At 47.8% G+C, this 71,701-nt stretch overlaps 1 protein-coding gene across 1 annotated transcript; it reads right to left on the reverse strand.

Annotated features, from left to right (window-relative positions):
- Nucleotides 1–8,356: 8,356 nt before the first annotated feature.
- ERCC6 (ERCC excision repair 6, chromatin remodeling factor) lies at nucleotides 8,357–51,869 on the reverse strand. Its single transcript, XM_056849825.1, has 20 exons — nucleotides 51,436–51,869; nucleotides 49,834–49,954; nucleotides 49,080–49,185; nucleotides 46,774–47,476; nucleotides 35,357–35,485; nucleotides 31,557–31,715; nucleotides 30,301–30,436; nucleotides 25,949–26,119; nucleotides 24,218–24,394; nucleotides 22,409–22,525; nucleotides 19,079–19,174; nucleotides 16,766–16,984; nucleotides 16,069–16,179; nucleotides 14,339–14,458; nucleotides 13,963–14,057; nucleotides 12,678–12,823; nucleotides 11,503–12,219; nucleotides 10,290–10,491; nucleotides 8,950–9,022; nucleotides 8,357–8,791 (listed from the first exon to the last, which is right to left on the reverse strand). Exons 1-20 carry the CDS (start codon nucleotides 51,867–51,869, stop codon nucleotides 8,357–8,359), a joined length of 4,467 nt encoding a protein of 1,488 aa, XP_056705803.1.
- Between the last annotated feature and the right edge of the window lie 19,832 nt (nucleotides 51,870–71,701).

Consider the following 71,701-nt stretch of genomic DNA (forward strand, 5'->3'; position numbering starts at 1 on the left):
CTGCTTGCTACTGTTCCACAGTAGCCACCACACAAAAACCAGTGTGGGGTAACGAGTAGAGTTTCAGACTAGGATCTGGGAACCCCAGATTCAAATCCTTAGCCCTATCAAGGAAGCTCACTGCGTGAATTTGGGCCAGTTACATATTCTTAGCTGAAGCTACCTCACAGGGTTGTTGTAAGGATAAAACAGAGAACTATGTAAGCCAATCTGCTTTCCCACAGGGCAGAAAGGTGGGGTATAAATGAAGTCAATAAATAAAGCTGAAGATGGGGGGGGGGCAGATAAAAGGTTGGCTAGTGGGTGGGTGGGTGTGTGGGTGGGAGAAAAATATGGAAAGGTGCAGATATGGGGGCTGCCAGGAGGAGGAAAACAAGAAATAGTATGGGAGGGATATACAGGGAAAGTGAATTATGTTAATCGGATATTTTATATTAGGATTTTATAGGGCTGTTTTAATCGTGTTTTAGATGTTTTGTGCTATTTTAGTTGTATGTTGGGATGCTGTGCGAGCCACCCTGAGCCTGGCCTTTGGCTGGGGAGGGCGGGGTATAAATTGAATTAAAAAATAACAACTGCCCCCAAGCCCAGCAACTAGAATCTTGCAAAGTTTTCCCAGGGAAAGGAAAGGAGGGATAGCTGAAGACAGGGGCACATAAAGGTGGGTTTGACAGTGGAAGGAAGCAGGCTATGGGGGCTTTTTGAGAAAGAGAAAATAGTGGGGGAAGGGAAAATGAGACACCCCCTCGCAAATCCTTGCGGGTCCCCACTTGTTACAATACATAAGCCAATCTCTTGCTAATATAAAAGTGTAAGAAATATCCTGCCGCTGACTTTATGAATTTCAGGTCTCTGAATCTGCAGGCAGGTTGGCCCAAACCAACAGGTGACGTTATGCGCTTTAAGAAAAATAGGTGTGGCCGAACTGCTCGGCTGAGAAGGCTCAACAGGTGTAAAGAGATGGGAATAAGATTAATAATATATTTCATCAGCCAGACTGGAGGGGAAAACATTCAGGCTGAAAGATGGGGGTGGGGGGGTGGCCTGGAGAGCGCTTTTAAAGCTGACCCAGGGGACAGCTGGAGGCTATCTGGGGGCACAGAAGCTGTCAGAGAGAAGGAAGGAAGACGCAGGTCAGCAGGCGAAAGGGAAGGAGGCTGACACGGCTGAAAGGATACAAGCTGGGGGCCTGCGCCCAAAAGGAGAGAGCCGGGGAAGGTAGCCGGGAGTGAAGGAAAGAGGGCCACCGCGGAGAGGACTCACAGGTCATTCCAAGGAGGGCGACCCTCAGGAAAGCGGATGGACCTGGATCCAGGAGGGCCGACTCCAGTCCCTGAAGGAAACGCCAGAGAAGTGAAGCAGCCGGGGGCAGCAGAGCCAGACGGCGGATAAAAGGGGCCTCTGACCGCTCATTAGGAAAGCACACAGGACCCCTGGATACTTGGCTGACGGGGGAAACAGATGGACTTGGGGAAGACTTTAAGGCACAGCGGTCTAGTGCTTAGGAGCAGTGGACTCTAATCTGGAGAAATGGGTTAGTTTCCCCACTCCTCCACATGAAGCCAGCTGGGTGACCCTTGGGATAGTCACAGTTCTCTCCAAACTCTCTCAGCCCCACCTACCGCACAAGGTGTCTCTTGTGGGAAGAGGAGTTGGTTTTTATATGCCGACTTTCTCTACCACTCAAGGAAGAAATCAAACCGGCTTACAATCTCCTCCCCTTCCTCTTCCCACAACAGAAACCCTGTGAGGTGGGTGGGGCTGAGAGAGCTGTGACCAGCCCAAGCTGGCTTCATGTGGAGGAGTGGGGAATCAAACCTGGTTCTCCAGATCAGAGTCCACCGATGCAAACACCACTCTTACGGTAACCACTACATCACACTGTTTGTAAGCTGGTTTGATTCTCCTTAAAAGGTACAGAAGATCAGCATCTAAAAACCAACTCTTCTTCTTCTAAAGGGATGGCACGGGGCATGGACCCTAGATAAAGAGACTTGTAAGGAGCCAGGGATATGGGAAAACTCCATATGTTAAAGGGGAAGGCTGGGGAGCATAAAGGGGCATTTAGGGTGTCCTATGAGGATCTGGGAAGGGCACTCTGCTGATGTGGCGAGGGTTTCCCCGGTTTCCCACAGCAAACACAACAGGGTGCCACTTTTGGCGACGTATGGAGGGGAGGGAGAGAGCTCCTCTGGAGCAGACTCTTCCAGAAGCTTGCTCGTCGTCTCTGTGGCTGGCCTGCGCACGCGCATTCCCCATGCGGGACTGCACAGAAGCCACGGAGATGAACCGTAGATACAGAAGCAGCAGTTGCACATTTAATGACCCGACAGGCAAACCACTGTGTTACCTGAAAATCTGTGTGACTGTGATAAGTGTAGGGCATAACGTGTATGGCTGATCTTCTACAATTCTATCTAACGTATCTGTGCATGTTTTGTTCTTCTGTAAGGATAGGGTGTAGTGCTGGGTTGGATAGTTCCTGGGCCTAGGCTGGAACCCCCCCCCCCCCCCGCAAATATTCAACAGGCCTAGCCCAGGGTGGGGGTAAGTTTTCAATCTTAATGGAGCATTGTGGGAGGAAAGTGTAGGGGAAAAAGTTGCCACTCTGCTGCTGAAATGGATAGAAAGTGCAGAAGAAAATTACCGCAACATCTATATGTTGCAAAGGAAGGACAAAACTCCAGCCATTATCCATGCATTATCCACACTGTCGGGGCCAGAGCGAGTCGAAAGCAGATGGATGAACAGAAGAGGTCAAAGGTTTGGGGGCGTCTATGTGCCCGGCAAGCTGCTACTTCTGTGCTGAGATCTACAATATTTGTACCCACTCTTTGCCCATGCTCTCTCGTATGCCTTTTCTCACTCATTTTCACACACTTGCCTTTCAAACAGGGGACTAGAGCAACTGCCCTATGAGGAGCGGTTAAAATGCTTTGGGCTGTTTAGCTTGGAAAGCAGGCAGTTAAGGGGAGACATGATAGAGGTCTATAAAATTATGCATGACATACAGAGTAGACAGGGAGAAGTTTTTCTCCCTCTCTCAGAATACTAGAACATGGGGTCATCTGCTGAAGCTGGAGAGTGAGAGATTCAAAACTGATAAAAGTATTTCTTCCCACAACGCAAAGTTAAATAGTGGAACTCCCTGCTCCAGGATGTGGTGATGGCTGCCAACTTGGAAGGCTTGAAGAGGGGAGTGGACATGTTCATGGAGGAGAGGGCTATCCATGGCTACTAGTCAAAATGGATACTAGTCATCATGCATACCTATTCTCTCCAAGATCAGAGGAGCATGCCTATCATATTAGGGGCGGTGGAATGCAGGCAGGATAATGCTGCTGTAGCCGTCTTGTTTGGGGGCTTCCTGGAGGCACCTGGTTGGCCACTGTGTGAACAGACTGCTGGACTTGATGGGCCTGGGTCTGATCCAGCAGAGTTCTCCTTATGTTCTTAAGTAAACCTCAATCAAGGGGGGAGCATCAAAAGTTCTATGACTGAGAGGACAAAAAGGGGGCAGTTCAGGTAACAGATCAAAAATCCGAAACCGTCCAACTTTAGTTTAATCTACAATTATTTCATATATTAGCATACCGTCTCAAGGCAGTTTACAGAACCCTAGACACTGCCCCCCCAGTATAGACGCTCACAGTGGTCCATAAAAAATTGATGAAGCGACGCCAATTTAGGACAACCGTGGACAGAAGAAAACAGTCGGCATCATTCATGATGGTCTTAAAGCGGTGCTCCTCCTGCGTGCGTGTGTGTGTGTGTGTGTGAGAACGCCCAACTCCTTCCAAGCCCTTCAGGACCTGATGAAAAATGCCCTACCCAGCGCTCTTATTGGGAGGATGGAGCAGGGCCCCTTTCCCCGTGACATGCTCAGAGAAAAGTGCGCTCTATGCAGCCCCCCAGTCCATAAGCATACCCTCAAAATCAATGCAATGCTGGAAAACTGCATCCATCTTGGCTCCCCATAGCAGCCGCCCTTCCGCATAAGAGACGTGCGCAGAGATGACAAGGACGTTGTTGCACGTATAACCAGATCCTCCTTCTCTAGGAGAGAGGCATCCGGCACACAACTCTCAGAAGGCTCTCGGGTACAGCTGCTGTTTGCTCTTCTTGTAGCAGCTTCAGGCCCGAGGACTGCCCCCGCCACCCCCAATCTGCATGCCTGACCTGCAAGGCGGTCGAGACACCCTTGGTGATGGGCGAACTCAGAGCTCCAAGATGTCGGGATTCTCCAACAGCACCAGCTCTGTGTCTCGGCCTGCTGGATCTCCATCCCCAGCCCAAAAGCCCCCCAGGCCAAAGAAAGAGCAGCTGCTCCAGCTTAGCTTAGAGTAGAAGGAGAGTGTGAAATTACAACCCTGCTTGCTAAAGCTCTAGGCCAGGGGTGTCAAATATAAGGCCCACGGGCCAGATCTGCCCCCTTGAGAGCTCTTATCTGGCCTGCGAGCCAGGCCCCCCCCTTCTGAATCTGGGCTGCTGAGGCATGGCCCGGACCGACCAAGTGACATTTATATCATATCCAGCCCTAGTCTTATACCCTAACCACTACACTGCTCTGTCTGCTCACTTGGAAGACTGGAGGACAAGGACACGCCAAACCAGGGATGGATCTCCCCCATTTTCAAAACATCAGCCTGAAATAACTTTAAAGGTGTTTAAGCATCACTGCGCCAATAAGAGCACCAGCGACCCTGGAAGCCAGCCGTAGTAACCACAACAGGCTGACCAACGAACGACAATCACTGGAAGATTTAGCTCTCCCAAATTAGCTGCAGAGCAGGGGTGTCAAACATAAGGCCCGCGGGCTGGATCCGGCCCCTTGAGAGCTCTTATTTGGCCCACGAGCCAGCCAGCCATCCCCCACTCTCGATCTGGACTGGCGAGGCATGGCCTGGCCCAGCCGAGTGTCATTTATATCATATCCAGCCCTTGTAACAATTGAATTTGACATCCCTGGGCTAGACCCCCTGCACCCTGGGTCTTCCTCGGGATGTTAACATCCATCAGAGCACCAATCAATCCGACACCTGTCTGCCAGATCTGAAAGAACAAAACCACTCCGGGATAAAACCACTCAGCCTGTTGCAACCAGCGCGGTAAGAAATCAGTCGAAAACAGCAAGCGTGGTTGACATGTTTAAGCGGAATCAGAGGGCATTTCCCGCCACCATTCCCTGCTGAATTCCACATGAAGACCGGCCATGAGGGAAGCCCTCGACAGCCAACCAAACACGTGAGTCCTTCCAAACTTACAACCTGCTAATAAAGCGGAGTTTGAGAAGAACTACTTAGGCCTGCAACTAAGAACTCAATACTCAGTTGCAACTAGAACTAAACCATAGAGCTGAGTTTAAAGGAACTGACCCTGCAATTTAATGCTCTTAATGCGAATAGCCTGCAAGGAACTGTTATCTATCAGCTGAAATTAAATTCAGTCCTCCTTGAAGTTGCAGAAGTGGTTCAAATTCAGCTTGCTCTGAAGGACTAAATATTAGCCATTTTAATTTCCACCTTTGGACCTAACTAACCAGCAAGGCCACACTGCAGTCACGACTCCACCGCTAATCAGACTCCACAATACAAGGGGCCCCTAACCTCCTTCATGCCCCCGGCTCTGCTTTTTGGTTGCGGGATGGCTTATTCCAACCGACACTTGGCAACTATGTACCTTTCAGCAGGGAAGCAGATCTGAGCAAAAATGTCTGGAGTGATACTGGCGAGCACTTCTGAGGCCAGAGAGACTCTCAGTCCTTCACAGGAGTCTGCAGGTTTCAGTAAGAAATGAGCGTCACCGTTGGCCCCCACTCTGTTGACACGGAAGCAATCCCGGCTGAGAGCCAGCGTGGTGTAGTGGCTAAGAGCGGCAGACTCTAATCTGGAGAACCGGGTTCGATCCCCCACTCCTCCATATGAACGACAGACTCTAACCTGGAGAACTGGGTTTGATTCCCCACTCCTCCATATGAACAACAGACTTTAATCTGGAGAACTGGGTTCAACCCCCCACTCCTCCATATGAGCGGCGGACTCTAATCTGGAGAACTGGGCTTGATTCCCCACTCCTCCACATGAGCGGCGGACTCTAATCTGGAGAACTGGGTTCAATTCCCCACTCCTCCATATGAACGACAGACTCTAACTTGGAGAACTGGGTTTGATTCCCCACTCCTCCATATGAACAACAGACTTTAATTTGGCGAACTGGGTTCGATCCCCCACTCCTCCATATGAGCGGTAGACTCTAATCTGGAGAACTGGGTTTGATCCCCCACTCCTCCATAAGAGCGGCGGACTCTAATCTACAGAACCAGGTTCGATTCCCCATTCCTCCACAGGAAGCCTGCTGGGTGACCTTGGGCCAGTCACAGTTCTCTCCAAAGGGAAGGCGATTATAAGCCGCTTTGAGACTCCTTAAAGGTAGAGAAAAGCAGGGTATAAAAACCAACTCTTCTTCTTCCTCTTGGCTAGGCAAGGCTCTGTGGCAAAAGCCAAAACTGGCAGAGAATCTGGCACCCCCCGTCCTTTGACAGAACCGGCTCCCTTCGCTTAGCACCAAGCCTCCCCCCACTCCAGGATCCCCCGGAGCGTCTGCTACAGACCACTGTGTCCCGGAGGGATTATCACTCTCCCAATTAGTAACGTCATAAAAGAAAAAAGTTCTAGTGCAGATAAACACCAGATCATGGTTAAAAACAACACGAAATGGGACAATGCCCTTGGCACACTGAAGATGCAGTGCTTGCACGGTCCAAGGTACGGGCACATTTTCCGTCCTTGGCATTGGAGCGCCAGCCACAGAGAAGGGTGGGCAGGGCCCAGATCAGTAGCTCACCTTCTTTCCCAAGAAAGGAAGAGGCCTCCATGGATGGATTCTGGCCCCAGCCCCATCTGGGCAGAGGAGCGCCTTTTTTAGTACTGTGGCCATGTGGCGATCCAAAATGGGTGCCAAGCCCAAATGGGGGGCAAAGCCCAAATGAGAAGCCAGCATGGTGTGGCGGTGAAGAGCAGCAGACTCTAATCTGGTGAGTCAGGTTGGTTTCCCCACTCCTTCACAGGCAGCCTGCTGGGTGACCTTGGGCTAGTCACTGCTGAATAAGATTGTCTTGGCCTGGAGGGAGACACAGACTCCGGGCTAAGCAAGAGGCAGAGATGCAAACCCTCCCCTGACAGCGGCAATCTGAGGCTGAGCCCTGGTTTCACGAGCAGCGAAGGAAGCTGTGCGAGCCAAGAGGCGCTCCCCTGCCCTTCCCTAAGCTTGCCAGTGGGCAGACTAAAAGGAGCCCCAGCAGCAAGTGCTCTGCATTCATGACCTCCCCATTCAAAGAGAAGGCACAGAGACTGTGGCTGCAGGCATGCTTTATAGAAAGGTGTGATTGCAGGGGGAGTAGGGTTTGTACGTCACATGTCCCCTCACATCTTATCGAGCCCTTGCCCTAAGGATCCCACAGCTCACACGTGACTTTCCCCACATACATCGTATTGGCAGGGGGCACCCGGAGAGTCCTTCGGCAAAAGGGTAAAGGTGCATTTGGAATGACTGGCAACAATGCAAACATTTGGTGGTTACGATCTAGAAATTTCCTCACCGATTTGGTTTCCTAGCCCAATGGAATGATAAAATTTGTCCAAGGGCCCCCAGCGCAGAAACGAGAGATGGGCTGGCCGCAACCGCCTTCATTTGGCAGCTATAATACGGAAGGTCTCTGCAAGACCATGTTCCGTACTTTCACTCCCAGGAACTCCAACAGGGTAGGAAGGAGGAAGAGAAGAAACAGTTGCCCCTCGGGACCTGGGGGTGAACCCTGCAATGGACCTAAACTGACCACAAAGAGGGAATTTTGCCCTGAGACCCCATTTCCAACACTGACCTCTGGACCTTTCTACTAACTGTTCCAGGCCCCTGAATTTCTCCCATACCTGTGCCGTTTCCTGAAAATCACCACCAGTGCTGATATATCTCCGCACTGAAAATAACCCTTGCGAATCCTGAGAAACAAGAGAAGCAGCCGCTTGACTCCTAAAAGACAAGCAAGCGCATCATCCTGGTAAACTGAGCCACAGAAATCAGAAAGCACCAACAGAAGGCCCACAAGCCCCTGCTGAGGCACCCCGAGTTCCAATTTCTGCAAGATTTTTCTTTATAGACAAAAAAGGTTCGCTTTGTTCCTTATTGCTGCGTTATGAGGTAGAAAGCACCGTCCATGTTAAACCGCATACGGAAGGAAAGCTAAGTGCGATCAGCGGGTGTCAGTTAATTAAATATGATAAACGCGATATGAAACCTGTTGGGTCAGTTTTAAAGGAGGAATCAAGAGGGTTGGACCTGCGCAACCCTGAAAGTGTGGTCAGGAAAATTCCGCTTTCAGTTTCCAGAGCCCTTCCCCACCAGTGCTCCTGTGGAAAGTGCAGAGGTTTCTCAGGAGTTCTCGGAAGACGCAAGACTGCTCCACCGTCAGCTTGGATTCGAATTCTCGCAGCAGCTCCTGAGTGGTCGCCTGGCCGTCCACCTGGGCCTGGAAAGCTAGGAAGTTCCGGATGTCGACGAGCAACTCATCGTGTTCCGTTCCTGCGGGCTGCGCAGGCCCTGAGGCTGCTGGGGGACTCTCCTCTCTCGGGCCGTCTCTGCTCTGGGGTGCCACCAGGTGGTTTCGCGCCCTCATTTTGGCTAGCAAAGACGAGGAGTCCAGGGGGGCCGAAGAGGACACCGCTTCCGCTTGGCCATCAAAGTGCGCGCTGGGAGCGGTTTTGTTTTTTTCCTCCTTCCTTGCTCTTTCGGTGTCCTGCAGACAGAAAGGGGAAAATCAAAATTAGTGTCTGTTGTGGAGAGAGGAAGGGAAGGCGATTGTAAGCCGCTTTGAGACTCCTTACAGGTAGAGAAAAGCAGGGTATAAAAACCAATTCTTCTTCTTACGTTGGCCACAATATGCTGATGTCTCACCTTGCAAACCTTTCCTGGAGATGGAGAAGATGATGACGGCATCGCCAAGGCCGGGTTCTTCTTCTGCCCAAACCTGATTGGGAAACACAACACAAAAACGAGAGAATGGCCTCCTCCCAAGCTCACACAGTCACACCAGGCAACGAGTGTCAGTTGGGCTTCTGACAGCTCTGCTGGAAACATCACCTCAGGCTGAAGGAATTATCCGTGGTCTCTATTGAGGAGCCTGAGACGTCCTCCAACTAATTTGCCTCATTTACAACCCCCCTGCCTTTCTACCTAGTGAGGACCCAAAGTGACTTAACATTGAACACAAGAAGCTGCCTTGGTCCATCAAATTGTCTAATCAGACCAGCAGTAGCTGGCTCTCCAGGATCTCAGGCAGAGAGGTCTTTCGCATCACCAACTTGCCTACTTGGAGGACATTGATTCAAAGTGTCACCATGAGTCGGAAGCGACTTGATGGCACTTAACACACACACACTTGCCTAGTCCCTTTAACTGGAGATGCCGGGGATTGAACCTGGGACCTTCTGCATGCCAAGCAGAGGCTCTACCACTGAGCAACACCCCTCCCCAACATTGCCCTCCCCTCCTCCATTTTATCCTCACAACAACCACGCTATGAGGTAGATCAGGCCGAGTGTTGTGAGACCGGACCAAGTTCGCCCAGCAAACATCCGTAGCAGAACAGGGATTCAAGCCTGGCACTAGCCAATACTGGTACACCCAAAGCAGAGAAGTGCCCAAATACTTTGGACTTGAGCCCGCGACCGCTAGGCATTCAGCGAGCCAGCACTCGCCAACCCTGGCTTAACATTTATGGACTACGAACAGCCATCACATATCCCAAGGAGCTAGGAGGCGTTACCTGGTCCTAGAAATCATTACACCGTTACAAATAATCACACAGGCAAGGACACCACAGCATCGGCTCCGGATCTCCTCCTGCAGCTGAGGACCAGCCTCAGGAGGACACCTTGGAGGTCTTCCATTTAGACCAGGGGTGGATCCGACCCTTTTGAGAGCTCCTATGTGACCCCCGACCCAGCCACCCCCACCACTACCACCCCCCACTCTCGATCTGGGCGGGCAAGGCATGGCCCAGCCAAGCGACACTTTTGTCATATCCTGCCCTCGGTAACAATCGAGTTTAGACATTGGCGTAGTTTAAGGACGCTCAGTGGGAGACTGCAAAGCTGAGGGAGGGAACCCGCAGGCAAAAACGTCAAAGCAGGGGTCTCTTACGGTAGGATTCGGCTCTCGGAAGAGGTGCCAAAGGCGAAATTCTGCCTCTCAGTTATACATATTATAATTAACAAACTCATCAAGAGCCTTACTTGACTCTTGCTGGCGAGCCGGATGGGCCGCGGGTACCGGTCCAAGCGGGCACGCCTGAAGCAGCCCCCCGGCACCGTTGCCGAGAGAGTTTCAGAGCTCGGAGAGCATCCTGGGCGACGCGGTTGGCTTCCGCTTCAACCAGCACATAATCCGGGCTGGAAGCTTCCATGATGGAGTCGTGCTTCATGACGCTGTGTATGCCTGCAAGAAGAAGGGTAAGGCATTTCACTTTGAGCATCTAAACCGGGGGTCCCTAACCCTTTTGAGCCTGCAGGCATTTTTAGATCATAGAGCTGGAAGGGACCACCAGGGTCATCTAGTCCAACCCCCTGCTTAATGCAGAAAATTCACAACTACATCCCCCCCACACACAAAGACACCCAGTGACCCCTACTCAATGCCCAGAAGATGGCCAAAAAAAACCCCACACCCAGGATCCCTGGCCAATCTGGCCTGGAGGAAAATTGCTTCCTGACCCCAAAGTGGCGATCAGCATTTCCCTGGGCATGTAAGAAGGGGCCACGAGAGCCAAACACTGGCACAACCCTTCCTGCCCTCCCTCTCATCATCTGCCTAAGTTCACAGGATCAGCATTGCTGACAGATGGCCATCTAGCCTCTGCTAGATTATGACACAACATGTTGGCACACCTACAAAATGGCTGCCACAGCTTTCCTGCAGTCAGTGAAGATCCTTGTGTTGTGGTGGCAACTGCTGCCAAAGCAACGTTTTTAAAGATCTGAACAGCAAATGAAATCTCCAACAGCAAATCAGAAGCCTCACCAATCAGATACCCTCACCCACTTTCTAAAAATACTTGGCAGACACCAGGAGTTGGCTGGTGCCATAGTGCCCACACGGGCACCACATTGGAGATCACTGATTTAAACTGTATTTTACAGTACTGTACTCATGAAAATTCTTAGTACTTGACGTTTACAGCACATCTCTAAGATACCATGACTAATCCACTATGGGAGATAAACCCAACTTCTCTGGGTAAAACAATACCTTGGGGTGTCCTTGGATCCTTTCTCCCTGCCCCTTCCCCAAAATGTTCCAGAAAGGCCCAAATGTTGCAAAGTAAGCCAATTTATCAAATTTATCCTAATTGCTGGATTTGGATTAAACTCCAGTGTAGGACTTTAGCTGCCCACAACTCCTGAGTTAGGGCTTCACCCTCTTCTATGAGACACAAGGAAGGACAGCTACCTGATTTTTTGAAAAGTTTCTCCAATACATAATCCTCGTTTTTTTTGGAATCCCTCTCTTCCTTCCTGTCTTCCCTTTGGTACTTCCTTTTCTTCACCAGGTGAGGAATTCGCTCCCCCTCGAACCTGGCGTCGCGAGAGCACCTGACCCTTTTCGACGGGCCCTTCCCGCCTTCATGCTCTGGGCTCCCATGTTTTAATTTTGAAGTCCGCTTGCTTGGACTAGCATCTGATTGCTCCTTCTGAAAGCTTTCCTCTTGCTCCTTGCATTGGCTGGTATTTTCAAGCGCAAAATTATGCTGCCTCTCTGCACTGACACTCGATTCGCCAACGGTAACGGAGTTCAAATGTCCCACAGGCTCAAAAGGCCCGTTCTGCCCTAGCTGTACCCTGGACTGTGATCCCCCACGTGTTCTGAACGTCTTCCCTTCCACTCCGGTGAATGAACCTGAATTAACGGAAGTAATCTGGGCGTCATCCTTTGAGAAATCAGCAGTTCGCAGGGATGTTTCTGTGTTTCCCTCAATATATTGAACCGATCCCATATGAGTTGTAGCCGGTAGACTAGCACACTGTCTTTCTGAGAAGGAATTGGACAGTTTACTGAGTTTTGATGAGCTGTGCTTGGAAAGAGGAGTGCGTTTTTTAGACGCATCAGCGAGGGCCGTCGATTTGCGCTTCGATGCTCTCTTAGGTGTTGGGACATCGGAACCGGTGCCTGAAATACATGACAGGAAAGCCATTAGCCGTTCCTGCCCCCCTCTTTGCTGTGCCAACGCAACAGTCTCTCCTGAGAGCCAGCGTGGTGCAGTGGTTAAGAGGGTGGTTTGGAGCGGTGGACTCTAATCTGGAGAACCGGGTTTGATTCCCCACTCCTCCACATGAGCGGCGGACTCTAATCTGGAGAACCAGGTTTGATTCCCCACTCCTCCCCATGAGTGGCAGAGGCTAATCAGCTGAACCGTGTTGGTTTCCCCACTCCTCACTCCTCCACATGAAGCTAGCTGGGGACCTTGGGCTAGTCACAGTCCTCTCAGAGCTCTCTCAGCCCCACCTACCTCACAGGGTGTCTGTTGTGGGGAGGAGAAGGGAAGGTGATTGTAAGCCGGTTTGATTCTCTCTTAAGTGGTAGAGAAAGTCGGCATATGAAAATCAACTCTTCTTCCTTAGGCATACCTGCAAAAATCGCGCTGGTTTCTGTCCCCTGAGCCCCATCCGGGCTGCTCAACGTAAAGAGCTCATAGAGATCATTGGATTTGAAAAAGCGCCTTTGCTTTGGGTCTTTCAACACTCTGTTTGTTAGAAACTGCTTGAAGATTTGTCTGGAAGACACAGAATAGTGTATTAAGACATCTGTAACTCTTTGTTGAAACCACTAAACACTAAACTCGACAAGAAAAACTTAGTGATGTGAATTTTACCCAAGAGAGCAATTATACTAAGCAATGAGAATCCTGTTTCGTGTAGACGTTCTGATTTATTTCAGTAACTTTTAAGCAATTCACCAACAGCTAACCATATGAATCTAACTGCATTTGACAGTCCCAGAACGCACCAAGGAAATATCCTATGAGGTGCTATTTGTCCCAAGTAGAAAATAATTTGTGACAACTCAAAAACTGCGCATTTTGTTTTACAACAAGAGGAGAAATCCCCATGAAGGAGGGAAAGCAAGCAGATAATTGTGTTAAACGCAGCCAGATGTTGCCAGAGGTGTTCACACCAAAAAACCATAACTGAAGAAGAAGAGTTAGTTTTTATATGCCGATTTTCTCTACCTTTCTAAAGAGAATCAGACTGGCTTACAATCTCCTTCCCTTCCTCTCCCCACAACAGACACCTTGTGAGGTAGGTGGGGCTGAGAGAGCTCTAAGAGAACTGTGACTAGCCCAAGGTCACCCAGCAGACTTAATGTGGAGGAGTGGGGAAACCAACCCTGTTCTCCAGATTAGAGTCCACTGCTCTTAACCACTCCACCACGCTGGCTCTCAGCCAGTTTTGCTTCTGTGTCGATGGACTGAGAGGACACCTCCCACATGAGCTGTTCTCGTAATTGGCCTCTCCCTGAGCAAAATCATTCCTGTCTAGTCTCACAGGTAGATTCAGCTTCTCCAACAAGCTTAAATACTTTCCTGGCACAGCTGCATAATGGAAGCGCTAAACAAAGACCGACTTAGAGAGGACAAAACTCCAACTTCAAAACACACAAAGAAAAAAGAAACTTTTTTTGTGTCGACACAACAAAGAAGATCCGACTGACTCTGGAAGTTACTTCATTTCTGTTTTGCATCAGAACAGTATCTTGAATCCCAGGGTTCGAAATTCTCTGGCCGAGCGAGCAAGAGTGCCACCCTGGATGAGTAGCTGTCCTGGAGTATGCGGCTTCGAGTTCTATGCAAGAAAGGGGCAAGACAGATAGATACATCACTTAAGGAAGAAACAAATCCGTGCACCCGCTGACCTGTGGTAAATCTTTTCTTCGATGGTCCCTGCAGTGAGAAGCCTGTAAACCGTCACCTCCTTCTTCTGGCCTATTCGCCACGCGCGCTCTCGGGCCTAGAACACAAAGGTAAACTTCAGACACCGCGCGGGGGAGGGGGAAAGAATGGCCTTGACATTTGCACAAGCGTAAGCTCCTTTTTATACAGCACGTCACAGTTAACCTCGTGAGCCTCTGAATGTCTTTCTTCTCCCTCCCTGTGCTTTGAGAAAAAGCTGGATACATATCAGCTAGATGCGCTTTAGGGTTAAGATTTCCTGCTGTGGGGCAGATGCCTGGGTGACATCGCTTTCACTAGGCCCATCCTTAATTAATGCTTCTCTGCCAGGGGACCTACCTGGGTATCTGTGCTGGGATTCCAGTCTGGGTCGTAGATAATCACTCTGTTAGCCCCTGTCAGGTTCACGCCAAGCCCACCGACTCGGGTGGTCAGGAGGAATACGAATATGGACACATCCTGCAAAACACAGCGCAAGGAACGCTCAGCACTGTAACCGATGAGCCAGGTTTCCTCTGGGATATGTCCTGCACTGCTACTCAGGCAGGGTGATTTATATTGCAGACACACCCTAACCTATTTATTTGTTTATTTTTGCGATTTACAGCCCTCCCTCCCTGGCCGAAGCCAGGCTCAGAGCAGGTAACATCATTTAAAATACATCAATAATAATCAATAGTAAAATTAACCATGAATTCTTAATTTAAAAACAATAAAATCCCAATTAAAACTTAAGAACTCCATATGGCACCAAAATTCCAATCATGTTGCCAGAGATAAACAGCAGGTTACCCCTCACATGAACACATGAAGCTGCCTTATACTGAGTCAGACCCCCCCCTTGGTCCATCCAAGTCAGTATTGTCTATTTAGACCGGCAGCAGCTCTCCTGGGTCTCAGGCAAGAGGTCTTTCACATCACCTACTTGCCTGGAGATGCCGGGAATTGAACCTGGGACCTTCTGCATGTCAAACAGAGCCACTGAGCCACAGCCACTCCCCCTCAGTTGGCATAAAATAAAATAAAAAGGAGGGGGGTGGGGAGGCCAGCAAAGATGACACTCGCGGCCGCCCTCAACTGTGTGTGTGTTAAGAGCCGTCAAGTTGCTTCCGACTCATGGCGACCCTATGAATGAAAGTCCTCCAAAATGTCCTATCTTTGACAGCCTTGCTCAGATCTTGCAAATTGAAGGCTGTGGCTTCCTTTATTGAGTCAATCCATCTCTTGTTGGGTCTTCCTCTTTTCCTGCTGCCCTCAACTGGAGGCCTGGCGGAATAGCTCTGTCTTGCAGGCCCTGCGGAACTCTTTAAGGTCCCGCAGGGCCCTGATGTCACCAGACGGAGCATTCCACCAGGCCGGAGCCAGGGCCGAGAAGGCCCAGGCTCTCGTCGAGGACAGCCACACGCTCTTAGGGACAGGGACCACCAGTAGACCACCAGGGGACATGATAGCCATCTTCAAGTACTTGAAGAGCTGTCATATAGAGGAGGGTGCCGAGTAGTTTTCTGTTGCCCCTGAAGGTCAGACCAGAACCAACAGGTTGAAATTAAATCAAGAGTTTCCATGTAGACATTAGGAAGAATTTTCTAACAGTTAGAGCAGTTCCTCAGTGGAAAAGGCTTCCTCAGAAGGTGGTGAGCTCTCCTTCCCTGGAGGTTTTTAAGCAGAGACTAGATGGCCGCCTGTCAGCACTGCTGATTCTGTGACCTTAGGCAGTTCATGAGTGGGAGGGCCATCTTCTGGGCCTGGAGTAGGGGTCACTGAGGATGTGTGTGGGGGGAGGTAGCTGTGAAATCCCTGTAATGAGTAGGGGGTTGGACTAGATGACCCTGGTGGTCCCTTCCAACTCTATGACTCTTCTCAGATGACTGTAAAGATCTTCGGGGGGTATAGCAGGAGAGGCGGTCCTGAAGATACGAAGGTCCCAGGCCGTGTAAGGCTTTAAACCGAGTGTTGTACACGTGCTGGACTGCTGGGTGGCCTGGGGGTGCACTCCCAGAAGGCTGCAATGCGTCCGTCCCATGCTCGGCCCATGGCAAGCAGGCGGCAACAGCCTCGCCGTGCCTCACCTCGTTGTATCTCGCAATCAGCGGCTGCCTGGACCCGACAGCTGTGGTGCCGTCCATCTTCAAGTAGGAGTAGTTCCTCTGCCGCAGGAACGCTTCCAGGATGTGCAGCATCTGCAGTGTTGAGGGGAAAGTGTTTTGCTGACAGCCAAAATTAAACCACAACCTTATATTCCCAGGGCTTCCCGGCATGGATGCAAGAGCAGTCTGACACGCGACTTGCCGCGTCTGCAGCTCTGCACACAAAGCTTTGTTCTCCGGGGGGGGGGGGGGAGTGGGTGCCCCACTCTATGCCTCGCAAACGTGATTTGTGAAATGGACTTGAACGAAGACCAAGTTCTATGAGGAAAGGTGGAAGGAGCTGGGTATGTTTAGCCTGGAGAGGCGACAACTGAGAGGGGAGTGCTCGGACCAGCGTAAAACTGCCAAGTGCAATTTCACACTCTGCAGCATTTATTTCTTTTCTTTATTCGTACCCGTCTTTCCTCCCTACGGAATCCCAAAGCGGCTGACCATCCTCCTCTTCTCTGCTGCTGACCAGAACTACCCAGCACAAGGAAGAGCTATGATTCCATTTTGCGTGGTGTGAAAGCGTCGTGGCTCCTCGGAGGATCCCCCAAACCACTTCCGAGCTGCCAGAACCCAACTGCTGGCCTCAACCCGAGCAGCGCCCGCACCTCGCCGCATTCGGACGACCCACCTGCCGCGACTGAGTGAAGAGCAGCACCCGGTGTCCCTGCTTGTGCCAGATTTTCAGCAGAGACTCAACAACAATCATTTTCCCGGAACGCTTCCAGTAGCCAAAGTGGTCCTCTTCGCTCAGCTCTTCGTCAGGGACCCCCTTCAAAATCTTCGGGCCGCCAGAAAAGAGGTCCGGGTGGTTGCAGATCTTTCTCAAGGCCACCAGTCCAGAGAAAATCTACAAAGAACACACAGTTTTCAGTTGCAAAACATTCCTACCCTATTCACCAGGACAGAACAGACTGGAAGCAAACAGCTGTTTATTTCTGTCGATTTTCAAAAGCAGGCCCTTCTTTTGATTGTGGGCAAAATATCATGAGAGGGAGGGCAGGAAGGGTTGAACCAGTGCTTGGCTCTCATGGCCCTTTCTTGCGTGCCCAGGGAAATGCCAATTGCCACTTTGGGGTCAGGAAGCAGTTTTCCTCCAGGCCAGATTGGCCAGGGATCCTGGAAGGGTTTTTTTGGGCGGGGGGGGGGGGCATCTTCTAGGCATGGAGTAGGGGTCATTGAGGGTGTGTGGGGCGAGGTAACTGTGAATTCCCTGCATTGTGCAGGGGGTTGGACGAGATGACCCTGGAGGTCCCTTCCAACTCTGATTCTATGACCCGATGATTCTATCACAGCATGGACAGAATAGTCAAGGACTAGTGTGGTGAAGGTGTTTATTATGCTGACCTTTGGGAGGTGGTGGAAAGTGGTGTCAAGTCACAGCCGAGTTATTGTGACCCTGGTGGGGTTTTCAGGGCAAGAGTCGTTCAGAGGTGGTTTGCCATTGCCTGCCTCTACGTAGCAACCCTTGATTATCCTTGGTCTCCTATCCAAGAACTAACCAGAGCCAACCCTGTTTAGCTTCCGAGATCTCCTTAGGTGAGCCCTCGTGGGGTTTTCGATGCAAGAGATGTTTGAAGGTGGTTTGCCTGCCTCTGCATAGTGACCCTGGGCTTCCTTGGGGGTCTCCCATCCAAGTCCTCACCAGGGCCGACCCTGCTTAGCTTCCAAGATCTGATGAGGTTAGACGAGCCTGGGCCATCCAGGTCATGGCATTTGGGAGACCCAGGTTCAAATCCACCTCAGAAACAAATCCCACCAGAGGACCTTAGGTTCAGTCACTATCTCCTGAGTTTCACCTACTTTATAAGATGTGAGGAGACACAGGAGAGGGATTGTACTGCCCTGAGTTCTTCGGGGTAAAAGATAAAAAATAAGAGTAACACATGCAAGCTCTGTACCAAAGGGACGCCGGACGATTCCCTGGGATTCCTCACATGAGCTGTGGCAATGCAATGCAAAATGCACAAGCTGCTACCTGGCTGAGCGCCTCTCCAGGAACGCGGGCAGCAGCCTGCAGTCCAAGGCTCTTTGACTGGAGCTGCCACCAGGGGAGGCTGGCACCCTACAGCATTCACTCCCCACGCAAGGCATGCTTTCCTGAGACAGATGGCTTCCCATCTAAACCACCGCCTGGCAAGGGAGGCTGCCGTTCCCTTGCCCTCTTCTCCTCCTACAGCTCTCCATCTCTACCACTTATGGGAGACTCAAACCGGCTTACAATCACCTTTCCCTTCCCCTCCCCACAACAGACACCCTGTGAGGTAGGTGGGGCTGAGAGAGCTGTGACTAGCCCCAGGTCATCCAGCTGGCTTCGTGTGTAGGAGTGGGGAAACAAATCCAGTTCACCAGATTAGCCTCTGCCGCTCATGTGGAGTGGGGAATCGAACCCGGTTCTCCACATCAGACTCCACCGCTCCAAACCACCGCTCTTAAACACTACACCACGCTGGCTCTCCACTACACCACGCTGGCAGGGTGTTGTCATTTCAGCTGAGCTAACGGCAGCACTGTTTGCAAAGCAGTTTGACAGCAAACGGAGAAGATCAACATTTTCTCTCTCTCACATAACCTGACACTTCATTTTTTGAGCTTTCACTATTTTTTTAATTGACAGGGCTGCTAACAGGGCTGGAGAAAAATGTCCTGTCCGTGGAACACAGGCAGGATAATGCTGCTGCCGTCGTCTGGTTTGTGGGCTTCCTGGAGGCACCTGGTTGGTCGCTGCGAGAACAACAGACTGCTGGAATTGATGGGCCTGGGTCTGATCCAGCAGGGCCTTTTCTAAAGGGGGCTTAATGTGCAGAAATGGGCAGCCGAAACTCTTAACCATATAGAGGCAAACAGCATCCCCTGGTAAACCAGCCTCCGTTCAAGGGAGGGGACATCTGTTTTTGCCTTCTAGGGAATTGGCAACCCATCATGTCTTTTCAGCTGCACTAACCTGCATGTCTCCATTGAGAATCTGATAAACTTCTTTGGAATCGATGAAGTTTTTGTAAACTTGGTGCTGCTCATCTGTTAAACGGCAAAACAGAACCTGCGGAGAGAGACAATGCCGAAAGTCATGGCATTTTACACCATAATCAGAGGACATGGGATGTTACAAAGGAGCATAAAACAACAGCAAAGGCCGCCCCCCTTCCCAAGGAGTGGACAGCCGAACAAATGGCATGGCTCCTGCCTTAAATCACATTGGGCAAAATCCTTGTAAGGGATTTTATAGAATCACAGAGTTGTAAGGGTCCAAAGAGGCCAACTAGTCCAACCCCCTGCTCAATGAAGGATCAGCCTAGAGCATCCCTGACAAATGCTTATCCAGCCTCTGCTTAAAGGCTGCCAGTGAGGGGGAGCTCAACACCTCCCTAGGTAGCTGATTCCACTGTCGAACTACTCTTACAGTAAAAAATGTTGCCTAATATCCAGTTGGTAACTTCCCACCTGCAATTTTAACCCATGATTGGGAGTCCTCTTCTCTGCTGCCAACAGGAACAGCTCCCTGCCCTCCTCTAAGAGACAACCCTTTAAATACTTAAAAAGAGCAATCGTGTCCCCCCCTCAACCTCCTCTTCTCCAGACTGAACATGCCCAACTTCTTCAGCCTTCCCTCAAAGGGCTTGGTCTCCAGGCCCCCGATCATCCTCGTTGATCTCCTCTGCACACACTCTGTTCTGTCCACATAGTTTTGAAGTGAGGCCTCCAGAACTGCACACGGTATTCCTGGTGCGGCCTGACCAATGCAGTGTACAGTGGGACTATGTATTTCCCAGGCTCCTCAAAGGAACATATCTTTCACAGAATGTCTGTCTCCCCCCACAACCACCACCCTGCTTGACACCGACGGTCAGGGAGTCAGCAGCGGCTGGAGGCAGCCGAGGCCAAGTTCAGGAGTTGGGACAAAGTTTCTTTGCCCACGACAGGAACGAATGCAACCTGCTGGCATTCTCAGGCACGCCCTCCCTCCCAACCTCCCCTCTGTATAATAGTAATAATCATAATAACAATAGCAGTAATAATAACAATAACATCATTAATGATAGTATTAACAATAAAAGTATTAACATTAATAGTATTAACAATAGTAGTATTAATAATAGTAGTAGTATATTATTAATTGTTGTTGTCATCATCTTTATCTTTTGTTTATACCCCGCCCTCCCCTGGCCAAGCCGGGCTCAGGACGGCTACCAACACAGCTAAATGCACATAACATTTACTTAAAATACAAATAAAACAACCGAACCTATTTTAAAACATTCTAAAATGTAATAAAACCTTAGCAGGCTGTAATTCTAAGAATCGAACTTCGGCGCCCAGTTTCCTATGCAGGCAGCAATGACAACATGGTTGGGCTAGCTGTTACAGCGTCGTGCCCATATTACAAATCTCAGCTCTCAGGAAGGGGGGAGCAATGGACCTGGACACAAACTGAAACATTTGCATTAGTCTCCCCATTTTATAGTCCCACAGAATTTTTTTTCTATGCAATGCACCTTCATCAGTTAGGGCAAGGGTCGCAAAAGCGCGGCTCCTGAGCCGCAAGTGGCTCTTTGGGCCCCTCAGTGCGGCTCTTCCCACGTGAGGAAGCAGCACCCTAGGCCGGCCAAAGCAGCAGGAGGGTCTCCGAGAGAGGAAGGAGTGGCCCTTCCTCCTTCTCGCCCCAGCGCCGTCCCCGCCTCTCACCATTGCGGCGGCGGCGGCCAGAGAACGACAAGAGCCCCTCAGCTGCCACCCCCCGTCTTTTCTTGCCGCCCGGCTGAGCGCCTTGGTTTGGCAGAGAGGGGGCTCCTCCCTCCCTCCTCCCTTCCTTCTCTCCACCGTGAGGAGTGAGGCGTGGCTGTCCGGTCCTCATTTCGGCCGCTGCCGCCTTCCCTCATCTGTCTCTATGGGCGACTGGAGCTGGGCGACCTCTCACCCCCCACCTCCTCCTCCTCCTCCTGTTGGCTCCGCCTGGCCCTGGGCGGGGAAGGCGACGATGCTTCCTGGGCCAGGACCGAGCTTGCTTCGCCCTCCCCGCGCCTCAGACTGAGAGTTTGGAGCCGGTCCAGCACATCGCCTTCCCACCCCCCGCGCAGGCCGCATCTTGCCCGGCCGGGATCTTGCGGGGGAACTTCCAGGGCAGGGGGCGGATTTTGCGCCTTAATCACTGGCCCACTTGGAAGGGGTAAACTCTCCTCACCCCCCTCAGGCAGCTCCCAAAAGTCCAGCTCCAGGCTGCCTTTCTTCCCGTTTCTTCCTTCTCTTTCCTTTCCCAGTTCCTTCCTTTCTTTCTGTCCCTCCCCCACTCTTCCTTCCTTCCATCCTTCCTCCCTTTCATCCTTTCTTCCCCAGTTCCTTCTTTCTCTTTCCTTTCCCCCTTCCTTCCTCTTTCTTTCTCTCTGTCCCTCCCCCCACTCTTCCTTCCTTCCTTCCATCCTTCCTCCCTTTCATCCTTTCTTCCCCAGTTCCTTCCTTCTCTTTCCTTTCCCAGTTCCTTCCTTTCTTTCTGTCCCTCCCCCACTCTTCCTTCCTTCCATCCTTCCTCCCTTTCATCCTTTCTTCCCCAGTTCCTTCCTTCTCTTTCCTTTCCCAGTTCCTTTCTTTCTTTCTCCATTCCTCCCCCCTCCCTTCCTCTACTAGCATTTGCTGTTCTTTCCCTTTTCGGTTCTACATATTCATGCAAACAATCTTTTTCAAGCATGAACCTTATCAAGAGTAAATTGAGAAGTCGTCTTATTTATGAGAACCTGGAATCATGCCTAAAATTAAAAACAACAACATACAAACCTGATTTACCCAAACTTTCCAAGGAGATGCAAGGCCATTGTTCACATTAAGTGTTTGTCAGTCATTGTCATGATTTAATTTTATGGATACCTTACTTACAATTTAATTTCTATCAATAAATAAGATCATTATTAAGTATGATATCAAGTTTTATTCAGTGTACCTATAGTTTAATTAAGACTTAAAACTTTAATTAAAGTTTATTAAGTTAATAAACAGTGTACCTACCTATATAGTTTAAGTTTAAGAAATTTGGCTCTCAAAAGAAATCTCAATGGTTGTACTGCTGATATTTGGCTCTCTTGACTAATGAGTTTGCCGACCACTGAGTTAGGGGAAAGGAGGCACAAATGAACTGCATCACTCCTTTTTGTGTTTCTGGGGTACTCTAGATATATTTAGGGGGAAGACACCCGCCTTGCCCCTCACTGTATTCCTCCATAACAAAAGCCAAGCCGCTCTGCAAAAAAAGTTATCAAGACATGGAAATAACACCATTGAACGTTACCTGTTCATTTTTATCCGGCAGCGAGAGGCTCATCTGGACATCCGATTTCATTCTTCGCAGCAGGTAAGGGTTAATGGTATCCCGTAAAACACAAGCGCACTTGTAGGCCGTTTTAACCTTTTGAAGGAAAGAAGGCGGCAAATTTTTATCCCCCCGCTGCCACTAAAGAGCGTGCAAGTCTTGTGGGCACGACAGCCGTCCCACTTCACTCCTACCACAACCATGCGAGAAGCACCTGCTTTTTAATCTGATAATTAAAAATGAATTTGCAAGAAAACTCACGTTATATCAAAAGTGATCATGTTTAACGTCCTGTTTAAATGGTCAGCATCTCCCAGTGTCATCAGTCTGTTTTGTCGCTTGGTGGAATTTGCTTCATTCATAGGATTCCACCCACCTTCCCACACACAAACAGACTGACTGCTACAGAGAGACTTAACACAGCTACCCCGTGACAAATCCATTTCCATTTATTTACTAGCTCCTTTGACCAAAGGTCTTGAGCTTAACACCCGTGACAAATCCGAAGTGTCCCTGCAGTTCTTGGGATCCTGGCCCCTCTGCTCAAGGCACAGAAGGACGGCCTTGGCCACTTCTGGGTGTGGTCATGTTGCTGTGTGTGTTAAGTGCTGTCAAGTCGCTTCTGACTCATGGGTGACCCTATGGACCAATGTCCTCCAAAACAGCCTTGCTCAGGTCTTGCAAACTGAGGGCCGCGGCTCAGTTTGCAAGACCTGAGTCAATCCATCTCTTGTTAGGTCTTCCTCTTTTCCTGCTGCCTTCAACTTTTCCTAGCATGACTGTCTTTTCCAGTGGCTCTTGTCTTCTCATAATGTGGCCAAAATGCGACAGCCTCAGTTTAGTCATTTTAGCTTCTAGGGTCAGTTCAGGCTTGATTTGATCTAGAACTCACTGATTTGTTGTTTTTGGTAGTCCACGGTATCCGTAACCCTCCCCTCCAACACCACATTTCAAAGGAAACTACTTTCTTCCTATCAGCTTTCTTCATTGTCCAGCTCTCACACCCATACATAGTAATAGGGAATACCATGGCATGTATTAACCTGATCTTGGTGGCCAGTGACACATCCTTACACTTCAAAAAAATTTCTAGCTCCTTCATGGCTGCCCTTCCCAGTCTCCATCTCCTGATTTCTTGGCTGCAGTCTCCCTTTTGGCTGATAATGGAGCCAAGGAATAGAAAGTCTTGAACAATTTCAATTTCCTCATTGTCAACCTTAAAGTTGACTGTTGTTACCTCTGCATTTCTCAGGGATCTAAGTTGCTTTACAGGTATTTCTATCATGATCCCTTTTAGTCAACTTGCAGTTAATTTAGACTCCCGGATCCGTTTCCGCTTCTGTCTTTCCTAGCTAATGAGTTTCAGCACATAGAATCCTAGAATCATAGAGTTGGGCCATACAGGCCAACTACTCCAACCCCCTGCTTAATGCAGGTTCAGCCTACAGCATCCCTGACAAGTGTTCGTCCAGCCTCTATTTAAAGAGTGCCAGTGAGGGGGAGCTCACCACCTCCCTAGGTAGCCCATTCCACTGTCAAACAACTTTTATGGGGGGGGGAATTCCAAGTATCCAAACAGTACCTTTCCACCCGCAATTTAAACCCATTATTGCAAGTCCCATGATCCTCTGCTGCCAACCAGAACAGCTCCCTGCCCTTCTCTAAGTGACAGCCCTTCAAACACTTAAAGACAGCAATGCAGGATAACACCCTGGGATGTGCACAGTCAATCTACAGTCAAGCTTTCAGTGGGACCTGCACATGGAACACTCACTATGTTAACTTTACCTGAACCGGAGAAGCATTGGCGTACCCCCCCATGGTTATCGGGACAGAAAACTGCTCCATGAAGACAGGAAGCGTTCCCAGTTTCCCAGGAAATACAAAGTCGATGAGTGACCAGAGCTCCTTTAGGTTGTTTTGCATCGGTGAGCCAGACATGATGATTCGATGTGGAGTGCTGAACTGCAGGATTTTTTGTGTAAAAAAAAAAAAAGTGCGTTACAAATACAAAGAAGTAAGATTGTCAATTAACTGTTGCATTTTAGTGGCGTGTCGCACACATTTCCCTGAGAGAAAGGTGGCCTAGGCCCCCAAACATCAAGCTCCAACTTATTATTTGCCACAACACAGCTGGCCCTCTCCCCTCTGGGCACAGAAAACATCCTAAACGAGCCGTATTCCTTCTTCCCACTTTCCCCCCAACACCGTTGCCCAACTCCCTCCTGCCATGCCCGCTTTCCTCAGCCTGATCTCAGTCCACTCACCTTTACTGCCATTCTGCCCACCCTCCCGGCTTAACCCACCCACCTGCCTCTGGTGCCGTGACCTCAGCCACCTTCCCCAAACTGGGGCTTGGGGTACCCTTGTGGACAAAAAGCTAACCTGCAAGTTGTAAGGGGAAATGGGGGGGGGGGAATGGCACCCCTTCCTTTGAAATCACAGTACAGCTTCTGCTTCGTAGGGCCTGGGAAGGAAATAAACTTTCCCTCATAAGAAAAGCTCTTATGGTAGCCAACCAGGTGCCTCTAGGAAGCCCACAAACAAGACGACTGCAGCAGTATTATCCTGCCTGTGTTCCACAGCACCTAAGATAACAGGCATGCTCCTCTGATCCTGGAGAGAATAGGCATGCATCATGACTAGCATCCATTTTGACTAGTAGCCATGAATAGCGCTCTCCTCCATGAACGTGTCCACTCCTCTCTTAAAGCCTTCCACATTGGAAGCCATCACCACATTTTGGGGCGGGGAGTTCCACAATTTCACTATGCATTGTGTGAAGAAATACTTCCTTTTTTCTGTTTTGAATCTCTCCAGCTTCAGCAGATGACCCCGCGATCAGGTATTATGAGAGAGGGAGAAAAGCTTCTCCCTGTCCACTGTCTCCAAACCATGAATAACTGTATAGACCTCTATCATGTCTCCCCTTAACCGCCTTCTTTCCAAGCTAAACAGCGCTAAGCATTTTAACTGCTCCTCATAGGGCAGTTGCTCTGGTCCCTTATCATTTTGGTTGCTCTTTTCCGCAACTTCTCAAGCTCTGCAATACCCTCCTCACTGCAGCCCTTGGCACGACATGGCTTCTTGTTCATAAGGGAGTCCGACCCCACAGCGCTGACTTCTGAGAGATAATGGGGGAGGGCCCCTGCACTGAGTCCCTCTCACTTATGGTTTGTGGCATCCAACTCGTAATTATTAAACAGGGTATCTGTGTCGTGGCTTCTGAAAGATATTCACACCTAAATGGAATGCTTACCATCAATATCCAAATCGACAAGTTTCTCTTTAATGGCATACAGTAAAAACCCTTTTGCTATCATTAAATTTATATCCAACCCAAAAAACACAGGGAAGCAGACTACAAAATAATAACATTGGCTCCCAGTGTGGACAGAATCTGGAGTCTTTTGGTGCAGCAAATAACCCTCCAAGCCCAAGTCTGACCTTGTTACTGGGCAAGAGGGCTTCTATTTAAAGCTTCTAAAATGCTTACAGTTTTGTCTCCCAGGCCTGTACCTGTTTGCAAGCAACCGTCACTGCAGCATTTGGGTTCCGAATTTTATGTCCCTCGTCCAGAATCACGTAGTGCCAGTCGTAACCATGGATGTTGTCTTGCAGCATGCGGATGTACGAATAGGAGGTGATCAAAATTCCATTGCATGCTACAATCTCTCGAATCAGTGTCACCTACAAGAAGCAGAAGCAGAACAAGAAGAGTTGGTTTTTCATATGCCGACTTTCTCTACTATTTAAGGAAGAATCAAACCACCTACAATCACCTTCCCTTCCTCTCCCCACAACAGACAAACCCTGTGAGGTAGGTGAGGCTGAGAGCGCTCTAAGAGAAAGATACAATTGCCAGTTATTAACAGACTGAGAAGGGGGCTGCAGAGAAAGGGAGAAAGGGTAAGTCTCGCAAGACTCCACGAGTCAGGTCTTCCCCAAATTTGGTCCATACCAAGATGGTAATACAGAAAAATGGCCCCAAGGGAAATCGTGGGGAACATTTTTTTCCTCAAGTGGCCGCTGCATAGCAAAGTCCAATCGTGTTCAATTTGCAAATAGACACCTCCCTCCCCAGGTAAAACATATGAATTCCTGTAATATTCTTCCTCATCCAAAACAAACAGCAACGATATATATTTTATGATACCACACTACTCCAAGAACTAACATTGGCATTTCTTGGTAACATCTAAAAACGGACGTAATGTCTGAGATCGAGCTCTTCTGGGGCGGGGAAGGAAATTACATTGTTCCTTTCTCCCTCCGCAATACAACATCTCCAACCTAAACAGCTGCTAGTTCACATGAGTTCTATAACCCTAGGGATCAATCTTCTTAGGGTCTGAAAGGACTGTTGGAGGGAGAAGAACATAAGGAATAAGCACAACGATATGCCCCTTCTGCTGGTAGATTGCAGGATTCCAGAAATTCACAGGAAGTGCAAGGTGGGAACTCCCGCACTGTGCCCACAGTTCAGTGCACCAGTGCCACGCGCACCTGGTACTCCCGCGTTCACCATGCCACTCTTCCTTTGTCTGACTAGTTCATGCCTCCTCCAGACGACACTGTTCTTAAGTAGCAAGCTTAATTCTAGCTTTTCTTCTAAAATCAGTACAAGGGTCTCCAATACATGTCAACAACAACAACAAAAACTTGGGAGTGTGTGTGTGTTTAAGTAGGTTCTTCACAAAATTCTGTGCTAGACACAATTGATACTACTGAATTCTGCAATATTTAGACTTTTCCAAGAACTGGGAGGTACTTCTCCATGATGCATGAAAAAAAATCCTATTGTTTAAGTAACTGATATTGGTTGTTACTTATAACCCTAACTGGAAAACTTTCTAAAAAACTTTCTAAAAAAATGGCTGTAGAAACATGAGCTCTCTCTCTCTCTTGCTCCCATAAGCAACCCCTGCCATTTTAGGAAGCCATCCCAAGTGAAAGAAGTGACTATCATACCAAGAGGGTGATGCACACATTTTCGGAGTACAGATTTACTGTCTTTATTTCTGGGCAAAGTCCATCGAAAAATAATATAGGCGTCTCCACTCAAACACTTAAAGACAAACCATCTCAGGCGATTTCAAATTAAAAGCTTGTAAAATATGTAACCTCTCCTAGATTTTGCAATTAATAGGGTACGTCTGCAATTAAGCCTGACTTACAGAAAGCGACTACCATGTTGTCATTAAGAGATGTTTTGTGAAAGCGCTGCCGTTATTACGGGGGGCTCAGGAGACCAATCCCACCTAGAGGGCAAACAGTGGAGTGGTAGAAAACAACAGCCATAAATCACATTGTCAGGCAGCGGAGAGAACAGGAGTACAAATGGAGGCCAATCTCTGTACACGCAGCGCAGGATTTCCTGTACCTGTAATTAAAATTTCCTTCAAGCCAAATCTTTATTAAACAAGGATTTGTGCTGACAATGAAGGAAAAACACAGAGATGCAACAGAGCTTTTTATTTTAACAACGTGCAGTGGCTCAGTGGTAGAAGGTCCCAGGTTCAATCCCTGGCATCTCCAGTTAATGGGACCAGGCAAGTAGGTGATGTGAAAGACCTCTGCCTGAGACCCTGGAGAGCCGCTGCCAGTCTGAGTAGACAATACTGACTTAGATGGACCAGGGGTCTGATTCAGTATAAGGCAGCTTCAAGTGTTCATGTGTACGCTAACAGGTATCAAATTCTGTAAGGGAAGTGGGGATCTGCAGGGGTCAGAGAGACCTCAGCACACCCCAAGCGCAGTCCAGGATTTTATAAACATATCCCAGCAGAAGTAGATTGTAAGAAAGGGTCCACATTCGCACTCCTGCCGCTCTTCAGTTCACACCTCACTCCTCGCCCAGGAACTAATTCTTGCATCTCTTCTACCTCCCAGAATCGCAGGCCTAAGGTTCTAGCTGTTTGGTTAATGATTGGTTTCCCATAAACATACCCTGCTTCGTATGCAGGGGGGAAAAAACAGAGGACTGAGACAGGAACACGAAGTAGCTAAGGTCTGCAACGGAAGAAAAGCCCGCCGGCAGAGGAACATTCGGAAACAGCATTAGGTATAGTGGCAAAAACTCACCAAAAAGGAAAAAGGGGTAGTGGTGGAAAGGGGAGGATAATGACATAAAAAAGGGAATAGTGTAAGATTTTAATATACATATGCTTGGTATGCAGAAGGTCCCAGGTTCAATCCCCAGTATCTCCAGTTGAAACGACCTGGCCACTACCCACTAGAAAACTGGAATTATGCCCATCACCAACACAATTTTTATGATTGGGGTTCAACTGCACAATACTCACAACTGCACAAACAACACACTGGCAGGAATTCATAAATGCTTTGTGGTTCTTTCCACCTGTCGCGAGGGCATGTTGCAGAGCCCAGAGGTTTCTCACCAAAACCCTGAGAATCTCCTCCCATTAACATGTCCATACTCCCCTCTTCAAGCCTTCCAAATTGGCAGTCATCACCACATCCTGGGGCAGGGAGTTCCACAATTTAACTATGCATTGTGTGAAGAAATACTTCAAGAAGTCATATGACCATCCGTAACTTCCAGAAACACACATCAATGGACCTTCTGGATAAGAACCTTGCTACATATCACAAGTACTCATTTCAGGGTCCCTGAACAAGTTCCTGGTATTGATCTGACAAGTCAGGGTCTCATATTTTTTAACGGTACTTTGTTATTGACATAATTGGTTTTATTTGTTGCTTTGTAAATGTTTTGACGTGATTTGTGTCTGATTGTATTGTATTTCATCTCAAGATCTTTGGTCAAAGGAGCTATCGTCAATAAAGGAAAGGCAATTTTTTTTAAAAGGGTACGTTATCGTAATATTGATTATTCTCAATCTGTTTAATCTGGTGCAATTATGCCTCATGCCAGTTGAATATTACAATGAACTAAATATTTAAATGGATATTTCGAGGCACTGTGAAAAGTCATTTAGCCTTGGTAAAAGCTAAAACAGCTCTCATCTTGTTCTGAGAATTATCTCAGCGGAATGTTAGTACGATTTAGATTTTACCTTGCAGATGGAATCAGGTTGATACAATCAGTGATAATGAGGCAACCATACTGGCTGAGAAACAACTCAGTTACTTTTGGGGTGGGGGAGAAGAGAGGCTAATTGAAACGGTTATTTTATTCGTTGAGCTCTTCTACGTTCTTTTCAATCTTGACACATGGTCTGAATAATACATCCGGCCATCCAGTTAAGATCCCCTTCATAAAACACTTCTCTTGACCCCAGCTTTTAACCGAGGAGTTGCGTCATTCTTCAGTAAACTGGTTTTAGAGAGCCTGTGTGGTGTAGGGGTTAACAGCAGCGGACTCTAATCCGGATAACCTTTATTATGTGGGGCTGAGAGAATTCGGTAGATGGGGCTGAGAGAATCTGGAGAGAATTGTGACTGGCCCAAGGTCACCTAGCAGGCTTCATGTGGAGGAGTGGGGAAACTAACCCAGTTCTTCAGATTAGTGTCCACCGCTCTTAACCACCACACCATGCTGACTGCTGGATTGGAAATAAGTATATTAAGTGCTGTAAGAAGTGTTTGCCTTTAAATTCTCAGGGGGAGAGGGCTTACAAAACCACAGAGATCGTCAGTGGGGCTGAATATCGGCGACTCACTGCAACATGTGAAGAAACAGCAAAGGTCCTTAAAGTACTCCAGGGATAAAACATAAGTTATTGTCCAATCAGAAGGCAGCAGGTTTAGAGAAAAAGCAATGCTGTGACATCAGCTAGAGACAAAGTAATGTTTAACATTAGTGACCAAACTCTCAGAAAAGCTACGCTTAACAAAGCATTAATCTAGTAAACTTCAAAGCCTGAAGGTCTTGATGAGTGAGGTACCTTTTTGTGGGTATAAGAGCCTGTCTCGTGTAGAATTGCCACTCGGAACGGAGGCCACCAAGTATGGAACTCCTTCACCCACTGATGCATCACGGTGGTCGGGCACACAATCAGTGTCGGACCCAGGCCTCTGAACCTGTAATAAGGAGATGGCCAGACAGCTGTGACTTCAGTTATCCAAAAATTCTCCAAGCTAGAGTGTGACCATTACATTCTATGCTGGTACTAATGCTCGGAGTCACTGCCTTGAGGCTGGGCTTCCAAAACAAGCCACCTTCTTTCTTGCCCGGGTGAGTAGGCTCCAACTCAAAAAGACTCAGCATCTTTTCTTTGTCTCAGAGTGTGATGCAAAAAAGAAAAAAAAAGGAAGCAGGGACCCCCATGTCTCTTTATGCTTAGTTCAGAGGCCCCCAGTTGTCGCCATTCATCAAATCTAGCATGGCAGCCGGTGCATGTTGCAGTTCAAAGGAGCTGCGCTTTCCACAACACCTGTGGCCGCACCTGCCACGGCAAGTCTTGAGAACACAGCCTCAAAGTACCCAAAATAAAATGGCTATGTGACGTCCCGCCTGGGCTTCTTCAGGAAGAAGAGCACAGTTAAACTCCTATCACTTGCTGGGTTTTCTAGGAGTTTCGAGCCGTTTTGCTAACTCCTCTGGACTGAGAGCCTCAAATCACTTTGAGGTTCAATGGAGGGGTGAAGGAAAGGAGTTGAGGCAACGTGAAGGAAGCCAACGTGAAGGAAGTTGAGTCTCGAGTTCAGAACCACCGAGAGGCTTGCAACTTCTGGGGAAATAGTGAGCTGCTCTCTTGCCACTGCAAACATTGTGCCGTGAAACACAAGACGATCACCTAAAGCTACTGCACCTAATTGAAAATTCCATACTGTGTAAACCTATTGATATTAACATAATTGAATTGGTAAGCAATCCATTTTGCGCTGGCTAACCTTAGACACAATATTGACCCAAAAAATATCTGGCGAGGATCATCTGCAAAATGAACCATCAATGCCTGGAATTCATTAAGAGTGTTACATGTTTAATTTTTCCTGCCCTCCAGCTCCATTGTCTCGTAAAAAAAAAACCCTCCCCCCTTTTGATGTTGTCCCCCCACCCCATCCCACTAAAAGAATTAAAGGAATACTGTAATTGAAATGTCGTTAATAATTCACGGGGCCCTCCTCCATGGCAATACATCCAATGAAATATTAATTGAGCTCCACAGACTGATCGTCTCTGCCGAACGGCACTTGCCTGTAATTCGAGCCGCGAGTCCTGATCTCGCTGTAGCTCAGACCTGCCAAGAAGGCAATTATCTGGACCGTCTTGCCCAATCCCATCTCGTCTCCCAGAATTCCTCCCGCCTGCTGGCAGTGCAATTCCCAGAGCCACCGAACACCTGTCTGCTGGTACCTACAAACAAGAAAGCAGAGAAAAATAAAAGAGGGGACGGCCGAGAGCGGTCGTAACAGAGAGTACTCATGAATTAATCATTCGGCGAGGTTCAAAAAGCTAGTTACCGTAACACGCGGCCTGTGTTTTACACGAGCCCCGTATTTACAACATCATGCATTTTTTATGCCGTCAGGCGTTCGACGAGAGACGCTCGGCCCTCTTCACGCAGCCTTAAAGTGTTTCTAATTAAGCCAAGACACGATAATTAGAGGGTATTTTACTTCTGTGCGTTTTTGTAAAGGGTGCGAAATGCTAAATCGCTGACAGACACGTGTAGTTTTAGCTGGTATCTGTTAGGGAATATCATTTGTATATAAATTTTATTCTTTCTGTAATTAATGTCTCTTTTATATACCTACTGGTCGTGGACTGTAACAATAAAGAAATGAACTGTAAAGGGTGCCAGAGCCGCACCCACCCCCGACGGTTCTTTCCACCGCCAAACACAACAGTTTTGCCAGTCCGTTATAAAGCAGGATTGTTAAAACGTAATGGGCTGTGACAGAGGGGAGGGCTCAGATACCAAACAGCTGCTGTTGAAAGAAACACGTAGTAAACAATGAAAATAGAGAGAGGGTTTTTTTTTTTAAGTAGTCGCACTACCTGATACCAGAAGGTGTGACTTAGCAGGAATAAGACAGAAATCAAAGAGTTCTAATTTCTGCACCACATGGTTTGGAGGTAGGGGTAAGGGTCATATAGTGGGCACATGCGGTTTACTAGCAGCTTTTGTTGCGTAAGCGGCGCTGAAATAGATCACTGTGTCAGTTCAGCATAGTTAACTGATAGAAGGGTAAGATTTCACTTACAAACAAGGGGCCAGCGCAGAAAAGGAGAACACAAAAGCATGTCTGGTAAGTCATTTAGACTGGAGGACTCATGTGGAGGAATGGGGATTTGAATCCAGTTCTCCAGATTAGAGTTCGCTGCTCCAAATCACCACTCTTATCCGCTACACCACGCTGGAGCTGGAAGCAAACTGTCCCATGTTTTGGAAGCCAAGATGTGATGTTAGCGAGATGTGTTGTCGGCAGTTGGCAACCCCATGTCTCAGGGGAGGGACGCAAAGTGTCCCATATCTTCGGGGTCACCCCTGTCCAGCCTCACCGGACGTGACTCCCAAGCAAACTCTGAAGCCCCGAGTGAGTCAGTCAGCTAAAGCCTGGGGCTCTTGAGGCTGGCATCGACCCCAAGCTGGTCAGGATTGTTCCACATGGCCAGGTAGTGAGGTAACTCTGCAGGAATGTTTTCCCTGTCACTTTCGCCAGCCTGACTGCGTCCCTGTCCTTGCATTCTGACAGGTCCAGCCGTTCCTTAAAATAGCCCTGTGAAGGATTGCAGCAGCTCAAACTCCAGCTCAAACTGATCAGACTCCACCACTCCAAACCTCCGTTCTTAACCACTACACCACGCTGGCTTTTGAGTTTGGAGAGAACTTTTTAGAGAGAACTGTGTCTAGCCCAAGTTCACCCAGCAGGCTTCATGTGGAGGAGTGGGGAATCATACCCGGTTAACCAGATTAGAGTACGCCGCTCACGAGCAGTGGACCCTAACCTGGAGAACCGGGTTCGATTCCGCATTCCTCCACATGAGCATCGGACTCTACTCTGGAGAACCAGGTTTGATTACCCACTCCTCCACATGAGCAGCAGACTGTAATCTGGAGAACTGGGTTCGATTCCCCACTCCGCCACATGAGCAGCGGACTGTAATCTGGAAAATCAGTTTGGTTTCCTCCACATAAAGCCAGCTGGGTGACCTTGGGCTTGTCACAGTTCTCTCCAAACTCTTTCAGCCTCACCTACCTCACAAGGTGTTTGTTGTGGGGAGAGGAAGGAAAGGGGATTGTAAACCGTCTCCTTAAAAGGTAAAGAAAGTCGACATATAAAAATCAGGGTATAAAAACCAACTGTTCTGTTTCTTAAAGCCTGCTGACTGCCCACTTCCTTTTCTGCTGTGGGGATCTCCGCTGTTCAACAGTGCTGCGAGTCAAGACAAACTGTTCAGCGTCATTGATCTTCTTAACCACTCAGGAAGTTTTGCCAGCTGACTCACGTATGCATGGGGATGCCCTGTATCAGGGAACGCTCAACCTGCCAAGATTCATCTTCAGTTGCCTGCCTGGGTCGAATTCCCTTTGGAGCGCCTCGGCAACAGACCTGGGTTTTGAACGATGACTCCAGCAGCAACCTCACACACTGCACTACTAAGTCCGCACAGCGATTGCAGGGGATCCTGTCGACCGAGCTGAGTTCCACAGATGCCTGGAAACTTTGCTGAAAAGGTCAGGATCAACCCATGATGGCAATCAAGCCGCAGGAAATGGTACAACGAAGCAGCTTACCACCGAGCCACTTTGAATGGCTTGCTTTAAACTGACTGAATGGGCAGAAACGGTTCCTCGTTGTTACACAAGGATGCCTGGGGTGGGCAAAACTCCTACCCAGCTAGATAAAAAGTGGACTGACACAGATAAGGGAGAGGCTGCTGCTTCAATCAGCTGCAGAGTGCCAGCACATTGTGCCAAACTTTATCCTCTTCCTCGCTTACATTAGTAAGAGCATAAGAAGAGACCTGCTGGATCAGACCAGTGAGGGTCCCTCTACTCCAGCATCCCGCCTCACACAGTGGCCCTGCTGGATCAGACCAGTGAGGGTCCCTCTAGTCCAGCATCCCGTCTCACACAGTGGCCAACCAAGTTCCTCTGGAGGTCCAGCAACAGGGCACAGAGGCCGAGGCCTTCCCCTGATAAGAACATCGGAAGAGCCCTGCTGGATCGGACCACTGAGGGCCCATCCAGTCCAGCATTCTGCCTCACTCAGGGCCCAACCAGTTTTTTGGGGAGAGCCAACAGGGCAGCTAAGACCGAGGCTTTTCCCCAACAAGAACATCTGAACGAGCCCTGCTGGATCAGACCAGGGAGGGTCCATCTAGTCCGGCATCCCGTCTCACACGGTGGCCAACCAGTTCCTCTGGAGGTCCAACAACAGGGCATACAGGCCGAGGCCTTCTCCTGATGTTGCCTCCTGACACTGGGATCCCGAGGCTGACTGCTTCTGAACGAGAAGAAAAGGGCAGGAGTCCAGTAGCACCTTCAAGACTAACAAAACTTCTGGCAGGGGATGACCTTTCATGAGCCATAGCTCACTTCTTCAGATGCAGCTCATACACAGCCTGCCAGAAATTTCAGTTAAGTCTTTAAGGGGCTACTGGACTCTTGCTCTTTTCCACTGCTGTTGACAGACTAACACAGCTACCCATTGTGAATGTGCAGCGGCAGAGCAAGATTCGAGTCCAGCGACCCTTTAAAGACCAACAAGATTCCCAGGGTAGAAGCTCTCAAAAGTCAAACCTCCCCATGTCAGTTGCATTCATCAGATATGACGAAGAGAGATTTGACTCTCAAAAGGTTATATACCCCGAAAATTGTGTTGGTCTCTAAGGTGCTACCGGACTCACATCTTGCTCTTCTCAGGTACCCATCTGAAATTATCTTCATGGAAGGCACCACATTCAGCCGCATGGAGTGGAAATCCATCAGCTGATACATCACTGTTAAGTTACCAAGCTTCCCCAGTTGCCGCAACTGTAACACCTACTTGAAAAGCTTCTTGAAGAGAAAACCTGGCACCTGGAAGCCGTCGTCAAATTCAGCGTCGCTCTCGTCTGAATCTTCCCCCACCATCAGCCGCGCCCGGCGGTCCTTCAGCCGCTGTTTACGCCACCTCCTGCAACCACAACGAGAATCACCACTTGCCTTGTTGATGCTGGCAGACCAACACGCAGCATGCAGTTTCAGCAACTGCAGAGAAGAAGAGCTAAATCAGGAGTAAAAGAACCCCCTGAGATCCAGCAAAGAGTAGGCTGGATTTTGGCACTGCAATCCTGGGCCCAAAACATCAGATAAGCCACACACTCTCTGGCAGACTGTGGACAAGGAGATTGTATACAGGCTGGGTTCATGTACTGAAATGGATACAGAAGGGCGCTACGTCATAGAGTTCTATGAAGGCGACTCAGAAAGAGTGGGAGATGTGGTACAGAGTTCAAGAGTCACAGAATTAGAGTTGGAAGGGGCCATACAGGCCTAGTCCAACCCCCTGCTCACTGCAGGACCAGCCTAGAGCATCCCTGACAGGTGTTTGTCCAGCCTCTGCTTGAAGACTGCCAATGAAGGGGAGCTCACCGCCTCCCTAGGCAGCCCATTCCACTGCTGAACAACTCTTACTGTAAAAATGTTTTTCCTACTATCCAGCCAGTACCTTCTGCCTGCAAGCAAACAAGAATGCCCACACAAATTTTATGATATTTGGTGCTACCAAGATACTTTCCAATAATAGAACAAACACCAAGCCCAACAACGTTGTCAGGAAGAATTAAAACCCTCAAGTGGCACTTTTCACCAGACTTCTTGTGTGGTCTACTACACAGCCTTATTCCTGGAGAGACAAGCAGTTTACCATTGTCATAAAAAGATAATTTACTGTGACGTGAGAGAAATTTGTAGCCAGACAACGTCACCATGAAATTGGACGTGGTATTAAAACATTCAGGTTGGGGAGGGGGAAGGTCCGTGGGCATCACGACCATCAGTGGGAGGAGCTCATTTCCCAGAACTCCCCCCAGCCCAATTATGGAAAACCACCTGACGTAATGCATCAATAAGGTCCCCAAGACCACTAACACCACCAACCCCAGGGAAAAAAAGAGAGGAAAGATGTGCAAGATAGAACCCCTTGCTGCCTCAGATGTGTCTCGGTTATCGAACCGGGAACAGAGAACGGATTAAGAAAACCCTTTTTTTAAAATATAAAACATTATTTGAGAGGCTTCATTCCCCATCGGTGTGCACAGAATGGTGTAGGGGTTAAGAGTGGTGGTTTGGAGTGGCGGACTCTAATCTGGTGAACCAGGTTGGTTTCCCCACTCCTCCACACAAAGCCAGGTGGGTGACCTTGGGCTAGTCACAGCTCTCTCCAAACTCTCTCAGCCTTACCTGCCTCACAGTGTCTGTTGTGGGGAGGGGAAGGTGATTGTAAGCTGATTTGATTCTTCCTTAAGTGGTGGAGAAAGTTGGCATATAAAAACCAGCTCCTCCTCCTCCTCTTCTTCTCATAGCCTTCTTCAATCCCATTCTCACTCCTGGCCCAACTGTTTAAGAGCTGCCGTGCCCTTTTACCAAGCTAAGATCAAGGCAGACGTCCACATCATGAGCAACAGCCCCTCGTATAAATGACTCCCAGCCCTAAAACACACACACACACACACCCCTGGCCTGCTCCCAGTTTCCAAATCTTACAACGGGCTTGCCAAAGCAGAAACGGCAGCACCGTTTTAAAAGCTCTGGCAGATGTCCTGGCCTGTGCCAGAAGAGGCCCAGGCTGTCAAATCCCTTCATCTCTTGCCAGATAAACAGGTCCAAGAAAACTTCCCAGGGAATCAACGGGTTTTGCCCCAAACCGCCTCTTGCCAAGGGAGAAGAGGATGGTCCATGTTAGTGACTGACACTGGTTTGTGAAGCAGGAGGGCTTGCGGAAGAGCAGACTGGATTTCTAATTTTATTGGTAAGGTAAGAAATCACGTCTATTAAAGAAGTTTTATTCCCTTTAGAGACGGAAAACGCAGGGCGCCCCCTGGTGCACACCAGGAAAACCGGTCTGGTTCAAGGAACTGCAACAGAGAAGATTTACACAGGGCCAGCTGGAAAACCGACACACAGCAAGTGAATTGTCCATCGCTACGCCACAGCGTCTTGACTGCCAAGCAATCAAGCCTGCTAATGTCTGTGTTATTTCAGCAACCCCTCCCAGGTTAATTGTGCACATATTATTGGTAAAGAGAATCAAACCGGTTTACAATCTCCTTCCCTTCCTCTCCCAACAGACACCTTGTGAGGTAGGTGGGGCTGAGAGAGTTTGGACAGAACTGTGACTAGCCCAAGGTCACCCAGTCGGCTTCATGTGGAGGGGTGGGGAATCCAACCCGGTTCTCCAGATTAGAGTCCGCCGGTCATGTGGACGAGTGGGGAATCCAACTCAGTTCTCCGGATTAGAGCCCACCGCTCCTAACCACTACACCATGCTGGCTCACTATGTGGTGCAGACAAGCGAGAAGTCAGCACAACCACAGAGGCACCCTCTCTGCGTGTCCCAGCCCCCTCCCCAGAATCGCAAAACTTTTAATTGGTCTCTTGCTTCAGATGTTCAGAGGAGAAACACAGCTGGCTCACTGTCAAAGCTTTAACGGCACCATATTTTCACCTTGATGCGGCCCCATTTCCCCAATAACAATCTTGAAAGCTTCACGGTGGAAAAGAAAACTAATTTTCCGTCTTTGGAAGTAAGTGGGACTCCCCGCACAGCAAAGCGCACAACAGAGCGATCCGAGAGGGCCGCCCGTCTCTCTCGGGGAGAAGACGTGCCCATCTCCCATCCAGTTGTTTTCATCAACAACTAGGAAAAAAACCTGACAATGAGATGGAAATGGGAGCAAATGACATTTATATGGCAAATCCGCTCCGTTTCGTCTCCCAGCGGCGTTTCCCACGGCACAGATTACCTGGGGAGCGTTAGTATAAAACCGTCAATGTGGACAGCTGCGGTTTAACAGCCACAATAACTGCAGCGATGAAATTTTAGGAGATGTAATGTTTTGGCGGCAATTACAGTTATTGATATTTCTAAAATTCATTTAGGCTTTTATTGTAACTTTAGCAACTGAAGGAAATGTATGACTCGAGCGAGGATAAATGGTTACAATCTTAATGTTATTAAAAAAAACTTGTCTGAATGGATTTAAGCTGTGAATCATATTAAAACTTTCAATCAAAATAAATTACTCTTGATGAAAACACTGAATTAAAAATGATTTAATATTGAGCTAAATCAATGGAAAAAGTACAGCTTGATTCAATAAAAAAGGAAATATTTTACAGATTAATACATTTATTAATTATTTAGCCTATCCCTCAGAAAGGCTTTATTTCTGTAGCCAGAGGTGTCATTCAGGTTCATTTCCACAGGAGACCCTTTAGGAAAATTCTTGTGAGGTTTGGGGGGGGGGGGAGAATAATTTACCATCTTCCAAATAAATTTCCTAGATAATATAATCCTGCCCAGCAACAGCCTAACATTAGGATTCTTCAGGAAAACTTTTTTTTTTTTTTTGAAAAATCAACAACACTACCACAGGTTGTGTATCCCTTATCTGGACATCTGATATCTGGACTGACCCAAAAACCAAACTTTTTGGGCCGGCATGCAGACATTACAGGCCCTCAGCAGCATGCCAATTTGGGTTCTGGTGGTTCAATGTACACAAAATTATTTAAAATATTATTTAAAATTACATTCAAGTTATGTGTATAAAGAGTTTGTGAAACAAATATAAAAGATAAATGAATTTCTTGTTTAGACTTGGGTTCCATTCCCCAAGATATCTCATTATGAGCCAGCAAGATGTAGTGGCTAGGAGCGGTGGTTTGAAGCGGTGGACTCTGGAGAACTGGGTTTGATTCCCCACTCCTCCACATGACCGGTGGACGCTAATCTGGTGAACCAGGTTGGTTTCCCCACTCCTACACATGAAGGCAGTTGGGTGACCTTGGGGTAGTCACAGCTCTCTCAGCCCCACCTACCTCACAGGGTGTCTGTTGTGGGGAGGGGAAGGGAAGGGGATTGTAAGCCAGTTTGATTCTTCCTTATCTGGGAGAGAAAGTCGGCATATAAAAACCAATTCTTCTTCTTCCTCCTCTATATATACGCAAATATTCCAAAATACGGAAAGATCTGAAATGCGGACCACTTCTGATCTTCCAGGGAGTAATTACAGCCGTCCCTGCGTAGATTCCAAGATCTAGATGAGATCGGGCTACCCTGGGGCTTAGGATTTCTGGAGCTTGTAGAGTCACAGTGCCTGTGGGAGCTCTGAAAGGAGGGTTAGGAGCTCTGGATGAATCAGTTTGACCTATTTTCCTCTTTTTTGGAACACAGGGGTATGGCTCTTTTCTCCTTTGTCTCAACTAATACCTCGTTCAGGGCTGTGACCTCAAATGTGTTGTTGTTTTTTCCTCCTTGGAAAGGCACAGGCGAGGGGAGTTTGTTTTTGGACAGGTGATCCACCTTACAGTGCTTCAGCCATAGACTGCGTCAGCTGCCATTGGCCACAGCTCCACTGGTTTTCAGCAGAGCTTGTTTCAGTGTGACAGGGACTGGGTTCGGGTTCTGCAGAAACTCCTCTGCCCAAAGGACTGCTGTTCTAGCAAAGACTGAAGCAGAGGAGCTGGCCCCAATTGCTAGTGCTGAGGTTTCTCGAGACGGCTTAAGGGAGACCTCATTCTTCCTGACTGCGGGGTCCCTGAGCGTGTCACTTCCATCCTTGGACAGCACCATGGCCAAGAAAAGGGCACGATCACAATGGGGTAGCCGTGTTAGTCTGTCAACAGAAGTAGAAAAGGGCAAGAGTCCAGTAGCACCGTAAAGACTAAGAAAATGTCTGGCAGGGTATGAGCTTTCATGAGCCACAGCTTACTTCTTCAGATACTGGGGCATCCTACTACGGGAACCTTCTCATTGGAGAAGAAGGGAGGAAGTAAAAATTCTTTGCCACTGAGTGTAGGTTTATGCCTCCTCCAAGAGCTGCCCACTCACTTATCTGGGTTTCTTTGGATAAGTCCGCAAAGGGTTTTGATTTCCCACTCCTCCACATGAGCGGTGGATTCTAATCTGGAGAACCAGGTTGATTTCCCTTCTCCATATGAATGGCGTACTCTAATCTGGAGAACCAGGTTTGTTTCCCCTCTCCTCCACATGAGCAGCAGACTCTAATCTGGAGAACGGGTTTGTTTCCCTTCTCCACATAAAGCCAGCTGGGTGACCTTGGGCCAGTCACAGTTCTCTCTGAACTCTCTCAGCCCCACCTATCTCACAAGGTGTTCGTTGTGTGGAGGGGAGGGGAAGGCGATTGTGCACACACATGAACGGAGCCTTGTTTACTCACCGTGAAGGCTCCTTCTGTTCTGGGTTGAAGGTCATCTTGAACACTCGCGGGTATTACTATCACGTGCCCAGGGAGGCAGGACCAAAAGGATTTTTTCATCCACTTCCTGTCCCCTGGTTGGGAGATCCAGTTTTCGGACTCGCCGAGCTAAGGAGACAGTTAGGTGCAGAAGCCATCCATGTGACCCAAACACCATATATAGAAAATAACACACGAACTCCAATAACATTAACACTAAATAACAACATATATACAATTCGAACAGGGTAAGATGGGGGACACCAGGTATACCCTGTAAAAAAGTCCCAGCACTGGAGGTACACAACCTCCGAAACTTTGTCAAACAGTCTGTCCTAAGTCTTGGCCATGCATATAATTGATGATCCTATGTTACGTGGGCGGGCAAGATGACCTTCAACCCAGAATAGAAGGAGCCTTCACGGTGAGTAAACAAGGCTCCGATCTCGTTCTGGGTGAAGGTCATCTTGAACACTCGCGGGATATCCAAGAGCTGACTGTATGGGCGGGAAATAAGATCACTCAGAGGTGCTGTAGAACCCTTCTGCCAAAGGCTGCTTCAGCAGAGGCCATGGTATCGATCTTGTAATGTCTTTTAAAAGTACTAGCGGACGACCATGTGGCCGCCCTGCATATCTCATCCAATGAAGCCTGTTTATCAAAGGCAGCAGAGGTGGCCGCACTGTGTACCGAGTGTGCGGTGATGCTGGACGGCGTGGGAATCTTGCTGGCCTTATATGCCTCAATAATGCACTGCCTAACCGCACTGCTGATGGCGGCGTTGGACATCTTTTGCCCTTTAGATGGGCTAGTCAGAGAAATGAATAAGGCATCTGAACGCCTAATAGATTGCGTGCGACTAAGGTAAGTTTTGAGAAGACGTCTTAAATCTAAATGATGCCATTCTTTTTCTTTGGGATGGACCGGGTTCGGGCAGAATGAAGGTAAGTGAATTTCTTGTGATCGGTGAAAAGTAGTGTTCACCTTAGGGACGAAGGTGGGGTCCGGTCTGAGGACCACTTTATCCTTGTGAAACACACAAAGTCCCTCGCGTGCAGACAAGGCCCTAAGCTCGGAGACTCGCCGAGCTGATGTCACTGCCGTGAGGAAGATGATTTTCATCCTCAGCATCCGTAAGGGAATATCCCTAATGGGCTCAAACGGAGGTCGCATCAATGCCGAAAGGACTACATTGAGGTGCCACGTTGGAAAACGGTGAACCACTGGAGGCTTGGTTTGGACAACTCCTTTTAGAAACATTACGACGTGAGGATGCCTGGAAAGAGGGAGTGCCTCAGCGCAGGGGAGCATGGTGGACATAGCTGCCACCTGTCTGCGTAACGTAGAGGCTTTGAGACCCTGATCAACTCCATCCTGAAGAAACTCCAGTACCTTGGAGATCCCCGGGCACAGAGGGTCGACTTGTTTATGTCTACACCATAACACAAAAGCCCTCCAGAAAGTGTTATAAATCCTCCTAGTGGAGGGTTTCCTTGCCTCTAACATGGTTCCAACCACCCCTGTGCTAAATCCTTCCTCTAGGAAGGACCTCCGTTCAATTTCCAGGCGGTTAAGTGAAGCCATGCAGGGTCTGGGTGGATTAACGGACCCTGATGAAGAATATCTGGGACACATGGGAGTTCCCATGGCTCCTGAACAGATAGCTCCCTCAGGCTGGGGAACCAAGGTCTCCTCGGCCATAGGGGCGCAATGAGGATGACAGTCGCCCCCTCCTTTCTGATCTTTCTTATCACTCTGGGGAGTATAGGAATAGGGTTTGTCCCTGGGAGGGACGAAAAAACCTATTTCCCCCTCTCCGAAAGGAACCCCTATTATTGTTCCAGGAGCCCCTACGCTGTTCTGGCCTGAAGGGTGCTAAGGCATGAGAGGACCTAAAATTGGGAAAGGAGGAAGCTTGTCTCCCCTCCTTCTTGTAGGATTTTGGGAGAACCTTCTTTTTATCTTTGTTTTCTACAAGGATCTTCTCAAGTCTTTCCCCAAAAAGCTTGCCCCCAATATAAGGGTAGGACATGGTTAAGGTCTTTGTTTTGATCTCGTTTTGCCAAGGACGAATCCAAAGGGCCCTCCTAATGGCTATGTTGGAAGCTGTGGCTCGAGCTGCAAAAGACATGGCATCAAGTGATGTGTCTGCCGTGAAGGCAGAGGCCTTGAGCATCCTATTAAGACCCTCTATGACCTTTCGGTTTTCTCCGTCATATAGCTGCGAGATTTTCCTGAGCCATACAATGGATGCTCTGGCCATTATAGAGGTTGCCGCCGAAGCCTGGATGGCCAAGGCGGAGGCCTCGTGGACCTTTTTGGAGAGAATCTCCGTTTTCCTGTCCAGCGGGTCCCTAATTGATCCCATCCCATCCTCAGATGGGAGATCCGGGGAATGGACGGCCGCCACTGGGGCATCAATTAAAGGGAGTTGGAAGAGAGACATGGCCTGGGGGACCATGGTGTACAGCCTCCTTGTGTTGGCAGAGAATTGCCTATTGGCCAGGGGCTTGTCAAATTCAGCTTGAACCTGATTTTCAAAAAATTCTGGGAAAGGGATCTCCCAAATCCGAGGTTTAGTACTTGGAAAGAACTCTGTAGCGCCCTTTTTTCTAGATTTGGGAATGGCATCGGCTGCGGGGGTTGGATCCTCATTGAGGTCAAGAGCCAGCAGGGCCTTATTTAATAGCCCCTGAAAATCCTCTGCTGAAAATAAGTGAGGATGTTGTTCTTCCAACAGAACTGGATTGTCCTCGTCGGAATCGAACTCCCCTTCCTCTCTACCCTCCATTTCAGAATTTATTGAAGAGGTATCCTTCAGAGACTGAATGGCCTGAGGAGGGAGAGGGGCTTTAAGCACCGCTTTAGTGCTCCATTGTGGGTTAGCTTGCGCCTCCTGACCCTGCTGTGGGCATTGGAGGGTTTTAGGTACAGGATTCGAATCTGTGCCCTGAATGATTGGGGTTAAGGAGTCCTTAAGGGCCATCATCATTTGGGCTTGCCTGTCTAAGACTCCATTAAACAACTCTACCATTTCCCGCCTAGTGAGAGGCGCCTCAGACTCGGAAACTGATACATTACCCCCCTGCAGAGCTTCTGGCAAGGTAGGAGAGCTTCCCAGGGAGGTATCCCGTCAGAAAAACCGCAGCACGCCACTACCCGCGTTTCACGCCATTTTGGGACGGTTCGGCCGAACGCGTCTTTTTTGGCGCCGAGGGACCGTCCGCGCCTTGAGAAATGGCGTTGGGGTTGCGCCCGACAGAATGTTCTCTTTGCCGCCGCCCTGTCGAAGCGATGAGGGCTGGGTCATGGTCCTCCTCAGAGAAATAGGTCCGAATCGGAGTCCCTTTTAGCGTCCGCCATCTTGCCCCGCGGGCGAAGTGGGGAACGGTAGAAACACAAAGTGAGGGGAAAAACAGCGGGAAGGAGGGAGAGCTTGCGGCTAAAGCTGAGGAGCGAGGTAACAAGAGGAAGGCGACTCACTCAGTTATTAGACAGAGATAAAACAAATGAACAGGACACCAATAGGCTAATAAACAACTAGTTCAAAGTCGGAGTTCGCGAACGAAGCTGCCACCCTGATCAAGGCAGGACGGAAACTGGATCTCCCACCCAGGGGACAAGAAGTGGATGAAAAAATCCTTTTGGTCCTGCCTCCCTGGGCACGTGAAAGTAATACCCGCGAGTGTTCAAGATGACCTTCACCCAGAATGAGAACACACATGAAGCTGCCTTGTACTGAAATCAGACTCTCGTTCCATCAAAGTCAGTTTTGCCTATTCAGACCGGCAGCGGCTCTCCAGGGTCTCAGGTACAGAGGCCTGTTTGATTCTCCTTAAAAGGTAGAGAAAATCAGCATATAAAAACTAACTCTTCTTCTTCGCCTAAATGAGTCTCTCTCTCTCTTTGGGGTGTGGGGAGGGGAGTCGTGGAAGTTCATCTGATGCAGAGTGAGGCAGAGCATGAACTGGGACTTGTCTCCCCCAGCCAGAAGGCGAAGCATTGCAAAGATTAGTTGCAGAGCCCTGCCTGCGCACCCAGCAAGGAGCACAAACCATTTCAGGATAAGCTTCCTCCACTGATGGAAGAACAACTGCTTTGGGGTCTTCAAAGCTATTTTTCACCCTCTATTGAAGGATACCATTGGTGAGATACAAGTGTTTAACCAGCCTCAAGAGCTAACAGGTCCTTTTTCGTCCCCCAGTTTCTTCCTGCTTGCAAACTTAAAGTGCAGTGCCGTCTCAATGCCCAATCCACTGACAGAGTCCTCCAACCACATTAGCATCCTGCCTACTTTCACTGTTACATCATCATACTGTCATTATTACAGCGCAGCAAAGTTCGCTTCGCAGCAAAATTAACGCAGTTGAAGACGAACGTTTTACCTTTGACTTACTCAATTACAGGTCTACAAGTTCATGTTGTCGTTGGAATCCACAAAAAGTTAGTTACTGGACGTATTACAGGAGTATGGATTTTCAGCAAGTTTTGTTCTAGTGTGCTGTACTATAAAAGCCTGGACAGGTGAGAACACACGCACACACCCCGCCATACAAACCTAGAAATGGTACATCTGCCTTCTAAAGAGCCAGGAGGCTAACAACAGTAGTCAAGCTTTACAAACATTTAAAAAAATCAAATCTATTTTTGGAATGAAAATCACTGAATTTGATCTTTCCATTCAGCCACTGGGATTCTCTCCCATTCTTTTTGTTCTCACTTTTTCCCATGTCGCTATCCTCTTTCCCATCTCTGTGCTCATATCACCGTTTTTCCCCTTTTATTTTATAGCATCAATCACAGGGAATTATTCAACTTTAAGGTTGACAATGAGGATATTGAAATTGTTGAAGACTTTCTATTCCTTGGCTCCATCATCAACCAAAAGGGAGACTGTAGCCAAGAAATCAGGAGGAGATTGAGACTGGGAAGGGCAGCCAAGGAGCTAGAAAAGATTCTGAAGTGTAAGGATGTGTCACTGGCAACCAAGATCAGGTTAATTCATGCCATCCTATTCCCTATTACTATGTATGGGTGTGAAAGCTGGACAATGAAGAAAGCTGATAGGAAGAAAGTAGATTTCTTTAAAATGTGGTGTAGGAGGATTGTTACGGATAACCTGGACTGCCAAAAAAACAAATCAGTATCAAATAAAGCCTGAACTGACCCTAGAAGCTAAAATGACTAAACTGAGGCTGTCGTACTTTGGTCATATTATGAGAAGACCAGAGTCACTGGAAAAGACAATCATGCTAGGAAAAGTTGAAGGCAGCAGGAAAAGAGGAAGACCCAACATGAAATGGATTGACTCCATCAAGGAAGCCACAGCCCTCAATTTGCAAGACCTGAGCAAGGCTGTTAAAGATAGAACGTTTTGCAGGACATTGATCCATAGGGTCGTCATGAGTCGGAAGCGACTTGACAGCACTTAACACACATACACACAATCACAGGGAGAGGCCCTCCCAACTGTCCCATCAATCAAAGAAGCTCGTTTTGGCGAGTACACAAGAAAGGGCCTTTTTGGTGGCTGCCCCATGATTATGGAAAAACCTCCCCGGGGAGGTGCGCCTGGCCCCCTCACTTTTGCTCTTTAGGAAGCAGCCAAAGATGTTTTTTATTTAGGACTGCATTTGGTGACATTTACTAGCAGTCCTGAATTGTGATTTTAAATTTATGCATGGGAGGTTTAGCCTTGGATTTGCCACTCTTCAGATGCACATTTTTCTCATGTAAATTCTCAAAAAAAAAAAAAAAAGCCCCCATGTAGTTTTGCGCATTTGGATGAAGAAAATGTGCATCGAGAGTGGCAAATCCAAGGCAAAATCTACCCTTCCATGCATAAATGGCTTTTGTTTATGTCTTTATCTCAGAGAGCGAAATCCTCCACATTTAATTACAATGCGAGCCGCCCTGAGCCGGGGAAGGGCGGAATATAAATTTATTATTATTATTATTATTATTATTACTGCCACGATATAAAGGCAGGCTTTCAACTCACCTCAGCCTCTGTTTATAGTAATTTTCATCGCCATCATCTCTGCATCTCTTTATTCTGCGTTTTCCAACAGTATCTTCTTCCTCTTCATCGGAACTTGGGAAAAAATCATCATCCTCTATTTCTTCCTGAAACTGCTTCATCGATGATTTTTTCTTTCTCCATGGCAGCGGTTTCAGCTTATAATCATCAGCATCATCGCTGACAGGAAGTGATTCGTCCTCAGGGCAGGAAAGCTCTTCCTCCAGCGCACTTTCGGACTCTCCGCTGTCCTCTGGCCGATCATCTCCCTCTGTCTCCCGGGTCTTCGGAAGTCTGCTCTTGGACTGAACGTGGAGAACATGGTGCTGAAGCTTTCTCATATGCTTCTGCAGACAACGGTCCAATTTTGACCGGCGCTGACCCGTGTCCCCTTTGTCTTTGATGCGACGCACTGGTGTTTTGGCTGGACTATTCTCTGAACACGCTGCCCGCTTGGATCTCTTATGAAAAGGTGGCCTCTTCCTTTCAAATGAGAGCTTTGCTTGATCCGCCAAATACTTGTCAAAATCAGAGGATTCATTGAGCATTACCCGGCGGGGCTTCTTCTCTTCCTTCTGGGGTATTTTTGTTCCAAAGGGAGTCATCTGACCAGTACGGATGAGGGTCTCCCATTCCGTTTCCTGTGCTGGTATAAGCATGCTGCCAAGGGATGAGGGACCGGGTTCTGCCAAAAAAAAAAAAACCCCACAAAAAACAGATTCAGCCCTCATCATGAAAGGATTTACCGGTGAAGAAAATCCTTTCCTTTCTCTAGATTTAACAACCACTGGCTATCCATCAACCACTGCACACTTTAAAAAGAGATGAAATTAATTTTTTCCTTGACACTAGCAAGAGAAAAGTTGCCACATCTCTCATGCAATTGACCGATCTATTTGACAGCAGATAACACAGTATCCGCTTCTCAGAAAGTGTCTTTAGCTGTTTTATCCAGGGAGTGATATACTTATTTCGTGCAATGTTATTTTGTGGACATGCTAAAACAATGCAGGCTAGGGAGTCTGGACAAAATGGGCATTTGCAGTCTCCTGCAATAATTTTATTGTATCTCCCTTGCATTTCAGCTGAGTCTAATGCATTATATCTTGCCAATAAGAAAGCTCATCTAAATTTATGGATTTCTAACCAGCGGAAATACTCTGGCAAGGAAAAAGTTCTGTTAAAGGGTATCTGGAAGAAGCGAGGTGAACATTTACGATTTGTGTCCTTAAACACTAAGGACCAATCCTCATTTAAGATCTTGTTTTGTAATTGTTTACAATTACAAGGAAATCTATTTTAAAAAGGCAAGGACCCTATTATTTATTTTCATGTAGGAAAACTGTTGGATGTGATGTTTTGAAGTTCCCTGATGCTCAAATGAACAGCTGTGTTTTAAATATACTCCACGAACAAATGTAAGGAGCACGCTTTTAAAAGTCAATACATAAAATGGTAGGGGGCCAACACAAAGAAGCTGAGAAAACTGGAGAGAATAGCAGAAAATGAAGAGGAAAGCAATTCCTGAATCGGAGAAAGAACCTAGGGGCATAAAGGCACGGGGAAGAGGGCTACGGCAGCAAGAGCGCAACAGGCAGCAGCTCAAGTGCTGTGGTAAAACGTGGTGGAAAGCAGTGCACCCAGGGCAATAAGGCACAGGTTCAAGGCCTACCCCTATAATCTGCTGCTACTCTTTCTCCTGAGACCCAGCCAAAACTGGTGGACAAACACAGGCTTATAACTGCTGGCGTACAACAGGAAAATGGTGCACAGGGAAAAGAAGGCAGAGGGAGGAGGAGGAAGAGGAGTTGGTTTTTATATGCCGACTTTCTCTGCCACTTAAGGAAGAATCAAACCGGCTTATAATCACCTTCCCTTCTGCTCCCCACAAGAGACACCCTGTGAGGTAGGTGTGGCTGAGAGAGCATTGTTGATTGATAGCATTTCACTCCAAGATGTAATCCAATCTTGGTATTTGTTAACGTAAACATTTTTTTTGCAGCTAACTTGATTAACACTTCCAATTGATTAAGAACAACGCTCTAGAGATTCTAGCAGACATCAGTCATCCCGTTGGAACTGAGCAGAGATTTATTTCCCTTCTTCAAGATTCCCACAAGGGTACTCAGATGAGCAATTCCACAGGTGCACAAGATTAAAACAATTCTAAATTTCTGTTTTAAAAAAATACCACCGAAATTAATTTAATTCATGTTCACTTGGAAAAAAAAGATTACTCCCAATATTATCCTAAAATGGTTAAACAAAACTATTTCCTCCTTCCTCACCTTCACTTTCCTCAAATCCAGCATCATTTGTTTCCTCAGGAGTTTTTTTACCAAGAATTGTTTCAAGGTGCCTTTGTTTTGCTCTGATCTTTTTCAGCTGCTGCTCCTGGAATAATAAAAATACACAATATTAAAACTGAGCACCAAACTTTCTATGCTTTCCCCCGCAAAAAAACAACAACACCAGAATGAGACCCAATGTGAAGGCTGGTGAAGTTTGTAAGGGATTTAAGATTTTGCTAGTCTCATGTAACAGTACTTGCGTTATTTCATATGCAGTGACACAACACCTCACCCTGTTGGTAGCTTGTGTTAAACACATATGAAATGCTTAATTTGCACTTTGCCAGTGCTCAGAGAAGAAGAGTTGGTTTTTATATGCCGATTTTCTCTACCTCTTAAAGGAGAATCTAACTAGCAGAAAGAGTTCGGAGAGAACTGTGACTAGCTCAAGGTCACCCAGCTGGCTTCATGTGGAGGAATCCTATTTCCAAAGTCCACATTGGCAAAGACAGCTTTGGTCAATTTCAAGTTTCTAGGCTGCAGCCCTCCAAACGAAGACCCTTCAGAGAGCTTGCCCAGTAGATTGAAAATTAACTTAACCAAGGGTTTCATGGGCTAAGTAAGTCAAGGCCTCCTTAACTTCAGCAAGGATACTGCTTACTGCAGGTTCACACCATGCACTTGGCCATGACTTAAGTTGAATGTGACACACTATGTGCATGCACAAAGAAAGTAAATAATTTCAAGTTACCTTGTTGTGTTTCTGCCGCTTCACAGAATCTAATTTTCTGTTAATATCTTTGCTGGCAGCAGCATGAGGAGTAAGCTGTTCAATAATTGTACTGATTTGTTTCAGGGATGTTGTACATGATCTGAAACACAAATCCCATCATTATATACCGCGCATCAATGAGACTATTTTAAGACTTAGTCAAGAGTATCTTCAACTCACACTGTATAAGGTTCTGAACTGAAAAACACAGTTATTTTATCTCTAACTTAGAAACTGGTTTCCAAATCCTTGAAAAACCAAAAGTTCATGAAACCAGCTAATTTTGTGGGCATGGCAATCAAACAGGAATGACAACTAGAACTTTTTTATCACGTAAAAGAGAAAAACGACTAGAACTCCCATTCAATTCAAAATTATTTAATTTTACATTGATACTTTATATTGCAACACTAAGTGATAAATTATTTAGGACTGCCTATTTAAGAAAAGCTGATCAAAAGAAAGTCAAGTCCTTTGAAATATGGTACTGGAGGACAGTGTTACAGATACCGTGGACTGCCAAAAAACACACAACAACAGATCAGTGGGTTCTAGATCAAATCAAGCCTGAACTGACCCTAGAAGCTAAAGTGACTAAACTGAGGCTGTCATATTTTGGTCACATTATGAGAAGACAAGAGTCACTGGAAAAAGACAACAATCCTAGGAAAAGTTGAAGGCAGCAGGAAAAGAGGAAGGCCCAACATGAGATGGATTGACTCTGTAAAGGAAGACATGGCCCTCAATTTGCAAGACCTGAGCAAGGCTGTTGAAGAAAGGACATTTTGGAGGACAATGATTCATAGGGTCACCAGGATTCGGAAGCGACTTGACGGCACTTAACACACATGCACTTAATAATTTACACTGCGCAGTAATATATGATTTTGTCAGGGTTAAGACCAATCAATACCTTAGTTTGTACTTAAGTAAAGTCTGTTACCCCAATGGGGGCAGACTCCAACGATGGGATGTTCAAGGCAAGAGATGAGCAGAGGTGGTTTGCCATTGCCTGCCTCTGTGTAGCAACCCTGGACTTCCTTGTACTGACCAGGGCTGACCCTGTTTAGCTCCCATGCCCTGATGAGCTCAGGCCAAACTAGACTGCTGGCAGAAGCAGAGGTCATACTCATCCCCACCAAGGACTCATTGCCATTTAAAGGCAGACGTTGCCTCCCTAACCCTCACTCTTTCATAGATAGAATCATATGGTTGGAAGGGGCTAAAGAGGCCATCTAGTCCAACCCCCTGCTCAATGCAGGATCAGCCTAGAGCATCCCTGGCAAGTGATTGTCCAGTCTCTGCTTACAGGCTGCCAGTGAGGGGGAGCTCACCATCTCCCTAGGTAGCTGATTTCACTGTTGAACTACTCTTACTGTAAAAAACTTTTTCCTAATATCCAGCCAGTACCTTTCCATCCACAATTCAAACCCATTATTGCGAGTCCTATCCTCTGCTGCCAACAGGAACAGCTCCCTGCCCTCCTCTAAGTGACAGCCCTTCAAATCAGATGGTTTCTAATTGTCAAGATACTTGTGAATTTACCCTGCAAATTACAAAGTTACAGCTCGTCCAGTTTACCTGAAATCATCTAGCACCGACTGGTAATCCTTTTCCGCTTCAGCAACACGAACCGCTTTGTTTGCTTCATTTATTGCGTCGTCCACCTGCTTGAGGACACCCTGCTCTAACACTTCCTGGTCGTACACGTCCACGCCAAGGGCCCTGAGCTCCTCTGCCTGAGCACTGCGCACCACCGGCTGGATTTGCTGCCTGTCGATATGTAGCAAAGCTGGCGCTTTCCTCCACGCTCCGGAAGGAACTCCCGCAGACGATGTAGACGGCTCATTCTCTGGAGCAAAGTCCTCCCAAAGGTCCCCGGCGTGATGTTCGCTGGGGGGCGAGTTGCTTCCTCGTCTGGACTCTGCCGCTTCCTCGGGAGTAGAGTCACTCCTGCCTGTTGCAGAGCTTTGTCCTCGAGGACTGCCTTCCGGCAGAGACTTTTCCGAGGGCATCGTCTGCTCAAACACAAGGAAAGGTTGCTAAGCTCTCCCAACGTGGCAGCAGCGTAACCGTCCTGCCAGATCTAGTCCAGTATCTTGTCTCAACCAGTTACTCTGAAAAGCCAACAAATGGGACGGAGACCAGGGCTTTCCCCTGATGACGTCTCCCAGAACGGGGATTGCGAGGTTTGCTGCCTCTGTACATGGAGGCTCCCTTCAGTCACCGCGGCTGGTAGCCACTGAAAGACATCTCTGCACAGCAACCTCTTAAAACGGGGAATTCGCTGCCAGAGGACGTAGTGACAGTCGCAGGCAAAGACAGCTTTGAAAGGGGGTGAGGCAGATTCATGGAGGACAAGTCTGTCAGTCAGTGGCTACTAGCCATGGTGCCTAAAGGAAGCCTCCATGTTCCGAGGCAGTTAACCTCTGAATCCCAATGCCAGGAAGCAAGATGGAGGGAAGTCCTCGGCCTCTATGCCCCGCTGCTGGGCCTCCAGAGGACCTGGGTGGCTACTTTGGGAGACAGGATGCCGGACTTAGGGCTGCCAGATCCAGGCTGGGAAACTCCCAGAGACCTGGGGCTCCTCTGATGTTCCTATCAGGGGAAGTCCTCGGCTTCTATGCCCTCTTTCTGGACCTCACAGAGGAGAGTGAGTGCTAGCCATAGTGACTAAAGGGAACCTCCCCATCCAGGGGCAGTCAACCTCTGAATCCCAGTGCAAGAAGGCAACATGGGGGGGGGGGGAGAGGCCCCGGCCTTCACACTGTTGCTAGACCTCATGGAGGAGAGGTCTATCAGTGGCTGCTAGCCATAGTGACTAAAGGGAACCTCCCCATCCAGGGGCAGTCAACCTCTGAATCCCAGTGCAAGAAGGCAACATGGGGGGGGGGGAGAGGCCCCGGCCTTCACACTGTTGCTAGACCTCATGGAGGAGAGGTCTATCAGTGGCTGCTAGCCATAGTGACTAAAGGGAACCTCCCCATCCAGGGGCAGTCAACCTCTGAATCCCAGTGCAAGAAGGCAACATGGGGGGGGGGGGAGAGGCCCCGGCCTTCACACTGTTGCTAGACCTCATGGAGGAGAGGTCTATCAGTGGCTGCTAGCCATAGTGACTAAAGGGAACCTCCCCATCCAGGGGCAGTCAACCTCTGAATCCCAGTGCAAGAAGGCAACATGGGGGGGGGGAGAGGCCCCGGCCTTCACACTGTTGCTAGACCTCATGGAGGAGAGGTCTATCAGTGGCTGCTAGCCATAGTGACTAAAGGGAACCTCCCCATCCAGGGGCAGTCAACCTCTGAATCCCAGTGCAAGAAGGCAACATGGGGGGGGGGAGAGGCCCCGGCCTTCACACTGTTGCTAGACCTCATGGAGGAGAGGTCTATCAGTGGCTGCTAGCCATAGTGACTAAAGGGAACCTCCCCATCCAGGGGCAGTCAACCTCTGAATCCCAGTGCAAGAAGGCAACATGGGGGGGGGGAGAGGCCCCGGCCTTCACACTGTTGCTAGACCTCATGGAGGAGAGGTCTATCAGTGGCTGCTAGCCATAGTGACTAAAGGGAACCTCCCCATCCAGGGGCAGTCAACCTGGGGACCCCAGTGCCTCCCTTTCTGTCCCCACCCCACCCCCGGAAAGAGGCGCTGGAGCCCGAGAGCTTCAGCCGGCTTCAGCCAGGCCCCACCGACCGAGGAGCCCGGGAGAGGCCTGCTCCCGTGGGGGCGGAGAGGCTCCCCGGGGGCGGACCCACCCGAGCCCGGCAGCCTCCACGGCCTTCCCAGGCCCAGCTCCGGCCCTCCTCGGCGGGGCACATCCGGGCACCGCGGGGGGGGCGTGGCTACGGGGGGGCCTCGCGACTCACCGCCATCCGCGCGGACGGAGCCGCTCCGGCCTCCCCTCGCGAAACGGAAGTCGCCTTCGCGGCCGGGACACGACGACTGCGCGTGCGCCGCCGCCGCTCCCTCCCGCTCTTCTCTATGGCCCCCCTGGAATGGCCGCGAGGCCGGTTTGGGCGCCCTCTAGCGGCGGGGGGCTCTCCGCCGGCTGGTGCAGCCGGAGGACGCCCGAGCGCCGTGCGGAGGCGGCGGCGGTTGCCAACCTCCAGGTGGGGCCTGGCGTTCTCCCGGAATCCCAGGCAACGGAGATCAGTCCCCCTGGAGGAAATGGCTGCTTCGGAGAAGGGGGGAGACTATTCTGGCATTATGCCCCACTGAGGTCCTCCCCCCTGCCAAACTCTGCCTTCCATCACTAGGGTTGCCAACGCGCAAGCAAGTTACTAACAGCAAGCGTTGGTCCCTGAGAAAGGCTTTGATATAAGCTGAAACAGATGGTTACCGGACACTTGTCGAAGAAAGAACCTGCAACACTCCTCTTGGACAAAGTGATGAGCTACACATGCTATGATGCACAGTGTACTTTTTGAATAATTATACCTGAATTATTTTTGTACTAATTTTTGTAATGGGCAAGGTTGCCTCTCTCTATAATTAATTTTCCTATGCAACAGTGGATATGATAAATTAATACCACTTGTATTTTTCGCATAAGTTGCTGTCTTTTGTTTGCCAAATTATTGTCAGCACACTAACTTTAGTTTGCTAAACCTCCAGGTGGTGGCTGGAGATCTCCCGCTATTACAACTGATCTCCAAGCAACAGAGATCAGTTCCCCTGGAGAAAATGGCCGCTCTGGAAGATGGACTCTATGGCATTATTAGGGTTGCCAGGTCCCTCTTCGCTACCAATGGGAGGTTTTTGGGGCGGAGCCTGAGGAGGGCGGGGTTTGGGGAGGGGAGGGACTTCAATGCCATAGAGTCCAATGGCCAAAGCGGCCATTTTCTCCAGGGAAACTGATCTCTATCAGCTGGGGATCAGTTGTAATAGTGGGAGATCTCCAGCTAGTCCCTGGAGGTTGGCAACCCTAGGCACTACACCCCACTGAAGCCCCTCCCCTCTACAAACCCTGCCCTCCTCAGGTTCCACCCCCAAAAATCTCCATGTATTTCCCAAACTGGAGCTGGCAACTGATGATATGCTTGATCTGGGTCCTGGGTTCCGCTTCCCAAACCTTTGGCACACTAATAGATGCTGCTTTGTGCAAAACTCTAGTCTTTATTCAGGGGATACAACCTCAGTGGAACCTCCATGGCCATAGTGAAAATGGATGCTAGTCAGGATGATGCATACCTGTTCTCTACGGCAGCAGTTCCCAAACTGTTGTGTTGTGGGGGAGAGGAAGAGAAAGTGATTGTAAGCTGCTTTGAGATTCCTTAAAGACAGAGAAAAGCGGGGTATAAAAGCCAACTCTTCGGCTGTTACCGCACTAGGTATTCCCAGCAATATATCAAGAGTTTGGAAATGCTATAAAAACCATCGCTTTAAAAGGGTTTTTGGACACTATGGCTAAAAAATGGTTGGAAGACGTCTTCACAGCTAAGGGGGCCAAACAAAGTGCGAACAGTATTTTTTATAACAGTTTCAAACTCTTAATTCATCGGTGGGAATACCTAGGGCGGTAACAGCCTTCTTCTACACTGAATCAGACCGTTGGTCCATCAAGGTCAGTATTGTCTGCTTGGACTGGTAGCAGCTTTCCAGGGTCTCAGGCAGAGGTCTTTCCCTTCACCTACCTGATCCTTTAAAACGGGAGAATGCCAGGGATTGAACCTGGGACCTTGTGCATGCCGAGCAAATGCCCTGCCACTGACCCAGATGACAACCCCCTCCCCATGCTGAGGGGGTGCACTGTCTCTGCATGAGAAATGTTCTTCTCTCCTCCAGCAGGAGAATCCACCAGATCCCCCTTCACACACTCCACTTGTAGCTGGGTCCGCTCCACTTTTAACCATTGAGTTCAGCATGGCTTCCTCCCAAGTACTCGGTGGAGGATTCTCCCCCTCTGATTGTCTGCTGGAGAATTGGACTGGAACAAGAGAGGCAGCCTTCTGCATTGTTGAAGTGGACCCTCAAGAGAAATTTTATCGGGTAGAGGACTTTGGACCAAAGAGACGCGCCGCAGCCAAAAGGGAGTGAATTTCACATATCGATTGAAGCTGACTGCCCAAACGTTTGGCTGGAGGCCTCTATAGCTCAGCTACATACTAACATCGTCATCTAAGGTTCCTTGTTATAGTGGCCCTTAATTAAAGCCATATGGTTCGAGGGGGCGCACTGGCCTGTATGTCATCCCAAATATTGAATTACACATTCCACTTCAGATTAATTTGGAGCCTTTTAAACCCGTTGCACGTTTTGTTCTGCCAGATGCTTTGGAACGACGCAACCTGGACCGTTTCGCTGTAAACAACCCTGGCTTGTAGCAGGCGCGGGAACGAGGGCTCTTTGGGGATTTCACGACTCGTCGCACCGTTCTAATTTCTTTCTTGGTCACGTGCTTTGGCTTGGTTCGGATGGCAGTTCAACGTACAGGCCTTTAATGCACGGGTTGTTTCCATCACACCCTGACTACGACGGGGCTTTGTTTTCATTATGCACGCCTTTCCCAACCTTTAGAAGTCACTTCACTCTCTCTCCACGTTTTCTGGATGCTGCCAGAAACAGTTTGTAGGTATAGAAACAACATAGTTTCACAGAAATAGTTCTGGAGTTTGAACAATGTTACATTGGATGCCTCCTGACTGCGTTGCGGTGACCGCCTTCCCCGATGTCTCTGCTCCAATACGCTTACACCACTTGTTGACACACCCAGGGGGACACTCGTTGCAAAATTAGCGGTGACTGGTGGGATAATTGTATGGTCTGGCCACCTTGGCTGAGCTCTTCTTTCCTTGGAGATCACACGTGCAAACACATGAAAATCATTGGTGCACAGAGTTTTGGGGAGCAAATGTTGGGTGTCCCTATCGTGGTGCTGTTGCTTTCGGGGTAAAACCGGAAGTGTCGTCATTGTGCCGCGCATGCAGCGTGTGTGAAGGTCACTTCACACACCCCCTTCAGCGGGCCTGCTTCTGCCCGCTGACCAGCTGAGGGTTAGATGGCAGCCAGGTGAAATGATGGGCTATTTCCCGCCGTAACCGGGAAAATGGGAAGCCTATATATGACACATCATTATAAAGCTAATCAAAGCTGGTGACAAACTGATCTGACTTTTGCGAAGAAAATCGGTGAGACTGAGAGGGGAACAAAGAGATGCACTAAGAGATCTTTAATGGCTGAATCAAAAAGAAAAGACTTGCTCATTCTGCAGATGAGCAACAGAATGACTTGAGATTAGGGTTGCCATGCCCACCCCTCCAGGTACTAGCTGGAGATCTCCTGCTATTACAACTGATCTCCAGCTGATAGAGGATCAGATCACCTGGAGAAAATGGCCGCTTTGGCCATTGGATTCTATGACATTGAAGTTCCTCCCCTTCTCAAACCCCGCCCTCCTCAGGGTCCACCCCAAAAACCTCCTACCTGTGGAAAGAGGAACCTGGCAACCCTACTTGAGATCTACATTGACCTCCCCCTGGATGGATGGGTTATCCTTTCGAGATCCAGACTGCCCCCCCTCCCCGTCCCGCTTAGGCAGTTCAGTTCTTCCTATAGCCCTAAATATAAACTCTGTGGGTTTATGACTGTTGTCAGAAAAATGTCTGACTAACATTTCCTCTACTCAGTGTTCCTGTTGTTTTGTGTGATTCCTTGATGTTTTCCCAATATATAATTTCCCAACATTTAATGATGTCTTCCACCTGATTGCAGCGACGGGTGATGAAAATCCTTCTGTTCACATTGTCTGCTTATCCCCAGGGTCCACAACGGGTTTCATTTTTCAGGAGAGACCCATAAGAAGCTCTTTCTCCACAAGGAAAACGGCCCCCGGGAAGTTGCATTTCTGGTGAGGCCTGCCGTTTTTGGTCATTTCTTTTTTACCACATCTAGTGGATTCATTGTCCCAGCCAGTCTTAAATTTGTTGGTCTCTTAAAGGCAATGAGAAGTTTAATATCACTCAAAGATATATTGTTCAATAAATGCCAATATACCCTTCCATATTCCAACACAAATGCTGTTTTAAGGCAGACTACAAACAGTCTTTTTATTCTTAACTCTGTCTTTGGGTTAGGGTTGCCAACCTCCAGGTAGCAGCTGGAGATCTCCTGCCATTACAACTGATCTCCAGGTGATAGAGATCAGTTCCCCTGGAGAAAATGCCCCCTTTGGCCATTGGACTCTATGGCATTGAAGTCCCTCCCCTCCACAAATCCTACCCTCCTCAGGCTCCGTCCCACAAATCTCCAGGTATTTCCCAACCCAGAGCTGGCAACCCTACTTTGCATAGTGGAAAGTGCTGGCAAGTTGCAGATGGTGTATGGGCAAACCCTATAGGGGGTTTCAAGGCACGAGACATTCAGAGGTGGTTTTGCCATTGCCTGCCCCTGCACAGAATCCCTGGTATTCCTTGGTGGTCTCCCATCCAAGTATGAACTGGGGCCGACCCTGCTTCGCTTCCCAGAGCTGATTAGATCAGGCTAGCCTGGGCCACCCAGGTCAGGGCAACCCTGTCTTTACACGTGAATAAACTCTTTGTGTTGCATCCTAAGATTGGTGCCTTTTAGAACACAAGATGTTTAATACCTAGAAGCCACGATAGCCACAAGATTCCATTTTCAGTTTCTGCTATGTCATAAAGGCAAGTTGTTTCGAGTACTTTTAGGATTATGACGACCATCCCTCAAAAACAAGCTGCTAGCTGTAGGGTTCTTGTACAAAGCTGTGATTTAAAAAGCAAAAGGAACCTAGTAAGGGTTGCCATCCACCAGGTGGTGGCTGGAGATCTCCTGCTATTACAACTGATCTCCAGCCGATAGAGATCAGTTCACCTGGAGAAAATGGCTGCTTTGGCCATTGGACTCTATGGCATTGAAGTCCCTCCCCAAACCCCGCCCTCCTCAGACTCCACCCCAATAACCTCCTGCTGGTGGTGAAGAGGGACCTGGCAACCCTAGCAGCTGTTGGTGCAGAGGTAGTTCAGCGCGCGTGGACACTGGGGGGCAGGGGTGCTATATTTCTCTTCGTATTGGAATCAGTATGTGTGTGTTATCTTCTTCCTGAAGCAGGTGCCAAAGTGTTTGCCTGAAAGTCACCAGAGAGCTCCTTCCACCCTGACCCCTCTTCTCTTCCTGTGTCTCTTTGTTCTCTCTCTGTCCTTGGGTCTTTCCAAGGGACAAGATATCCCCACACTTTTAGCCTGGATACCGTCTCTGAATATGCTAAAGTTGCCAGATGGTGGCTGGAGATCTCCCGCTATTACAACAGAGATCAGTTCCCCTGAAGAAAATGGCCACTTTGGAAGGCCGACTTTATGGCATTATACCCCATTGAAGTCTCTCCCCGAACCCTGCCTTCTCAGGCTCCACCCCTCAAAATCTCCAGTTATTTCCCAACCCGGAGCTGGCAACCCTAGAACATACCCAGATGTGCACAGGCAAGCAATGTTATACTTGCACATCTGGCAACAGGGGTTGTGGGGGAAAGTCTATTAAATAGGGATAAATTGACCTGGATGGACCTGGCTAGCCCGATTGGTCAGATCTTGGAAGCTAAGCAGAGTCAGCCCTGGTTAGTACTTGGATGGGAGACCACCAAGGAAGTCCAAGGCAATGGGCAAACCACCTCTGTTACTCTCTTGCCTTGAAAATCCTACATGGTCACCGTAGGTCAGCTGCGACTTGATGGCACTTCATATGCACACAAACTTGATGGATGTGAATCTATCTTCAATAGAATACATTTTTTCCTTTTCCCCGATATATTTGCCTCATGTGTGTTCGCCATGTGCAGTACCCGCACTTTCCTGGCATGTCATTTTGCTAAACATAAAACTGTAAAAGCCCCCAATAGTGGGACCCCTTAAAGGCAAGCAGAGGAGTCATGAGAGTTGATGCGCTGGAGCCGAACGCATCTCATAAACTCAACTCTTGCCCATGGGAGGGGGGCTGATTTTAACAGTTTTATAATGTAATTTTATCGTGTTAAATTGTCCGCTGCCATGGTGGCCTGGTGAGGACAGAAAGTTGCACATTTTGTAAATAATAATAATGACAATAAAAATGTGTGCCTCAAAATGCCCTGACCTGGATGTCCCAGGCTAGCCTGATCTTGTCAGATCTCAGAAGCTAAGCAGGGTCAGCCCTGGTTAGTATTTGGATGGGAGACCGCCAAGGAATACCAGGGTTGCGGAACTTCCGGCAAGATGGCTGATCTGATCGCAACTTCTCTCAAGAGCTCTTGAGAGAACCAGGAGGCGCTTTGGATACGAGTCACTTTCAGTGACTCGACCACGTTCCTAAAAGGTGGAACGTGGAGCAGGCAATTCCTGCTGCCAACCAGTGCGGTTTGACTCCCAAACTCTCCCCCGGGAACGAAACCCGGGGGGGTTGGATGCTGTCCCGCTCGGCTGAGGGAGGACCATCGCTGCGAGCACCTCTAATGGATCGGGACCAGATCTCCTCTACCTAATACCAGCTACTGAAATTTTTTAATCATCAGAAACCCCAACATCCGAGACCTGTAAGTGCCAAGAACTTCTTTTGTTTGCTTTTCAAAAAAAAAGAGAGAGAGAGACAGAGACGGAGGAGTTTCTTTAAACTAGCTGTACCCCCCCTCTTCCCAAGACCATGAGATAACTTGATAATAAATAAGAAAAATCACCAACCGGACTGAGGATTATAAATCTTTCTTGCGGGTAGACATAACAACTAAGGATTTGAGTGACATTGCATGCAGCAACTGAAGACTCCGAGTTAGAAGGGGGAGGGAAGAAGATTTATTTCCGATTTGAAATACTTTCACTTTTGAGCCTTCCTGCCACGTTTCATTGTGAGAGCGAGGAGACTCAGTGAGAAATACCGGATGTCCCTACAGACCTAACTAGAAGACTCTTGAAACTCGATGGTGGGTGTTACATCAATACTGCCCGCCTATGCAACTAATTCTACAGGGAACCATGGATTACAAAAGAGTGGAGGAACTTTTGATGCAGCAAACTGAAACACTTAACAAGCAAATTCAACATCAAACACAGCATATGACTCAACTACTCGACCAGAAACTTGACAATCTTATGAATGAGATTGTCAATTAAAGAACAAGTGAAGGTATTAAAAATAGACATGAATAAGATGGAACTTACTATAACAAAAGTGGAGGAGGAACAAAAGGAAATTTACAAGGAAACCAAAGATAATGAGAAACAAATTGAAAACCTACAAATACAAGGAGAGATTCTGAAGGACCAGATGGCACTTTTGGATATGAAATCGAGAGAATCAAATCTACGAATACACAATCTCGCGGAAAAATATGGGGATACTAGAGAGACTATGATAAAGTCACTTGCTGACATTTTCCATTTAAGTGATCAAAAATTAAACTATGCAATAGATAAAATATACACAGTTCCCCTGTCACCAAAAATGCAGAAATCAACACCCAGGGAGATTGTGATTGTCTTTTTTGATCTCAAAATGAGGAATACAATCATGCAAATCCAATATGATAGTCCTCTTTCGGTAGATGGATTACCATTAATAATGCTAAAAGATATACCTCGCCACTTGGTTGCAAAGAGAAGTGCTTACAAAGACTTCACAACGATACTGAGGAAAAATGGAATAAAGTATGCCTGGTTAATACCACAAGGACTTATGTTCATCTATAAACAGAGCAGATGTGCCGTCAATTCACCAGTTGAGGCTGAAAGATTTTTATTAAGTCACAAAGAACTGACAGATCCAATTCAAGGCAAAGACCAAGAAGAAATGCGACGGGATGAAGACTCAACTGGGCAAGATGTAGCAACTGGACACCATCGACTTCAAGAGACTATACCGAGAAAGCAAGAAAAGAACAGTAGAAACCCCCGACAGAAGAAGCCTTCTAAAAAGAAGGGATGAAGGGTTGGAGGGTATTAAAATAATGGAAATAAGGGGAGGTGTAGGGAAATAATTTTAAAAAAATTAAATTTACATGATAATGTTAAATAGTTCTATCCTAGTTTTTGGAATAATTTATACTCTATTAGCATTTTTAATTACTTTCAATGTTAATTAATCATATCAGATAGGGTTACAAAGTTATGGCGTATGCATGGATATAAGAAAGAAATAGATAAAGAAAAATAAATATATAATGTTTTAGAAGGATAGGCAAAGAGTAATACAAAGAAGTGACCGGATTAAGAATGGGTTAGAGGAAGTTGGGGGGGAAGTTCAAATTGTTATATGTATTTTACTATGAGGATATCCATTCAGCATTGTACTATTATTGTTTATATATGGAAAAATAAGCTAGATGGTATATCGAATGGTATTATTGTATCAACTTTATGGAAAAAGCAATAAAAAATTTTATTTTAAAAAAAGGAATACCAGGGTTGCTATGCAGAGTCAGGCACCGGCAAACCACCTCTGTTAGTCTCTTGCCATGAACCCCGTCCCCCAAAAAAGGGGTTGCCATAAGTCGGCTGCGACTTGAAGGCACTTTACACACACATGCCTCAAAATATGTTTGGCTTGAAGATGCTATGAGAGACGGCTGCTTTAAAAAAATTCCCTGCATCACTAACACAACCACTCCCACTGAAAGAAATGGATTAGTTTTTCTAATTTGGCTGCTATCAAAATGTAACTCCCGTCTTTATATGAGGATAATTTCAGAGGGCAGCCAGGTGGGTCTGCAATGAAACAGCTCAGTACGAGTTCAGTAGCACTTCAGAGCCCACGAAGATTTTCGGGGTATCTGACGAAGGGAGATTTCATACTTGAAAGCTTATACCCTTGAAAATCGTATAAGGTTGTAAGGAGCTACTGGAATCAAATATAGCTATTCAGCCTTTATATTATCTCTAGAGTAAGCCTGATATGGAAAGCTGACAACCTAGCAACCCCCCCCCCCCCAGTAAAAAACAGATTGAGAGCCAGCTCGGTGTAGTGATTAAGAGCGGTAGACTCTAATCTGGAGAACCGGGATGGATTCCCCACTCCTCCACATGACCGGCGGACTCTAATCTGGTAAACTGGGTTTGATTCCCCACTCCTCCACATGCAGCTTGCTAGGTGACCTTGGGCCAGTCACGGTTCTCTCTGAACTCTCTCAGCCCCACCTACCTCACAAGGTGTCTGTTGTGGGGAGAGGAAGGAAAGGTGATTGTAAGCCGGTTTGATTCTCCTTAAAAGATAGAGAAAATCAAGGTAGAACCAACTCTTCTTCTTCGTCGTCTTCTTCTGCTGCTGCTTCTTGTCAATGTACAGCTACCAACTGAGAATATTAGCAAATGAAGGATTATCTGTCCACTGATATATTTCTTTTCAACTTCACTCATATACAGATTAACCACTGCTGGGGGCCACAGTAAAGCCCTTTATGTGTTAGCATAATTTGTCACGGAATGAGAAGTAATTATTTCAGGCGTATGAGTAGCATTTTATCTTGTGCAATTCATGTTCCAATTTCCAGTAATTTAATGTTATGATTAAATTGCGTATTTGGCTACGCGTGTCTTGCAAGAGCCTGCTTCAGAAGATTTGCAAAATGTGCAGTGGCTGTAAAATGTTCAGTTGGATTTATTATTCTATCTTATTGGCTTTGCCTGCAGCTTTTTTAAAACTTCAGATTAGTGCTAGAGGAAACTTGGTCATGTCTGCTTGTCACTCCTAGCAAATAATTCCTGTTTTCAAGCACAGAGGTGCAGATTGATGTTAATATTAAATAGTAAAAAAGTGATGACAATGTACATGTTGTTATGACAACTTCTATATTGAATGGGCTATGAATAAATCACCCTTCAGAATGCTTTTTATAATGCTGTATTTATTAAGGCTGGTATGGTATATCTCGTCAGACCTCGGGAACTAAGCAGGGTCAGTACTTGGAAGGGAGACCTCCAAGGAAGTCTCTGCAGAGGAAGGCAATGGCCAACCCACCTCTGCTTCTCACTTGCCTCGAAAGCCCCTTGCTGGGGTCACCATAAATCTTGGATGGGAGACCACCAAGGAAGACTCTGCAGAGGAAGGCTGTCATGAGTCAGCCTGCGGAGACCACCCTCTCTGATAAAGAGGAAATAGAAGCCAGAACAGAGGGACATCCACAGGCAGAAGTCACACAGGAACAACCGCAGTGTCTACAGCCTGCCAGAACAGAGGAACAGCCAAAGGCAGGAGATGACTGACCATGCCTGCAGCCCGCTGGCTCAAGGACTCCAGCTGGACCTGACCCCTCGCAACATGCAGTGACCCCAGAGGACTCGCCAAGGAGGAGAAGGAGATGGGTTTGTCTAATAATGCAGCAGCGACGGCAAAGTGCGAGATTGAAGGCCCAATGTAGAGGCCTCCTTGGAAGCAGTGATGAGGAAGAGCAGGGCTGAAGAGATCTGCCTAATTGGCAACCGCTGGCTCTGCTCCAGCAGCAGGAGAAGGGATTTAAGCCATCAGTTCGGCTTGGCTGTTGTGCAAGCAACTTGTCACTAACCTCCTTGAGTATCCGCCTTGGCTCCCTGCTATACTTTGGATTCCTGGTATCCTGACTTCTTGGACTGACCCTGACTAATGCCTTGGACTGCCCTTGCCTGTACTGATATCTTGGACTCTGCTTGAACTGTGAATGACCTTGGGCTGCTTCCCAGACTACGCTTCCAGCCCTCACTCCTTGCCTGCAACACGACAAAGGCAATGGCAAACCACCTCTGGCTTCTCGCTTGCCTTGAAAACCCCTTCCTTGGGTCATAGTGTCACCAGGTCCCTCTTGTCACTGGCGGGAGGTTTTTGGGGTGGAGCCTGAGAAGGGTGGGGTTTGGGGAGGGGAGGGGCTTCAATGCCATAGAATCCAATTGCCAAAGCAGCCATTTTCTCCAGGTGAACTGATCTCTATCAGCTGGAGATCAGTTGTAATAGCAGATCTCTAGCTAGTACCTGGAGGTTGGCAACCGTATGGGGTTCCCATAAGTCAATTGTGATTTGACAGAACTTTACACACACACACACCCACACACACACACACACATTTATTAGGGCTGTGCAGACAGAAATCAAGATTCCATCCAAACACAATCCCAATTAGTAAATCGATGCTCGAAATCTGGACAAAATTACCACTGGTATGGAAAGGGTACGAAGCTTCTTAAGGTCATAGAATCAGCATTGCTGACAGATGGCCATCTAGCCTGTGCTTCAAAACCTCCAAAGAAGGAGAGCCCACCACCTCCTGAGGAAGCCTGTTCCACTGAGGAACTGCTCTAACCGTCAGAAAATTCTTCATGTTTAGCCAGAAGCTCTTTTGATTTAATTTCAACCCGTTGGTTCTTGTCCGACCTTCTGGAGCAACAGAAATCAACTCCGCACCACCCTCTATGATTGGAAGCTGGTTTGATTCTTCCTTATGTGGTAGAGAAAGTCAGCATATAAAAACAAACTCCTCCTCTTCTTCTTCATAAACATTGGTGTTTGGTTCTTGTTGGTTATCCGGGCTGTGTGACCGTGGTCTTGGTATTTTCTTTCCTGACGTTTCGCCAGCAGCTGTGGCCGGCATCTTCAGAGGAGTAACACTGAAGGACAGTGTCTCTCAGTGTCAAGTGTGTATGAAGAGTAATATATAGTCAGAAGGGGGTTGGGTTTGAGCTGAATTATTGTCCTGCAAAAAGTATTAAACCCACCAAGAAAATACAACAGATGCTACAATCAGCAAAAGACAAAAGAGACCCCCTCACCTCTGCAGGAGTATATCGTATACCTTGCAGTTGTGGACAAGTTTACATCAGAACCACACAATGCAGCATACAAACAAGGATAAAAGAACATGAAAGATACTGCAGACATGGTCAACCTGAGAAATCAGCAGTGGCTGAACATGGACTTACACAAACAGGACACAGGGTCTTATTCCAAGACACTGAAAGACTGGACAATTCTACCAACTATTTTGTCAGATTGCACAGAGAAGCCATTGAAATTCATAACCATCAGCACAACTTTAACAGAAAAGTAGAGAGTTTAAGAATGAATAAGGCTTGGCTTCCTGTCCTGAAAACCTCCAGACTAACAAAGACTACAGTCCACAATAGCCATGCAGATTAATTTTGGATTTCACTTGTTAACAGATCACTTCAGGATACAATGGTTCCATATTAACATACCACACCCTCATTAGCACATTATCTTGATACTTACAGGACAATGATTAGCACATTACCTTTGATACTTTTTGCAGGACAATAATTCAGCTCAACCCAACCCCTTTCTGACTATATATTACTCTTCCTACACCCTTGACACTGAGAGACACTGTCCTTCAGTGTTACTACTCTGAAGATGCCTGCCACAGCTGCTAGCGAAATGTCAGGAAACAAAATACCAAGACCACGGTCACACAGCCTGGATAACCAACAAGAACCAATGAACTCTGACCGTGAAAGCCTTCGACAATATATTGGTCTTTGAATTTTTAAAAACCCGGCTTTGATTTGGATTCTTTAAATTACATTTGAACTTACTTTCCTTTTTTGTGTGTGCTCTCCCTGTATTTTGGGGTTTAAGATTTTTTTTCCTGAAACAGTTAAAATGAAATTGTGATGGAAATTGCCAGTGCGAGTTCCTGACAATTGCCTGCACAGCTCTGCAGTTCTTTGCCTTATTACAGAAGACTTTGCTGCCTAGCAAGGAAGATTTCTCAAGGTGCCGTTTAAGACTTCCTGGTTTGTGCTGGCAAATTGTTAATCAGTCTGTGACAGCATAAATAAAATTAAAGGGTTTAATTAAAACTAATGAATGAGTGAACAGAGAATAGGCAGCAGGTTCCCCGGCAGAACCCTGATGCTCTCAATAATTAAAATGTCACCAGGTAGGAGATGTCTGGGAAATGACAGAGCTGAAAAGGGAGGGATCTCCAAGCATCAAGAATAGCTGGAAGGAGGGGGGCATGCCAGTAAAGTCTCCGGTAAGCTGAACCATTCCCTGGGAATATCCCTTGTGCGGACTCCCTAGAAACAAACACAGACATTATGTTCTTACAAACTGACTCATTTGCTGTAGGGTTTGGCTGGGGCTCATAGGTAATATTGGAGGGGAAAATTTCTTGCCTTTCGGAGAAGTGTTTTTCCAGCTTAAGTCGCCCCCAAAGCATGGAAGGGGTGAAGGAAATGTAAAATTTCAATTTGTTTGATTTAATCCTAGCATGTTAGTCATTCACAAGATAATGAAATAAGCACCAAAGGTATTATTCTACTTTATATGAAAAATATGAAAGCACCAAAATTATAAAGGCACAAATTTATAAGATAATATCATTTTACTAAAATATATGGGAGCAATTAATACTTGTAAGCTGTAGTTATCTATATAAGCCAGTAGGGAGCAGTATATCCTAACAAAAGTTTACTTCTGCTAAAACTTCTGTACAGGTGCCTAATCTTAAGGATGACTTTAGTGACTGGTACAAGGAGGTACTAATAAACAAGTTAGTGAGCTAATTGGTAAATTGAGCTCATGGGGTGGGCACATCACGGGGCTATACAGACTGCGTCATGATGGAATTTGAAGAGACAAAGAACTCGAAATTGTATAAAAACTGAGATGGGAGGTGTGACATTTTGGAAGAGTCATATTTCTGGCCATGAAGCTGACTTTTCCCTGCTAGCAAAAATAAACCTACCTCTTGCTTCTAAACCTGAGTTGTCTCTGTTCTTGGTTGAATCTGGCCAAAGAGCGGGGTGGCTTTTTGCATCCATGGGGGGGGGGGCTGCAACCCTCACCAGCAGCTTTGCTGGGGCACCAGTGGGGAGTAGGGTTGCCAACCTCCAGGTACTAGCTGGAGATCTCCTGCTATTACAACTCATCTCCAGCCGATAGAGATCAGATCACCTGGAGATAAATGGCCACTTTGGCAATTTGATTCTATGGCACTGAAGTCCCTCCCCTCCCCAAACCCTGCCCTCCTAAGGCCCCGCCCCATACCTCCCACTGGTGGTGAAGAGGGACCTGGCAACCCTATGAATCAGCTATGCATCACAAAGAGGCTGAAATAAATATCTAATTTTCATGTTCAATTACTTTTCATCAGGGACAAGAGGGGGGGTCTGTTCAGCCCCCTGCTCAGAAGAGGGGGTCTCAACCCATCCACTACAAGTGGGATTTTAGACCTGCTAGCTCCTAGTTGGGAAATTACTGGAGATTTGAGGGGTTGAAGCCTGGGGAGAGCAATATTTGGGGAGGGACCTCAGCAGGGTATAAGGCTGTAGCTTCCACCCTCTGAAGCTGCCATTTCCTCCAGAGGAATTCACCACTGTCAGGGAATCAGCTGTAATTCTGGGAGATTTCCAGGCCCCGTCTGGAGGTCGGCAGTCCTAGTGGGATAATATGGAACCAGTTTAAGTTATGGGGACAGAGGCCTTTTATGCACGGCTGCTTCCTTGCAGTCACCCCGCCAATTACTTCGGGGCTTTGCTTTGCTTATGCTTGCATTTTCAGAGGTCGCCTCACTCTCCCTGCGCGTTTCTGCACGTTTCGTCTGCATTTTCTAGATTTGTGTTTAGTAGGGTTGCCAGGTGGGTGGTTTTGGCGGGCAATTGCCCACCAATCCACCCAGCTGCTCCGCTGTGGCTGATTTAACAGTAAAAAAAAGGGGGGTTGAGTGTTGAATCGGCCACGGTGATGCGGCGCTTCCGGAAGTAAAACTGGAAGTGATGTCATTGTGTGCGCGCCCCCGTGCGCGCGCCCCCAGCCCCACCCCCCAATCAGGAGTGGGGTCTGGCAACCCTAGTGTTTAGCCAGCATCTAGAAAATGCACAGAAATGCACGGTGAGAGCGAGGCAACCTCTGACTGTCGGAAAATGCAAAGCAAAGCCTTGAAGGACTCTGCAGGGTGACCGTCAGGAAACAGCCATGCATAAATGGTCAGAGAGTGTAAGCCTGACCTCAGGAGTGCTTCTGAATCCCACCTGTCCCCGAGGTTTTGCATTTGGCCCTGCCAAGAAACAACGCAGAAGCCCCGGACTTTGTGGCAATGCACCCTGCCTCTGGTTCTAACGGCAGAAATTGTCCTCCCCCCCGTTTTGTCCCCACACTTAACTCTGCTGCTCAATTCATATTTTCATTTCTGTACCGCTAAAGAGTATATCAGAAAAGATCATTTTTTGTCAGGATGTACATTAAGCTTACCCCTATTTTGCAACACCCCCCCCCCACCTGAAGGAACCGAACAAAGAGGGGGAGCAGATCCTTCGAGTCAGACATATCCCTGGGAAAAGATTAAATCGGCGTCTGCTCCTTCTCCCCTCCTCCCCCCACCCCATCCAACACATAAGAGGTTTGTATATATCACCGATACAATTTACTTGCCGCGGAAACAGAAACCTCAGCAAGAATCTCTAGGAGGATGGGGGGAAAGCCATTTTAAGTGATCTGGGGGTGGGGGGTGAAGCAATTCCCTCCACAACAGGTATAAACAAACCCAAACTGAAGCTTTCTACACAAACGATTATAAATAAAAGCCAAAATTTTGTCAAAGTGATAGCGCAAGCGTAACATATTGCTCCCTGGGTAGCGTTTGAAGGAAATTAATGCGGAGGGCCAAAGAGATGGCGTCGGCAATATGGAAAGCTCCGGGGGCCGGGCCGGGATTTTGTTCCTAGTGTAGCAGAAATAAATGGTCTCGGCAACCCTTCAGGGGGAAATAAGACATATACGCAAGTAAGATTAATCTGTGGGGCCGGCATCTATCTGTGAGTCATCTTTTACAGCAGAAAACCTGAAATAAGCGAGAGGTCGCAGGTCAGATTTGCATTTTTCCCTACCAAACATCTGAACCGCACAGAAGCTGGGAGGAAGATGCTTTTTGTATGGGAAGGGTTACCAGGTCCCTCTTCGCCACCAGTGGGAGGTTTTTGGGGCAGAGCCTGAGAAGAGTGGGGTTCGGGGAGGGGAGGGACTCCAATGCCATAGAGTCCAATTGCCAAAGCAGCCATTTTCTCCAGGGGAACTGGAGCCAGCGTGGTGTAGTTAAGAGCGGTGGTTTGGAGTGGCGGACTCTGATCTGGAGAACCGGGTTCAATTCCCCACTCCTCCACATATAGCCAGCTGGGTGACCTTGGGGTTAGTCACAGCTCTCTCAGCCCCACCTACCTCACAGGGTGTCTGCTGTGGGGAGGAGAAGGGAAGGAGATTGTAAGCCAGTTTGATTCTTCCTTAAGTGGTAGAGAAAATCGGCATACAAAAACCAACTCCTCTTCTTCTTCTCCTCTATCAGCTGGAGATCACTTGTAATAGCAGGAGGTCTCCAGCTAGTACCTGGAGGTTGGCAACCCTACATATGGGGGGAGTGCAGAAGAAAACAAGACTGCAGACTTACAGTTGGTGTTCGACCCCATAGGGCTGCCAACTCCAGCTGGGAAATTCATGGAGATGTGGGGGAGGGAAGGAGTTTGGAGGTGGACGGGACCTCAGTGATAAGGCTGCCAACCTCCACGTCTGGCCAGGAGATCTCCTGGAACTACAATTCATCTCCAGACGGCAGAGTTCATTTTCCCTGGAGAAAATGGCTGCTTGGAAGGGTGGACTCTATGGCATCACCTTTTTGCTGAGGTCTCTCCCCAACCCCTCCTCAAGGCTCCACCCCCATATCTTCAGGAATTTCCCAATGCTGATTTGGCAGTCCTGCGAGTCAATGGAGTATAATGCCATAGAGTCCACCTTCCAAATTAGTCATTTTCTTCAGGGAAATGGATCTCTGTAGCCTGGAGATCACTGTGAATTTGCAATATGGTCTCTAGTGCCTCTTCCTTTTCTGCATCCAGCTTGAACACCTGGCATTTCTCATTCCATATATGGTAACAGTCTGTTGTAAAATTTTGATTTTGATTTTGTAAAATCACTTTACTCACATGAGAAATGAATGTGGTAGCCCGATAGTTGCTGCAATCTTTGACGTCTCCTTTTTTGGAAATTGGAATGTAACATGACTGTTTCCAGTCTGTGGACCATTGTTTTGTTTCCCATATTTGTTGGCATATTTTTGTTAAGATTCTGATGGACTACATTTCTGTGGCTTGGAGTAGCTCTACTGATATCCCATCTGCTCTTGGTGATTTGTTTCTCCCAGTTGCTCTCAGTGCAGCTTTCACTTCAGTACAGCTTTCTTAAACTGCAGGTTCTTCTTCAAAAGATTCTTCTTGGAAGGGATCTGTCATCCTTTCATCTCTTCTGTATAGTTCTTCAGTTTATTGTTCCCACTTTTTCTTGTCCTGTTCAGTTAATGTATTTCCATGTTGATCTTTCAGCGTGCCTAACCGTGTTTTAAATTTCCCTTTGATTTCTTGGATCTTGTGGAACAGATCCCTTGTTCTTCCTTTTTCTTTGTTCTCTTCTATTTATTTACACTGGTTATTATAATAGTTCTCTTTGTGTCTATGCGCAAGTCACTGGAACGCTGTATTTAGACTTCCGATTCTATTTCTGTCACCTTTTACTTTTGCTTCTCGTCTATCTTTGGCAATTTTAAGCATGGTGGTAGGGTTGCCAGCTCTGGGTTGGGAAATTTCCCCCTGCAAATATTTTTATTTCATATAAACATTCAAACATGGAAACAAATATAACAAAATCCACACATACAATACATTACATATGCAAACAAAACAATACACGTACAAAGTCTAATCAAATAAACTTTAGCTGAGTGGACATAAAAAAGCACATCTCTTGCTATCTTCCCTATACAAACTATTATTACTTTATAATATTAAGTCTATTGCTTTATGCCATTAAATCAACTGCTTTTTAATCAATCATTCTGTCTCATGATATGCATCAAAGAGTTAACCCCTATTAAATCATTCAAACAACTGAGATAAACTTATGTGTG

The sequence above is a fragment of the Euleptes europaea genome, chromosome 5 (genome assembly GCF_029931775.1).
Source record: "Euleptes europaea isolate rEulEur1 chromosome 5, rEulEur1.hap1, whole genome shotgun sequence".
In the NCBI taxonomy this organism is placed as follows: Eukaryota; Metazoa; Chordata; class Lepidosauria; order Squamata; family Sphaerodactylidae; genus Euleptes; species Euleptes europaea.

Excerpts from the sequence above, each read along its gene's own strand:
- ERCC6 (XM_056849825.1), bottom strand. The coding sequence starts at position 51,869 with ATGCCCTCGGAAAAGTCTCTGCCGGAAGGCAGTCCTCGAGGACAAAGC. Across the intron at positions 24,395-25,948 it reads TGACGGTTGCTTGCAAACAG|TTCAGCACTCCACATCGAAT; the intron begins GTACAGGCCTGG and ends AAAATCCTGCAG. Across the intron at positions 14,459-16,068 it reads TGATTGCGAGATACAACGAG|GATGTGTCCATATTCGTATT; the intron begins GTGAGGCACGGC and ends TGTGTTTTGCAG.